Here is a 54040-nt window from a genome sequence, read left to right on the forward strand (position 1 = left end):
AAGCAGCCTGTGGAGTGATGGGTAGTTCTGGAGAGCAAGGTGTGTCTGAGGGGACAGGTGTGTGGTGGCAGGACACAGGCTGCCTGGCTGCAGGTGGGAGGGAGTCCCCCTCAGAGAGAGGCCAGGTGCGCCAGCAGGGAGGCAGGGGCATCGGAGGGCAGGAGTGGGGGGCTGGCAGGAGGCTGGGGTGCAGGAGAGCTGGCAGGCGATGCTCGAACGACAAGGTGGGCAGATGTGTCCATGGAGGAAGGAGGTCACTTAACAGGCAGGTGTGGGAGCTAGGGACACCTGGGTGACGGAAGTCAGATGGCCTCCAAGATCGACCAGCTCCTGAGACCTCCAAGAAATGACTGCATTTCCCTGGGCTCAGTTTCCTTCTCTGTACAGTGGGGAGAAGAGTAAGGACGTGCCTCATATGGGCCTGGAGAGGATGAAAGGAGACCGTGGTTAGGAAGAACCGAGAACACTGCCTGTCACAGAGACCGGTGGGGGCGGGGGTGGAATAAGCGGCCACTGGAGGAGGAGCCTGGCAGGCTCCAACAGGAGAGTGCTCGACTCTTGATAGCATTGTGAGTTCGAGCCCCCTGGGTGTAGAGGTGACTTAAAAATAAAATCTGGGGTGGGGGGGAAGCAGGAGTTGGGAACTTGGGAGGAGCAGGCACGTGCTACTCCAGGGGTGGTTGGTGGACCAGCTTGTGAGGAAGGCAGAGTCTCAGGCTCCATCCCAGCCCCGCTGCACCAGAATCTCTGGCGTGAGGCCCTGAGCTCTGGGTACCGGCAGGCCCTGAAGGGGTTTCCAGTTCCCGCCAAAGTCTGAAAACCTCTGGCATAAGGGAGTGTGTATGATGTAGCAGGCCGGTGCAGAACAGCTGGGGGCAGGTGTTCCAGGTGTTTAACAAACAGCACAGGTGATGCCCTTCCATTAAGGTGTTCCCTGAGCAGGCAGAGGGCTGGTGACGCCTTCCGTGAAAAGGGACAGGCATCTCCGGAGAGGAGCAGGGCGGGAGACAGGAGAGGGATCTCAGGGTGGGCTCCAAAGGTGTGGGGGTGACAGCTTGCATGAGCCACTGGTGCGGACAAGCACAGCTGGGACAGGTGGCTGTGAGCTGTGGGGTAGGTACACGACGTCTGAAAAAGCCACAAAGGCAGGCACCTGGCTGGCTCAATCAGTAAAGCCTGTGACTCTTGACCTCAGGGTCCTGAGTTCAAGCCTCACATTGGGCAGGGAGCTTACATTTAAAAAACTTTTATTTTTTAAAGAAAAAGCTATGAAAGGACAAGAGTTACATCGCATGGGGAGACGTGAGGGAGACTCCATGTTGGGTCTGGATGTTATGTCGGGGGCAGGAGCAGGTGTTCCCTTGGGGACAGTCTGGGGACGGATGCCAGGGGTAGGGCAGAGGCCCACTGGAAAAGGTGGATTAAGGAGGGGGTGCAGATGGGGAAGTCTCAGCATCTGTGAGGGGAGGGGTGGAACCCAAGCGGGTGATGCCTGTGGGCAGACAGGTGAGGGAGGTGCAGACATACTGGTGTGAGCTTGGACAGCAAGGAAGGAGGAAGTGAGAAAATGGGGAACTTGTGTGGGTAAAGAAGAGAAGCAGACGATGCCGGAGGGACAGGTGTGGGGAAACAGGTATACAAGTCAGACAGGACCCCGTGGCCAAAGACAGATTCCCTGCCCCAACCTGTGCCTGTGAGAAGGGGCAGTGTGTGTGAGATGGTGAGATGAAGGAGAAGCAGAGACAGAGAGACACCGAGAAGAAGGTGAGCAGCAAGTATGGAGGCAAGACAGGTGACTTTCAGAGGATGAAAGCTTGTAGGAGAGGGACAGGAGGAAGGAGGAAACACCAGATACCCAGGGACCACTGTACGTGTGAGGGGTCAAGATGTGCTGAGGTCAGGAGACCCAGGGGGTAGGTGCACATGTTGTCTGGGATGAGTTACCCGGAGGATAGGTGTGGGCAGGGCAGGCGGAAGTAGGTATCTCTGTGGGAGACGGGAGGGTGGGGGAGTTAGGGGTGGGGGAGTTAGGGACCTGCAGAGAGCACTGGGGTGAGGCAGATGTGTTTGGAAGCCCCTGTGGAAGGACCAGGATGGGGTGGCCCAGGTGAGCACCGTGAAGGAGAAGAATGTGACCAGAGAGGTGGGAGGGGGCAGGTGTGACCTGAGGGCAGATTAAGAGAAGGCTCGGGTCCATGCTGCTGAGCTAAGGAAGGTGTGTTAGTGTGTGTGGGCGCGCGCGCAAGCGCGCATGAAAATATGGTAACAGGTACTGCTTGAGGGGAGGCAGAAGCAAAGAAATATGAAAGTGTGAGAACTAAGTGTGTTTGAAGCTTTAGGGGACATGTGGGGTGATACAGGGGCAGGTAGGAAAGGGACAGAACAGCACGAAATGAGACTGATGCAGGGATTCAAGCGGGAAGGGCAGATTCTGGAGAACAGGTGTTACCTGGAGGGGCAGGTAAGAAGGGCCGTGTGTTACCTAAGAGACTATAGGCATCTCTGGGGCACGTTTCAAGGGACAAGTGTTAACCTGGAAAAACTAGTGAGAGGAAACAGGTGGTACCTACAGGGACAGATGAAGAGGACAGGTCACCTGCAGGGGACAGGTACAAGGAGTCTGATGTTACCTGGCCATCCAGATGTGGGGAACTGAAGAGAAAACGTTAAGGTGACAGGTGTGCAGAGGGGCAGGTATGAGCAAAAGGTGTTACCTGAGGCCACAGGTATGTGCAGTGTGGCTCTTCAGGGCCATCTGAGGCCTTGGTTTCACTCACTTCCCTCCCCTCCCCTCCCCAGGGGCCCGTTCTAGCCCTGGGATCTCTTCCCCGGGCTTTGGAGCCAGGCAGGGGCAGGGCACATGGTTAGCTCCCCACTCATGAGCTCTGGGCTCAGCGAGGCCGGCAGGGCCTGCCCGGCAGCCGGGCTCCTGAGGCTGCTTGGCAATGCGAAGCGCGTCTGGGCCTCGGCGGGCCGGCCGGGCAGGGGGAGCGGGCGGGGGGGCCGTTTAGCCGTGATAGATCCGCGCGCCGCTTGTCTCTTAATCTCCGGAGCGACCGATCGATTCGCTATTTCCCTTTGTTGCCAGAAAATTCGATCCTGGGCCTGGAATTAGGTCCCCGGCTTAATCTGAGCGGAAACCAGCGAGGGGGAGACAGAGACAGAGATGCTGGGAGAGACAGAGACAAAGAGATAGTAAGAGACAGAGAAAGGCAGAGACAGAGACAGAAAGAGATGCTGAGAAAGACGCGAAGAGAGAGACGCACAGAGATTCTGAGACAGTCCAAGAGTTGGACCAAGAGGAAGAGAGAGATGCTGCTGCCAGAGACACAGATAAAGAGCCCAAAAGAGACAGAGAGAGATCCTGGGAGTTAGAGGTGGACACGGAGGTGCCCAAAGAGAGAGAGACACGGTAAGGAGAGACCCAGCCAGAGAAGACACAGCAGAGGTGGCCCTGCACGGTCCTGGGACAGTGCTGGAATGACAGAGAGGGGACACAGCATACTCAGCCGCCAGTCCCCAGAAGGACTCAGCCCCCCGCAAACCCCGAAGGTCAGGGCTAGACCTGCACTCCCAGCCCCAAAGTGTGCAGACCCATTTATTGGCCCAATGTCCTTCCCACAGGCCATGCTGAACCCCCTACACCGGATATCCACGCCCCAAATATCTAGAGCCAACTGTGCATACCCTCAGCCTTGAGCTCCAGCTCCAAACCCAGACCTCCCAGCTCACCCCCATCCAAACCTACATACTACCACACAGCCCCGAATGTCCACTCCCCTTGGCTGACCCACAACCCCAGTCAACTCTCAACCCCAAATATGCAGTCTCTTGGCTCTGAACACCCAGGTCCCAAACTCCAAGTCCTCAGTCCTGGCCCCTAGCCCCCCATCTCACCGCCCCAGGATTCTAGCCCCAAAGGTCCAGGCCCACCCTCAGGTGTGCCCGCCAGCCCCGGTTCCCAAACCGACCCCGGCTCTCCCGGCCCCCACCCCTCACACTCTCGCACGCGCTCCCCCCGCGTCCCGGGCCCCAGCTCCGAGCGCGCACCTCCAGCCCTCTCCCCCTCCCACCTCCCCAGAGCCGAGCGCTGCCCCACCCGCCGCCTCCGCGGGGGCAGACGACCCCGCCCGCCTTCCCCGCCCCGGGCTCAGCGGTCAGGCTCCGAAGGTCCCCCGGGAACACCTCCCGCGCCCCGCCCCCTCCCCGCCCCTGCGCCGGCCCGCGGCGCTCACTCACTTTCCGGGGTTTGCGCCTCCGCTCCGGTCCGGCGACAAGTGTTTAAAGTTGGGATCCCGCGGCCATGGTCCCCGCGGCGTCCTGGGGAGCGGGCCCCTGGGTGGGGGGCGAGGCCGGGCGGGGGTGGGGGGGCGACGCCCGGGGTCCCGGGGGGACGGAACGGAAGCGAGAGTAGAGGAGAGACCCGGACCCAGAGGGACGGCCGGGGACCCGGAGAGGGGGGCCGCGCGGGGACCGGGAGGCGCGGAGAGGGGCCCGCGAGAGAGAGGCGCGGGGAGAAACGCGGGCCGCCGGGCGCGGGGCGGGGGCGCGGGGCGTGGGGGTCGCGGGCGGCCGGCCTGCCGAGCCTCCTGCGCTTCCTCCTCCTCCTCCTCCTCCCTCTGCTCCTCCGCGGCGCGCGGCGCGCCTCCGCCCTTGCGGCCGCCGGGCCGGCTCGGCGCGCAGATATATGGAGGCGGCGGCGGCGGCGGCGGGCGCTGCGGGGGAGGGGGCGGGAGCGCGATCGATGGAATATAATTTTCCTCAAACTCGGAAAATAAAGTTCAGAGCTGATCAAATTTGAAAACAGATGTCGAATCGCGACTCTAAATAAGGTTCGATCCCGGGACTGAGGGAGTGGGAGTGGGGGCGGGGTGGGTGGAGAGGTGGAGAGACACCCCACCCGCCCCGCCCCTCCCCTCCCGAGGAGGGCACGCGGACAAACCCACCCGCGGGCGGGAGGTGGAGGTAGCAATTACGCGTCTGGGACCTCCTCCTGGACACGCGAAACCGAACCCGGACACACAGGCCCAGGACGTCGGGACGCACGGATACACTGGCACTGACAGTGCCAACACACACGCAGGACGCAGGGCTCCACAGCCTAGCGGGCACTGGGACACACAAACCTGACACACAGATGTGCCCTGACCCACACACTCACAACCACAGTGACATGCAGCTACACTCCACCTCCTAACACACAAGCCCGGGCCCTATGGACAGACACAGCCACATTCCCCTGCAGGGGCCTATGGGTCGCAGGAACTCACCACACCCGCAGCCACCGGGAAGGGCCGGGATCTGCTCCCACTGAAATAACCAGAGAACAACCCCTGGCCTGAGGGCCCTGAGACCCCAGCACCCTCCCCCCACCCCAGGTTCAGCGCCCCCCCCCCCAGCCTGACGCTGGCCTTCACTCTTCCTTCCCTTGTGCCTTCCCCTCACCTCCTCCCTCTCTCCCCCTGTGCACTTCTGTCCCCCCCTTTTTTCTCCCATTCTCGGGTCAGGTTCTGCTGCCCCCCCAAACACCAGTGCCACCTTCTCAGGGAAACAGCAGCCCTTGGAGTCACCCGCCTCTAGAGGGAATGTGCCTGGGGCAAAACGACTGTCCCCAAATGAATATGCTGGGTGGAGGGCAGCTCAGCAAGATTGCACCAACCCCCACTGACCTCAGGGGACGGCGGGGTGGGGGGCAGGGGAGTGATACCGAAGGCGGTAGAGAACCCCAGAGAACTTCAGACAGGCTCCAGATCCTTCAGCCCCTGCTCGGCATGCCGTTGGGCTAGCTCCTCCGCACCCACGTGGAGTATCGAAGCACAAGCCTCAGTTTGCTCAGCTGCAAAATGGGTCAATAATGACCACTCCCTCCTGGGGAGGGACACACAGCAGGCGGGGGGGGGGGGCTCTACATTGGGTCAAGCGCTGAACAAAGCACTCGCCGTGAGCACCAGTACTTCAAAATAACCTCGTTAAAATGTACTAAATTCTGCTGGAAAACAAGGATCCCCTCACTTGTTTCAACGTGGAACATCATCCTTCCAGACAGCCTGCGGAAAGCCCCTGCCCTGGGGGTCTCTACCCCTTCATCAGGCCATACTTGAGACCCCCTCAGGAGAGCCACCCTCTTCTGGAGGTCTAGAACCATCACCACCCCCCCGACCCTATACAGCATCGTTGAGGATGGCTCACCAAGCAGACTTGTACCTGTCACCCGACAGGACTCCTCATCAGCACGTGATGCCCGTTCAGGAGGAAGACAACAGCTTCCAGGTGTTCCAAGAAAGCTAGAACACTGGCAGGCCATCAGGAACACCATCTGGGATGTATTTAATGGCCATTCAATGCATGACAGAACACCTGGGAGAGAAGCACACCTGAGCCGAAAGGACCCAGTGGACTGTGTGCTACGCTGTCCAGTAAGAGCCTGCCCTCTGGGAAGGCATCATTTATCACGCTGCACACAACACCCTCCTGGAAAACAGGACATCCTTGGGACGTCAGCAAAGAGCACCAGCCCTGAGGGCTTTCACACTCCTTATCTCTCAGCCCCGCCTCTGGGAGAGTAGGGCGTCCCTGGGAGAGGAGGGGGTCAGACTTTAGGCAACACGTGTGAGGGGCTTCCATCGCCCCATGAGAGGTAGTGGAGGACCCCCAGGGGGACTCTGATGCCCTCGGTGGCCAGGGTTGGATCCTCTGCACAACCACGCCCATAGGCACGTGAACACAGCCCCGTCTGACTGCTCAGACACCCCCCCCCCCGGCCAACACCCTGCACCCCTCCTCCAGGAGACACCTTCCTGATTTCTGTAAGACCTCTGGGGCTGTGCATCTTTGGACAATCGTGCACCCTCTCTGAGCCCCAGGCGGCTGGGAGGATTCGTGAGGAGGATGTCAGAGCATGGCACGTCCTGTAAGCACGCAGGAACTCGACAGAAGTGAGGGTTCTTACAGTCGAGCATTCTCCGGGAGCGGGGTGGTCACCCAGGCGGCAGCTTCCCTCGTTAGCAGTATTGCTGACACCTACCTGACTGCAGGAAGGGTCTCACAGGAGGGGGGCCATTAAGCTGTACTTAACATCCCCAGGGAGGCTGCACCAGCAGACGGCTGTAGTTAACACCCTACTGAGACAGAACACCCTCAGGGTGTTTAATGCCCCCTGGAAAAGAGAGAGAGAGAGGGCACCCTCAACCAGCCTGTAACACCCAATGGACTGAAGCAGAGAACACTTCTGGGGTCCATAACAGCCATTAGACTCTCTTTACCACCCCCCCCAGGGAGGGAAGGGACCCCTCTGTTGGGGCACAAGCCTCCCTTTCCATTGCTTATAACACCCTTGCAGGGGGTGTCTGGGGGCAGCGAATACCACTAAGGTTGACAGAGGGTGAAGCCAGGATGGGCATAAGCAGGCCTCCCCGCTAACCCTCACCCTGCCCGGCTCTCCCGCAGCCGTAGGAGCTCAGCCGTGGGGTGGACTGAACATTGTCTTGGCGCAGTTCTAACAGCCATGACGATGAACCCTTTACTGGTATTTGCTTGGGGCCGGGCATTGGCCAAAGCCTACACGGAGATGAACTTCTCTAATCCTGTCTGCGACAACACCACGAGGCAGGGGCCGTTTTGGATTGTCTCCATTTTACTGATGAGGAAACCGAGGCACAGAAGCCCCTTGCCGGCTGTCACACAGCTAGTTAGTGGAAGTGGGCCCCAGCCTCCACAGCCTGGCTGGAGGGGGTGGGATCTGGTTTTCGAACCCCCCCAGGCTGGCTAGACCCCCTGCTGCCTCCACCCCCACCCCCGCGGATTAGACTCAGGTCTTGGGCTGGGACCAACACCACCCTACCCCTGCTCTCTGCATTTCCTCTACACAGTCTGACGTCCCCTCAGCAGCCCCGGGTTGGAGGCTCCCTGAGGGCAGGGACTGTGGGCGATTCTGCTGTGGTTCCCCAGTGAGGGCAGAGCCTTTCGCTTAGGGCCTGGGGAGACCCAGTGAGGGGAGGAGGGGAAAGGCAGTAGAGAGGAGTGTGGGGAGGAGGGCTGGGGAGGAGGCTGAAACTGGACCAGGACTCACTGCAGGTGCTGGGGAGTGGGAGGGAATCCAGAGGCTAGGGGAGGCAAACGTGTGGGCAGGAAGGGAGCAGACAGCCTCCTCGCCCCTCCCCCACCCCCTGGAAGGTGGCAGAGGGCGGCTGGCAGGGGATGGGGCAGGCTAGACAGACCACCACACAGGCGGACAGGAGAGCAGAACGAGGCAGGCAGCCAGGGCATGGGCCTGGGGGTATGGGGGTGGGGGTCAGACAGATGGACAAGAGTGGGGTGTTGAGAAGACTGACGGACAGATGGGGGAGGGGTCCCAGGGGAAGGACCGGCGGACCTGTCACTTGGGGTTGGGCAGAGGACAGACGGACAGCAGAAGAGAGTGGCCATGGTGTGGGGGAGGGGCGGGGGGACGGACAGACGGAGGACGGCAGGGGACAGGTGGGCCGGGTGTGCGGGGCCGGCAGGCGCGGCCCGCGAGGCCAGGGCCAGGCCGAGGGCGCGCGCGGTGGCGGCCAGCGCGGGGAGGCGGAGGCCGGGCGAGCGGCGGTGTTTGTGGAGCTGTCGGCTGCGGTGGAATTATGAAAAATAGCAGGCATCGGAGCCGGCCTTCAGCTTCGATTAGGGGAGATGGGACATGACAGGTGCGATCAATACGCAGCCGTTCTATAAAGTGTCAAGTAATGAATCAATTTCGACTAAATTTTCCATTTTTCAGAGGCCGTTCTCCGAGAGAAGAATATCCTCTTTTGTAAAGATATTATTATCGATTTCGGCGGCAATTTGACATCAGGGGTAGTTAATTCCACTCAGAATAAAATTGAAAACACTTGAGAGAGAAAAGAGAGAGGCGAAGAGTGAGACAGAGGGAGAGGGGGGGGCGGGAGGGGCCGGGAAGAGAGAGACGGATGGACAGAGAGACAGAGACAGAGACCTAGGGAGAGGACAGACAGCGCGGCCCAGGGAGCTGGGGCGGAGACCATGCAGAGACACAGAGACAAATTGAGAGGCTGTAAAGCCCAGAGTTAGTGGGGGCGACAGAGACTGACAGAGACGTTCAAAGATACTGGGGGGCGGGCAGAACAGCATGGCAGAGAGACAGAGTGTCTCCCAGATGAGCCTAGATGCTAGAGACTTGTCACACAGGCAAAGACGTGGACAAAGACAAATTCTGGGCTAGGGAGAGATGGCAAAAGAGGCCGGGAAAACAGAGAGGGGAGAGACACAGAAAGTGAGAGACGGAGAAGGGGAAGTTAGGAAGCTGTGGGGAGCGCAACTGAGTGAGTGGGGGGGGGGGCAGCGACTGGGGACTGGGAGTATAGGGGACCGGAGGAGCGGGGGTGGGGCAGAGGCAAGAGAGGTCCCAGGGCTGAGGGCACATCCCGAGATGGGGTCTGTCCTGCCCGTGCTGTCCCCCAAAGTCACTCTGAATGCGGAAGGGGTGTGTGTGTGTGTGTGTGTGTCACAGTCCGGAACCCAAACCGCAGGGGCTGCTTGAGGCAGAGCGTGAGTGTGCCTTGTGTGTCCATGAACTTCCCTAGCGGCGACCGCTCTGATCCAGGCTCCCGGAGTCCGACTGGGGTTGCGGGCAGGGGAGTGCGTGTGTTTGCTGCCCTCAGGGTGTGTATGCCCTTGCAGGTTATGACTTAATCTGATTACTTGTGTGTTTCCTGGAATCCTGTGTGTGTCCCTGTCCCTGTGCCTACATGCGCTGTGAGTCCCAGGCCTCGCAGCCCCATGGGTCTCAGCAGCAGGCAGGGGTGAGCCTGCCGGTCCCCCAGCTGAAATCCCAACCCCCCAACCCTAGCCCTCTCCCCCCCCCCCCGCTGCAGCTCACAGGCTGCCTGAAGAGAGGAAAGTGGGGGCTAGAGCATAGAACCCCTGGATTCTGAGAGAGAAGATGGCTGCGGACCCCGACTTCTGAGTCTGAGGGAGCCAGGGCTGGTTGGCTTGCACCCTCCTAAATGGGATGGTCTGGCCAGAGGCAAGGGGGCTGGCTGGAAAGCTCCTCAGCCATCCAGTCAGCCTCCCCACCGGAAAAGCCTGTACCTGCTGCCCCCTAGTGGACGTGGAAATTGAGCGGGCCGCGGACAGGGAGCTGACAAGGTCAAGGAAGACAGAGGGACAGATGCACAGTGGAGCAGAGACAGAGAGATATGGACAGAGAGAGATGAACACAGACAGGGACAGAGACAAACAGGGGACAGAGAAGTAGGCACGTAGAGAGGTAAGGGTCAGGCAGGCAGAGGATTGAGATGCTGGTTGAGAGAGGAGACTGGGCAGGAAGACCAGCAGAATCTGGGGAGGAGACAGAGTGGGGACAGACGGGTGCTGGGCTGGTGTGAAGACTCACGTACAGCTAGTATGAGAGACAGACAGAAGGACGGTGTGACGGGGGATGGCAGACAGATCTAAGGAAGGGAGATATAAGGAAGAGGAAACCCGGGAGCAGGCAGAGAAGACAGGTGGAGAGATAAGGAGATACAGGCACAGAGTGAAGGGCAGAGATAGAGACGGGCAGACACTCATGGAGAGACAGAGGGACACACAGAAACAGGCTGACGCACCTAGACAGACAGGCAGACACATACCAGAGAAATAGTCAGAGCAAGGCAGGTGGACAGAGGAGTACAGAGAAGCCAGGGCCCCCAAAGCCAAGTGGACACCCCGAGATGGAGCAGAAAGCGGTAGGTGGGGGTGGGGGTGGGGCTGAACTCAGGACTGGGGAGACCGTGGCGTGGTAGGGGTTCCAGGCTGAGGGGGCTCTCAAGGCACAGCTTAGGAGTGAAGCTGGGGACTGGGCTGCCCTGGCCAGGGTCTTTGCTCGCCACCCCCCCTCCTAATCCCCCCCAACCGGCGGGCTGCCCGGCGGAGGCGACAGATTGAGCGATGAGACGCATTACGCACTTAATCCGCCTGATTGAATGTTTTGCTTTCGCCCAAATTGAAACATTAAACAACACGGGACGAGAAGAGGCGGCCGCAAATCACTCATGAAAGATTCATCTTCTCCCCGGCAGCCACAACCGCCCGCCTCCACTGCCGCTGCCGCTGCCCACCCCAGCCAGGAAGCCTTGGGGTGCGGGTGGGGGCTGGGGCAGTGCCCCTGCCCTCCGTGTGGGACTGGAGCCCTCATGGCCCAGCGAAGTTCTTGCCCTTGTCCAGCCTCCATCCCACAGGTGGTCTGAGACTGGGACCTCAGATCCCGGGACAAGACTGAGTAGCATGACCTGTCCCTGTCCCTCTATCGTGGGGAGCCCTTTCTGTCCCTCTGGGGTCTACTTCTCTAGCTCCCTTCCTGGACCAGCCCAGGACCCTGGGGTGGAGAGGAGGTTACTCAGTGTGATTTGGGGCAGGGGGAATGAGGTCTGAGAGCCTTGTCTCTGTGCACATTCTAGATCCAGGAATGGGGTGGCATCTGGGGTAGGAGAGTCAGAGGGAGATGGCTCTTGTGTCAGGAAGAATGGAAACAGGAGGACAGGGAGCTTGTGTGTGTGTGTGTGTTTTCTCTGCCACTTGGAGCCGTGTGTCTCTCCGCTTCTGTGGATGTCTGTACTTTGTCTCTCTGTTCTGCTCTGTTGCTCTAACTTGCCTGTTTCTCCATCTGTGTGTCACACGCCTGTGCCAGTGGCTGTAACTCCAGAGGCCTATGGGCATCGGTCTGCCTGTCTGTGTCTGAGTGTGACTTTCTCTGTGTGCACCATGTGTGTGGTATTGGGTGTGTTTGTATGACTTTAAGGGTGTGACTGTGTGCGACTTCCTGTGCTTGTTTGTGGGTGCCTGTGTGCTAGTGTCTGTCTGTCTGTCTGCTTGGATTTGTGTCTACATGCTGCTTGCTCTGGGTCTGACTTGGGATCTGCATTTAACTATTTCACAGCTGGGTCTCTTATGCACCTACGTGTCTCTGCAAACATGTCTCTCTCTCTCTTGCTCTCTGTCTCTGGTTATTTCTTTCTCTGTCTGTGGTCAAGAGGGCACCTGCTGGGGACAGAGACAAGTCACCAGAAGAAGTAGGGCTGGGGTGAGGAGAAGCAGGGGAGGGAGGAGGCAAAAAAAGACAGAGAAAGACAGGACAGTGGTGCCGCTTGAGAGCAGGGGAGCAGGGAGCAAGCGCGGGGGAACTGGGGGGGCCGTAGTGGGCGCCACGGCCGGAGCGGGTGATCAATATTCGATTTAGGTTTTAATTCCGGGGCTTTCGGAGCCTGTCAGCCCTGATGTATGAGCTCACACCGGGGCCGCCCAGCCAGCCACCCTACGGATGCCCATGGCCTGGTGGCCTGTCCTGGCCCCAGCTCTCTTGCCCTGCTGGCTGCTGGCTATGGAAGAGCCAGAATGGGGGATGGGCCTGTCCAGAGACAGAGGGAGGGGCTGCACTTGCACTTGGGCATGAGTTCACAGTCAAGTTCACACCTGGTCCCTCAGGTAACTACTGATCTGCTCCTTCCTACCCCGGGCCCTGTCCCCAGGGATCTACAGAGGTCCTCACTGTCTTGGGGACTCCCTGCTAGAGTCCCACAGCCTGTCTGTGGGCACTAGTCACACACACCCTGGTGCACACCCAGCCCTGGGTTCGCGCATACCTGTACCCGCAGGAATCTGACCATTCACGTGTCCGCACACATGCCTCTGGGCTCAAACACACACGCACAAACTCTGACACACACATCCACATGTGTCTGCTCTGACCCATATGCCTGTCCACATGCAAATTCTGATCGACACGTGTCTGCACACATGACCCCCAGGCCACACAGACATAAAGGTTACACATGGATGGGAAGTAGGATCAACGTGGGGGTCAGTGTTCCAGCTAGAGACAGGGACAGAAAAACACAAAAACTCAGAGACAGAGGCAGAGATGGACAGAGGGAAGCCAGGGGAGGCTGCCAGGACAGGTGGGGACAGGCAGTGGACAGCAGTCAAGATGGGAGGGGGATGGGGAGCTCTCCCTTCTCCAGATGCCCCCCCAAACCCTGTCTCTCTCTCAGGAAGATGGATCCACCGCCCTCCCTGATGACAATGCTGTCTGCGCAAACTTTAATTAACACTTTGAGTTAATTAGTTCGAGATCATTTAGGAGTAAAATGTTTTTATTAGGGAGGCTGCGAGCCTGTTGATGGATGGGGCGCGATTCGCTCTTCCGCCCGCGGGGACAGCCGGTAAACAGAAATCAATCAGGGGCCTCCCAACCCAGCCCCCCCAATGCCAAGCTCCCAGCCTGCCCACCCCCAAGAGTCCGGGCTCCCAACCCCCTCTGCCTCCCAGCCCGCTCTGCCTCCTGGGGCGCAAGAGTCCTGGTCCCCAACCTTCCCCTCTCTCAGGATCCAGAAGTTCATGTCTGCAGCCCACTTGTCTCTCGGACCCAGGCTGCCGGCCTCCCAGCTCCATCCTCCCCTCAGACCCACCAAGGCCTTGACCCCTTTGGCTCGGGCTGGAGCCCCCCTCCCTCCCGGGCTCCCCCTCAGAGAGCTGGGGGCTGATTCACTACTGCGGGTGGTGATGGGACCCTTCCCCTTGGCTCGCTCTCCGGGTCTCTGACTCGATGTCTCCAGCCGTCTGGCTCCCACTGCGGTCCGGCCGGCCCCGGCCCGCGGTCCGGCCCCGGCCCGCCATACCGGGTCGGGCTCCCGCAGCCCCTCCCACCCCGCTGACGGCTTCATCAGGTGTCTGGGCGGCGGGGCGGGGAGGCCAGGCCGGGCGAGGGGATGCCGGGGGGCGGGGGGAGGGGGCGGGGGCTCCGGGGCCGATAAATCTTCATCAGGCGGCGGCGGGGGGGCCATTAGGCGCTAATGGGAAGATGGAGGGGCCTGTCGGCCGCGCGGGCCGGGCCTCATTTGTCCTGCTTCCCGCTCCATTGGCCGCCGCCCCCGCCCCGCCCCTCCCCCCGCGGCTGCCGCGCTTGCCCCATTTCCGCCTCAAACCTTTAGAAGGGATTGGGGGGATTAGGGGAGCCCGAAGAAAAAGGGATTGGAGTGTAGGGACTGATTTGGGAATGGGGTGGGGGCCAGGACGCGGAGGGGAAGGGGGTTAGGTCGCAGAGGCAGTTTTGAATGCAGGCGACTCAGCTAGAAAGCAGGCGGAGGGGGGGGGGGCAGACGTCGTGGCGGGGGTGGTGAGAAGGGGGAGAAAGTAAATAGAACTCCCCAGAGGAGGGCAGAACTCAGGGCAGGGGCGCACAGGACCGCGGGAGGGGACCTGGACCGCGGGAAGGGTGGGGACTGCAGCAAGGGAGGGAGGACTGGAATTAGGGGAGAGGGTCTGATCACCCGGCCCGGCCTCCGGGGTGGGGAGCGCAGGAAGGCGAGCGGGGGGCGTCCCTGGAGGCAGAGGCACGCCCCCGCCCGCCGCTGCCACCCCTCCCCGCTCCCGGACTTGCACCCCCCGCGCGTCCACTCTGATTTCTCGGCCCATTTTTCTTCCTCTCCTGTCACTCCGGTGCTCGCCCTCCCGCCGCCGGCTGCCCCGCTGCGCTCTGCTTCCCGCGGGAACCCCCGCCGCATCCAGCCCCGGGGGCCGCAGCCAGGCTCTGCACCGCAGTGCCCCCCACTCCCACCATGCCCGTGCCCCCTTAACCCCCATCGGAACCACGTATTCCGGGCATGTCACCCCCAAATTGGTGACCCCCGAAAATGGACTGTCTCCTTGAACACCCACAGGAGGGGCCAGCCTTGGGGGCAGCACTGGAGTGGGGACCCCAGAGCCAGTGATCAAGACTTTAGCACTTCTGGGCCCATCTCAGACTCCCCAAAAGGTGGCATCTAGATACCCACAAGCCTATGTGAACCTCTACCCTCCTTCAGAAATGCCCATGAAGACTGAAGAGCCCAAAGATCAGACTTCTGCCTTGAGACGGGTCACACTAGGCCTCATGAATCAGAAACACCAAGAGCTGTCTCCCCAACCCAGCCCCAAACACCCCAAAATAAGGACTCTGGGCCCTAACTCCATTCACCCCAAACTTCCAGCCCAAGAAAATGATAGGATAAAGAAAATGGGCCTTAGCTTAGTCACCCCAAAATAAGCATCAGTAACTCCACAAGCCACCCATTAAATATGGATTCATTCTTCCAGACTCAGTACCCCAAATTAGACATCAGGAGGCCCCAAAGTTGGCACACTTAAACTAGCCCTTCCTCATTGAACCCTAAGCAAAATCAGGACCCCAAGAAAACTAGCCCTTCCTCATTGAACCCTAAGCAAAATTAGGACCCCAAGAAAAATCAGGATCTAGACAAATGGGTCTTCAGCTGCAGCCACCCCCACTCAGCATGTGACCCCCCCATTCACTATGCAAACTAGGAAATGGAGCTGAAACTCAGTCACCCCAACTTGATCTGCCCCAATCTTGATCCCCAGATTCAATCTGTCCCAACTTGGGATCTGGGCTGCCAGCTTGACTCCCACACTAGACTTCTGGCTCCCGAGACTCATTTCTACTACACCAGGATGAGGACCACCCACTCTCCTCAGCAAATCAGTCTGACATTAGTCATCTGGGTCCCTGCAATTACCCCAAATGCACTGCACCCATTCATTGGTGACCTTGACCTAGGCATTTGAACAACCAGCCATTCAAACAACTACGTGGAATACCAGATGGTTCCCAACTTGGCATCTAGAACCCCAGATCAGCTGTCCTTAAAATATACACCTGAGCTCTCCCGCTCAGAACTCACCCCCAGTCATAAGGGTTACAAACTTTTCAGGAGTATCTAGGCAGCTAGCCTCCCAACCTCTGACACTCCAATAATAGGACTCTGACACTGAGGTTGTGATCCCCAAACTACAGCTTTGGTCCCCAAACTTCAATTACCCCTAGACTAACCATCTGAATCTCACTCATAGGCTCTTACCCTTCCAAAGTAGGCAAATCAAGTAAAAAATCCCCAAACTGGTCATCCGGAGCTGACCCTCAAGTTGATCTTCCATCCTAAACCGAACTCTGGGAGCCCAAACTCTGCGAGCCGCATCCTCAGTGTGACTCACACTCAGAATTTGGGTTGCCTCTCTCAAATACCCCTGTAGGGCATTGATGGTAGTCCCCCCAAAAAGATACAGCCATGTTCTAACCCCAGAACTTGCTCATGGACCTTATTGAGAAAAGAGGCTTTCAGTTGTGATTAAATGAAGGATCTGGAGATGAGATCATTCTGGATTACCTGGGAGGGTCCTAAATCCAAAGATGAATGGCCTTTTGTTTTTTGTTTAAAGATTTTTTAAAAAGATTTTATTTGAGAGTGAGACAGAGAGAGCATGAATGGGGAGTGGGATGCAGAGGGAGAGGGACAAGAAGACTCCCTGCTGAGGTTCCAACCCAGGACCCCAAGATCATGACCCACGCCGAAGTTAGAAGCTTAACCCACTGAGCTACCCAGACGCCCCTAAGATTTTTTTTCTTTTTTAAATTTTTAACCAGTCTCCACACCCAACGTGGAGTACAAACTTACAACCCCAAGATCAAGAGCCGCATGCTCCACTGACAGCCAGCTAGGCAGGCCTGAATGTCCTTGTTAAGAGACTGAGGAGAATGCGTGCGGAGACAGAGGCAGGAGGCCAGCAGCCACCAGAAGCTGGATGAGGCAAGGAGGGACCCTCTCCTGGAGCCCTCAGAGGGCGTGTGGCCCTGTGACACCTTGATTTTGGCCTTCTGGCCTCCAGAATTCTGAGAGAATCCACTTCTGCTGTTTTAAGCCACAGGATACTAATACACCCCGCACTCTCCTCCCAAACCACGCCTCTGTATCTCTAGACTCAGTGGACCCCCAAACTAGGCTACGGATCCCCACAGTCAAGTGCCCCAAACTAGCCTCTATTCCCCAGGCCAGGCTTCTGGATCTCAGACCAACTGCCCACCATTGTGACCTCAGAGGCCCACAGTTACCCCCAAATTTGTTAAGTAGATCCCAAGGCTCATTCAGCCATCATCACAGCTAATAGCCCTCGGGATCGCCCACAGACAGTAATCTCGAATCTCTTCACCGCCACAGCCTCAACAGACACCTAACATTGAGCTCCCCCTGAAGAGGCAGCTGGGCCCGCAGTGTCAGCACCTCCAAAATGGAATAAGCATTAGGACCCCTTTAGTTGGTTAACCTTAAACTCAGCATCTGGGCCCCAAGGTAGTTCCCCCCGACCGAGGTATCAAGACCCCCACTTCAAGCCACTTCTAATCCAGGCATCTAGGCTCCGCAAGGTCTGAGGCTCCATGTCCATCACCCCTAACTAGGTACCTGGGTTGATCAGCCTCAGATACCCCCGTATTAGACAACACCTCAAACTCCATCACTCCTAAACCAGGTACAAGGAACCCCCATGACAGTTACCTCAAACTTTGGCAACTAGACCTTGAGGATCAGTAGCCCCAAATTATATAGAAATATTAGGACTCTTCATTAGTAATCTCCAAACTAGGCAGCTAGGACCCCCTCTCAAATGCCCTTCTAAAACTAGGCTTCTGATATCTCTGATATCAGAGATATCTTCTGATACACCCAAATGACAGTCCCCCCCAGGTTGGCATCAGGTGACACAGTCAACCACAGGGGAACCTAGGGAGTCGCCACTCAACTTGGCACCTGGGTCCCAGCTCTCACGTACAACTTGGACTCCCAACTGGTCATTCCAATCTCAACATCTGTATAGCCTATAGTGGGGACCCCTGAACTCGATACTCGAATGGCTTGTCTTAGTCACCCCCAAACCTGTCACTCTTTTTTTTTTTTTAAGATTTTATTTATTTATTTGACAGAGAGAAATCACAAGCAGATGGAGAGGCAGGCAGAGAGAGAGGGAAGCAAGCTCTCCGCTGAGCAGAGAGCCCGATGCGGGACTCGACCCCAGGACTCTGAGACCATGACCTGAGCCGAAGGCAGCGGCTCAACCCACTGAGCCACCCAGGCGCCCCAAACCTGTCACTCTTAATTGGGCCACTGACTCTCCAGACTCACTCACTCCAATCTCGACAGGCAAAGCTCCACAGGTGGGCAGACCCTTCTGGTCTAGGCAGCTAGACCCCATGGTCATTGCCGAGGCAAGCCTCGGGAACCCCCTGAAGTCCCCATGCAAGCCCACCCTATTACAGATTCAGAACCTGGCTTTAGGCACCCCAAATCAGGAAGGGGCTCACAGACACTCAGAACTTGGCAGGAGGGACTCTGCCCAAATTCAGTATCTGAAACCCAGTGTCCCATCTTCCCCAGAGAGGGGTATGTATCCCCATTTTCTTTACCTGCAACAATGAATCTCAGCCGCCATGACTGTTTGCCCCCGAAACTGAATTTTGACCCTGGGACCCCTGTTGTGTCCAATGAAGACAGCCAAACCCCTCCCATCCCCCCAGTCAGAAAGCCCCACAGCGCACGGTGCCCCCACCTCAGAGACCCCTCAGCTTGGCATCCAGGCCCCGTCCTCAACTGTCCCCACTTTGGCTATCTCTACCCCAGGGCCTGTCACTTTCACACTCATGTGTGGAGATGCCCCAGCCTTGAGGGCCAGTGACTCTTTGTACCCAAACCTGGTCAGGGGTCCCTCCCGTGGATCCTGGGTCCGGAGGTCCTGACCTCTGGACTCCCAAGTTCCAAACGCCCAGACGCCCAGTTCCAGTAACCCCCAATCGGGACTCCACACCCATGGCCACACCCACTCTGAAGTCCACATGTGTCCAGGGACCCCCACGTCTGGGTGCAGGAAACCCTTGCCTCAGCCACCACAGGAAAATCAGGCATCGAGCATTCTCAGACTCAGCTAGACATGGAAGGTTCCAGGGCGCTGGGCTCTGCACCCCAAGTTGGAGACCAGAATGACAGCTCCTGCCACCACCAACCTGGATGGGCACCCTGAGTCTGCACACCCCCAGCCACACTCCACACTCTGCCCCAAGCCAGTCAGCAGCCTCTCGTGCAGCCACATCCCACAGAGCTGGACTCCCGGCCTAGTGCCCCACACACGGCCCTAGACCCTAATCTTGGCCATATGCAGTGGGGCTCCCACACCCATCATACAGCCCCAAACAGCGCCAGACCCTTGTAAAGAAAACAGTGTCTGCGACACCAAGCATCAGCTCAAATCAGGCCATCAGATCCCCACTCTGCTTCTCCAGGATACACAGCCGAGCTCTTAGTCTGTCACCCCAAAGTAGATACCAGTCTCTGACCTCAACAAGGCCCCCTACTCTCTGTCGTCCGTAGGACACAAGCTGACCCCCATCTCTTCTCTGTCAAACTACCCAGTCTCCACTACCTCGTCCCATCATCCCCAGAGAGATCATGGGAGCTCCAGCTTTTCAACCCAAGCTGGAGGCCTGGCTCACAGTCTCCGAGCCTCAACTGAACTGTTGTTCACACAAATTGGCCCCAGATTCAGGGACCAGCAGTCTCTGTCGCCAGGAACTGAGAAACTGAATCCCCCATAGTTGTCACCCCAAAGTAGGACCCTCTCACCTGGTTTCATTGCCCCCACCTAGATGACTGTCCCGTCACCATCTTCCCCAGCCGGACAACAGAACCCCCATCACTGTCAATCCAATCTGAACAATAGGGCCTCAGTCACTATCACCCTAAACTAGAAAACAAGACCAGCAGTTTGTCACCCTATCCAGACAACTAGACCTACAGTCTCTGTCACCCCAAATGGGACATCTGGTGAATAAATTCTGTCACTCCAACTGTCTTCACAAGTTAACAAGCTGAGCACCCGTCCTCCTGCGACCCCAGACTCTACAACCAAACCTCTAGTCTTAGCTGGTTTGTCATCCAAAACATCCTGGAGACATCACCTTCAGTTCCATAAAACTGGACAATCAGACCTCGGTCTCTACCACCCCAAATATACTCTGAAATCTCAGTCACAGTACTAGCAAACTTGACAACCAGACCCCATTCTCTGTCACCCCCAAAACACCCTTGGCCCCCAGTCTCTGTCCTATAAGACCAGACACCCAAACCTCCAGTCTCTTTGCCCCAAATGCTCCTCAGAATCTCCACTTTGTCACTCAACACTAGACAACCAGCCCCCAGTGTCATCCCAAATTTCCTCAGGGACACTAATCTCTGTCCCGCCAAACTAGGCCGGAGTTCCAGACTCTGTCACCCCAAATGTGGACCCCCCCAGTTTCTCCCCCATAACGACCAAGCCTTCAGTCTCCATCCAATATTCCCAGAGCCTATTCTCTGTCCCACAGTTCCAGACACCTGACCCCCAGACTCTGCCCCTCAAACAAGGCAACAGCAGCACAAGACTCTGTCCTTCCACACTGAGTAGCTCCGTGCACGAAATACCTCCTCAGACTAATGACAGGGACCCACAGCCCCTCCAGCCTCCCTCTTGTCCATCATACTCCTCCGTTGCCCGAAACTGGACAAAGAGAACTTCATCCCACTCGTGCCAAACTAGACGCCCAAACCCCCCTTCTGCATCACCCCACACTAGACCCTGGAATCCTTGTCGTCCAGTCCCAAAGTGCCCAGCTGATCCCTATTTCTGTCATCTCAAACTAGACAACTGAGTTCCCAGTCTCTGTCCCTCCAAGCCAGGTCCTGAATCCCAGAATCCTAGTCTCTGCCGCCCCAATCTAGACAAATGAACCCCTACTTCTTTTTCTAAAGACTTTATCTATTTAGGGCACCTGGGTGGCTCAGTTGGTTAAGCGGCTGCCTTTGGCTCAGGTCATGGTCTCTGGAATCCTGGGATCAGTTCCGCATCAGGCTCTCTGCTCAGCGGGGAGTCTGCTTCTTCCTCTGTCCCTCTCCCTCTCTCACTCTCGCTCTCAAATAAATCAAATCTTAAAATACATATTTTATCTGTTTAGAAAGAGAGAGCATGTGCACAAGGGGTGGGGCAGAGAAGAGGGAGAGAGAGAAGCTCAAGCAGACTCCTCGCTGAGCAGAGAGCCCAATGAGGGGCTCAATCTCATGACCTTGAGATCATGACCTGAGCTGAAATCAAGAGTCAGACACTCAGCAAACTGAGCCACCCTGGTGCCCCTGAACCCCCACTTCTTATGTCCAAAACCAGACATTTGGGTCTCCAGTATCTGGCCTATTAGACAAAGGAACCCCACAGTCCTCTGACATCCCAATCATGACAACCACATCCATCATCTCTGCCTTCCAAGCCAAACAACAGACCCTAGTCAGTCTGACACCCCAACAAGGCCACCAGATCTATAGTGTCTGCTGCCTCAAACTAGTCAAAGGGCCCCCCATTGTCTCTTACCCCAGACCGAAGCCCCAGACCCATCATCACCCCAAAACAGATAACCAGCACTTTGGTTTCTCTAACCCCAAACTGGACAATTGGTCTGTGCCCCTGACACCCCAAATGAGATCACCACGAGTCTCAGACATCCCAATGGAATCCACCAGACCCCCAATTTCTGTTGCTCCAAACTAGTCACTGAACGTTCACCCTTTATCCCCAAACCTTAAAATGCTGGAGTCCTAGCAACTAGATACCATCTGTTTCCCCAAACTAGACCTTAAAATCCCAGGCCCCAACACCCCAACCTTGACAAGGACCCCCATCTCTAACAGCAAGAACAACCCCAGTCCTGGTCTCTCCCAACCAGACAAAAGAGTCCCTAATTTGTCATTTACCATTTGGAACTAGACCCATTGTCAACACAATGGGGTTCCTAACCCCAAACTACATAAGCAGACAGTCCCCAAACTTTAAAAATATAACTCCCCGGTCGGGGTCACCTCACACTAGCCAGTAAGACTCTCCATCGGTGTTGTCCCAAGTTACACAGCAGGACCCCCAGGCTCCGGGTCTCTAGACTAAACCACATGGCCTCTCTCTGTGGCTGTAAAGGAGACGAGAGACCCCCAGCATGTCACCTCCAGCCAAGGGGACACCTACCTTGTCCTCCCAAACCAGGGTCCTAGACTCCCAAAGTCATGCCCCCAAACTTGCCACCTAGATACCCACACCCTTTTTCTATCGCCTGAAGCTGGGTAAATGACCACTCGTCTCTGTCACCTCGAAGCTGATAATAGATCCTCTGTTTTTCTGTTACCCTAAACTGGAAACTGTTACCCCAAAATAAGACAACTAGAGGCCCCACCTGACATGTAAAATGAGGTGTAGGCACCCCCTGGCTCTGTCACTCTGTACTAGACAATAACTTCTTTTAAAAAAAAGATTTAGGGACGCCTGGGTGGCTCAGTTGGTTAAGCAGCTGCCTTCGGCTCAGGTCATGATCCCAGCGTCCTGGGATCGAGTCCCACATCAGGCTCCTTGCTCAGCAGGGAGCCTGCTTCTCCCTCTGCCTCTGCCTGCCATTCTGTCTGCCTGTGCTCCCTCTCTCCCCCTCTCTCTCTCTGATAAATAAATAAAATCTTTTAAAAAAAAAAAGATTTATTTATTTAAGAGAGAGAGAGACATGGTTGAGGGAGCCTAAGTTGGGTGAGGGGCAGAGGGAGAGAGAAAATCTCAAGCAGATTCCCCACTGAGCTGAGCGTGGAGCTGGACAAGGGCCAATCTCATGACTGTGAGATCATGACCTGAGCCAAAATCAAGAGTTGGATACTTAACCGACTGATCCCCTCAGGTGCCCCTGTACTAGACAATTAGATCCCTGTTCCTGTCACACTAAACCTGGACCCACAGGCTCTTTAGTAATGAAGACTCCAAAACAGACGACCAGACTTTTGTCCCCTTGATGAGATACCAAGCCCTTGTTTTCCTTGCCCCAATCCAAACCTCACAACCCAAGGTCATTCAGGAGGGAGGCACAGGGAATGGGCCTCCAGTCTTGACCACCCTCACAGAAACTTCTGATTTGAGGCATCTCAATAACCCGGCATCAGAATTAGGGACCCCCAGATTAGGCCTCTGGGATGAGTCTCTCAACCTCCCACCATTCCCCCACAACCGCAGGCTGCTGACCACTTGCCTCATGGCCTCAGTCCTGGTCCTTGGGCCCCTGGCCTTGTCATCTCCAAACAAGGCAGCCTGACCACATTCCCCAGGTTCAGCAGTGTAAATGGGACGTAGTGACTGCCCACCTTGTGGGCATGAAGACCGTCTCCCTGGGGAGCACCGGCATCTCCATCAGTAGATGAAATACCCTCTACAACCCCAGAAGTGGGATTGGGAGCAGGCCTTGTTGTAGACCCAGGGGCGTGTCTGGGCCTGGGGCTCCCAGGTTTTATCTCCCAGAAGTCAGGCTGCAGACGCTCCCTCCCTGGAGAAGATCCGCAGGAAGCACTTTTCTGCCCTCTGGTGGCAGCCACTGGAAGCACACCCCTGGTGACCCGCAGGATTGTGGGTCCCAGTGCCCAGGTACCTGGGGCTCCTCCTTGCCTGCTCCCTCCCACTCAGTTCCCAAGCACATCAGTCCTTAAGCTCCTTGTTCTGAATTTGTCTTCCCTGTCCCTACTCTCCACTCCATGTCCCTGCCTCATCCTCCCTGGCCCCATTCCCTTTAGCCCATCCCCATACAGAATCCCAAAGGGAGATTTCTGAAATTCACACCTGGCCCTGTCCCCCCACTGCTCAACACCCTTCCATAATCCACGTTACCTTAAGCTAAAATCCAAAGACTTTCTCAATGGCTTGCAGGTCCTGTGTGATCTGGTTCCAACATCCTCCCGACCACCATCTCCTACAGCTGTTCCCTTCACTCCCTTCACCCAACCTCAAGCACAGCCTTGTCACTGAGTAGGTCCCACCCCAGGGCCTTTGCACTTGCTGTTCTCTCTGGCTGGAATACTCTTCCCCTGGCCTTCCAAGGAGCAGGGTCTCATCTGTTTGTGGGACTCTTTGTCCCAGTGTGCCAGCCGGCGTGTCCTGGAGACTCAGGATACAACCCACAGATGTCACTCTATATTTTCTACCCAATCACATTTTCAAAAGTGAAGAAAAAAGTGGAAATAATAAATTTACCTGGAGGTCGCCTGGATGGCTCAGTCCACAAAGCATCCAACTCTTGATTTCGGCTCAGGTCATGATCTCAGGGTCCTGGGATCCAGTCCCGCGTCGGGCTCCCTGCTCCATGGGGAGCCTGCTTCTCCCTCTATGCTCTAATATATACATCCTTTAAAAATTGAATCTTTTAAGAATAATAATAACAGGGCACCTGGGTGGCTCAGTGGGTTAAGCCACTGCCTTCGGCTCAGGTCATGATCTCGGGGTCCCGGGATCGAGTCCCGCATCGGGCTCTCTGCTCAGCGGGGAGCCTGCTTCCTCCTCTCTCTCTGCTTCTCTGCCTACTTGTGATCTCTGTCTGTCAAATAAATAAATAAAACCTTTAAAAAAAAAGAATAATAATAACATTACTTAGTACCTATTCAATGTACTACCCTTCCAACATATAACTAGTACAGAAAATTATTAGTGAGACCGTTACTACCACTGTTTCCTTTAAGTGTTTGGAATTTGGTGTGGATTTAACCCTCGAGGCACATCTCAGTAGGGGCCAACGCGTTTCAAGGGCTCCGTTGCCACAGGAGGCAGAAGGATTTCGGAGCAACACCGAGGACTCTGTGGGTGTTCCATAAAGCGCCTGCTCCATGATCAGTGAGTAGATGAGTTTTGGGGATGATCTGCAAGGCCAAAGAGGCGAAGGAACCGCGTTGCAAGGTGTTGGCGCTGTGGCCCGGCTGAGGCCGCCTGCCCACCGCTCTCTCTGTGGCCTGCCTCCTTGTCCCTCCGGGTTCCCTGAAATGTCATCTCCTCAGAGAGCCTGCCACCCTGCTTTGTTGTCCTATCTGTCCAGTGTTCTCCCGGTCAGGTGCGGTCCCACATGGCAGACTCTGGTCATTACGGTAGAAGGCAGGTCTCATCCCTTCCATCTCACTCAGGGGAGAACCAAAGCCCTCACCGAAGCCTGTCCCGTCCTCCACACTCCGCCGTGAGTCCTCCACAGCCGCCTGGGCCTCCTTGCAGCGCCCTCTGCCCAGAATGTTTCCCTCCTGAGGATCTGCAGCTAGCTGCTCCTTCCCTCAGCTGCAGGGCCTCGGGGAGGCCTTCCTTCACCTGCACCTCAGCTCCAGAACTTTCTTTGTGCAGGACAGTTAACGCAGGAGGCCGTACTAGAGAAGGGGGCTGGCGTGGTTGAATCCTGGCTGGTGTCTGGGAACATGGATTCCAGGAGGCGGCTCCCTGGTGTCCTCGATACAAATGACTCAGTGTCTTCACTTGTTAACGCAGATACTGTTTAGGCTGAACACCTGCCTTCCTTTCTGGGAGTGTGAGATTTCCCTAAGCCAGAGGGTGCTTATGGGGTCACTTTCCCGCAGAGGCCAGGCATCGAGTCTCTCCTGAGCCTCCCTGGCAGCCCCCCTCACTGCCGCTGCAGGAACAGAGCACAGGGTGTGGGAGGCCCCCAGGGGGACACTGGGAAGCTTGCGCCTGGCTTTCTCTTGACTGCCCCACGGGCCTTTCCCCTTCCCTGGTTTTGCTTTGTAGCCTTTCATGATCATGAATTACAGCTGTAGGTCCAACTGTCTATCTAGTCCTTCTAGCAATTCACTGAACATGGGGGGGCAGTCTGGGGCACCCCTGGCTCACTCCCCCCCCCCCAGCACTTACCACCATTTGCCATCCAATCTTGTATTTTAAAAAGTGTTTATTTGTTTATTTCAAGTAGGCTCCATGGCCAGTGTGGAGCCCAATTGGGGGCTTGAACTCACAATGATGAGATCAAGACCAGAGCTGAAATCAAGAGTTGGGCCCTTAACCCATGAAGCCATGCAGAAGCCCCATCCTCTCCTTTTTAGTCATTCATCTTGCTTATCAAACCCCCCCATCCAGAGGACCCCTCCATCTGGGTCTCTGCAGTCCCCCACACCCCTGCACAGGCCGACAGAAGACCCTGGGAGAGTATCTGCTGAATGACAGCTCTAACGGTTTTATTTCCACAACTGGAATCCCCCACCCCACCCCCACCCCGGGGCTTGGGATAGCAGGGAGGCCTTTGACCAGGAGCACGGGGCAGTGCGGGGCAGGGGCAAGTGGGGCCAAGGCAGCGGGCTCAGGAGGCTGGAGGGTCCCCCTCACACAGGCTCCATCTGCAGCTCTTCCCCATCCACAGCCTCAGTCTGGTGGAAGGCGGCGTGGGAGCCAATCACCACGAGGGTGGCTCCTGCAGGGAAACAGGCAGTTCAGGGCGTCACTCCCTCACCTGCTCCCCACTGCCCGCCCGCCCACCTGGGCGTCCCAGAGTCTGTACTCACTCACCCAGGACCCAGAAGACGGCAGAACCTGCGCCGGCCAGCCAGAAGAAGGGGAAGGAGACACCCCCAGCCAGAGCGTACTGATGGGCTGGGGTCACCTCTCGGCCTGGGGGTGCAGATGGCATTGGGGCTGCTGTTCCAACACTCATGTCTTCTCCCCGAGGAACCCCCGACAGCCCACCAACAGTCTAGTATAACAAGCTCCAGGAGACTCAGGATCGTCCGAGCTCCTCATGCCAAGGCCCCCCAGCCTGGGTCTCACCCATTTCTCTGATGGTCCCACTGCCCACCCAAACAGAGCACCTTCCTTACCACAACCGCCCACCCCAACCATGCTCACTGCCCTTCAGCCCCACCTCTGCTAGGAAGCTCCCCACCTCCCACTCCTCCAGACTACGGCTCTCCTGCTCCCATCCCAACTCACATACACCAGGAGTCTCAAACGTGTCACCCAAAGACCAAGTCTGATCTGTGGATGTGTTTTCTGAGTCTGCACACTGTTCCCCAAGTTGGGGCTGCTGGACTGAGCGATTCACATAAGAATATAGAGTTCTGGCTTCTTGGGGCAGGCTGGAGGACCTCCATGCGCCCCCTCCATGCCCTGTGCCTGCATGACATGCCCTCAGGTGCCAGCCCACCCGTGTCACGGACAGAACACACAATCCTCTGAAGGACCCTGACTTGGGTCTTCCTGTTTGACCCCAGCTCTTCCATATCACCACTCTGAACCTTGAGCTTCCCGTGGGTGGAGACACAGGCCCCTCTTTCTTCCCAGTGGTACAAAGGGACAGTCTGGGACCACAGGAGCCACAGACTTCAGCTTCCCTCTTCGAACAGTCCCAAGATCTTTCTGGCCCCGCCCCAGGCAGCTGTAAAGGACTGGGGCCCAGATCTAGGCCAGCGTAAGGTCGCCACCTGGTGTCCAATGTGGGTACCTGCAACTGATGCTTTCCGCAGAGAGGCGAGGGAGGATGGATGGATGGATGCGAGGGAAAGGAGGTTTAAAGGACAGGAGCCAGCTGAAGAGTTGGTTCTGGGGTATCTCTAGCTTTGAGAATACCAACCGGGGGGGGGGGGGGCTCTGAGGCTGAGTGTGAGCACCTGGTGTGTCTGAGATTTTAAAGGATGGAAATAGAGGGAACCAGTGTAATCTATGCTTGGACAGACTGGGGTCTGGGGTCTAAGGCTTGTGTTCCAAGACCAGGATTTGAAGGATCAGGGAACTGTCTGGACAGGGGCTTTCTCACCAAAAAGCACAAACTTGGACTGCAACGTGCGCAGATAGAGGATGTAGCAGGCGCCAAAGAAAACTGCCAGAGCCACCAGCAGCATGGGGGACGTCACCCTGGAGAAGGGTAGGGAGGCATTGGTCAGGCGGCTGACCACCTACACCGGAGGCCAGCAGGCTAAGTCTTTGAGGCCAGGCAAGACCAGGTCACATCCGGTCCCACGGTGTCCCGGCCAGGCTGATGGGGCAGTACGAGCCGGACCCTTAGGTGAAAAGGTCTGGCCGAGCGGTGCCATGGGGGCGGGGCCGACCCGCGCGGGCTGGGCTCTCCGGTGGGGGCGCGGCCCAGCCCTGGCCAAGGGGTTCAGTGCCGAGTGGGCGAGGCACTCACACACAGTAGAGGATGAGGCCCAAGAACACGAACACGTAGTTGCTCTGGTAGTACTCCACGTTGCGAACCAGGCGCTGGCACAGCTCGCCCAGGTTGCGGGGCCGCGAGAAGCGCCGCTGGTCCACGAAGGAGCCCCAGGGCCGGATGGTCGCGCGGCGCCGCTCCAGCCACTCACGGCCGGCGCCGGACGGGATCAGTTTCGGCAGCAGGGTCCTGGTGGGCAGCCCCGGGTCAGCCGTAGACCGGGGTTGAGCCTGCATCCCCCAACTCCCCACCCCCCGAGCAAGAAGGGGGCCGTGAGGGCTGGACTCTGGGGCCCTGAGGGGGACGGGTCCGAGCCTCCTGAATGCCGGAGGAGTAGGGGGCGGCCCAGACTCCAGTGTCCTCGAATTGGAGACCAGGAGCCCAGACTCTGGTGTCTGAGGCCCGGACTCCCGGGACTCGAAGGAGGAGGGGGCGGAGGGCCAGGGCTCCCGGGTTTCGGTCGGGGCGGGGGGCTAGAGCCGGCTTGCTCACGTGGCGCTCAGCCCTTCCGGCTCGGAATCCTTCTGCGGGTCCTTCTCGGTCGCCATGTCTGCGTCCTCAGGGGTAAAACTGCTACAACGAGCCCGGCGCCCGGCTGACCACGGCAGCCCCGCCCGAGCCCGGCCCCACCGAGCGGAGCCGACGTGGCGACGCCGTTCCGGAGCCGCCGGGGGCGGTGGATCTGCCGCGGAGCATTGCGGGAGTTGTAGTCCTCGTAGTGTTATGGAGGGTCTGGCTCGCGAAGCACCTTGGGAGACGCAGTCGCGTAAAGTAACGCTAAACTCCTCTGGGTATTGTGGGAATTGTAGTTCCAGAAGCGGGGCAGGTGGTGGTTGGGAGTCGGGGTGTCCTGGGAGATCTAAAGGCAGAAGTAGTCGTCCTGTACTCCCTCCCTTGCGGAGTGGGGCTCGTGAGGAACTGTCGTCCTGACTCGGGTGCATAAAAAACACCGGGGTGGGGCCCATCAATCTGCATTCCTAACAAGTTCCTAGGTAATGCTGATGCTACTGGTCCACGGACCGCGTTTGAATGGCGAGACTGTGGATAATTTGTGGAAATCTATTCCTTTCTGGAGGCGGAAGCTAATGACAGGGCCATGGTTGCTGGAGGGGTATCTGAGGTGGAGAGCAAAGCTCCCCCCCCCATGCCCTTGAGCTCCCAGGGATGGAGGGGTTAGGACTAGGGACCTCGGGATACCCCCCACCCCTCAGATAGGAAGAGGGGAGTTGGGAAACGGCTGAGAATTTATTTATTTATTAGCTGGGGTGGGTGGGGGTGGGTAGCAGGGCAGAGGGGGAGGGAGAGAATTTCTAGCAAGCTCCACGCCCTATACGGAGCCCAGTGTGGGGCTCCATCTTGGAACCTCAGGATCCTGACCTAAGCCAAAATCAAGAGTCAGGTGCTAAACTGACTGGGCCACTCAGGTGCCCCCAGGTTTGAGAATTTTTGAAAGAGGGACTTGTTGTAACTGAAAGAACTGGGATTCTGGAGTCAGAGATGAAAACCTAGGCTGTGATGATCTCCCGGAACCTCAGTGTCATCATCAGGACCGTGGAAACCCTGATAGTACCCCACTCATGGGTTATGATGATTCGGTTAAATGGTCCATGTATAGTGCTTAGAGGGGTCTTGATACCTGATATTCTTCAATAAATGGTAGTTGATGTTATTGCCATTACATCACGAATGTTTTGATTATATCTAGAGTTACACCTTCTTAAAAAAATTATTTTAAGTAATCTGCATACCCAATGTGGGGCTCAGACTCACAACCCCAAGATCTAGAGTCCCAAGTTCCGCCAGCTGAGCCAACCAGGTGCTCCTCACCTTCCTAAATTTAACAGTAATGTTAGGAACTGCTGGTCCCTTGGATGTCCCAAGGCGTGGCTGGTGTCTGAGCCATGGGCCTTTCTTTTCCCTGGTTCCCACAACCATGGCTCCCTCTCAGTTCTTGCCCCTGCCCCTGAGTGAGTAATGGGTAAATGGCCAGAATTCTAACAGGGTGCACCAGAAGAGCCTCAAGAAAGGGGTGTATGGAAGTATCAGGAAGCCTGGGCTCCCTTACCTGGACTGAAGTTTCAGGGCTGGGTGGGACAGTTGAATACTGCTGTGGAATATCCAGGGGACTCTTAACCCCAGCTGTCTTCTGAGACCCATCTCCCTTCTGGTTTGGGCTATGAGGCCTGCTGGTGGGCATTCCCATGAGGCGGGGGAGGCAGCCTCTGCCATGGGGGCTGGTACAGCAGTAAGCAGGGAGGCCCCCTGTGTGGGAAGGTCACAAGCCAAAGCTGAATGAGCCAGAGTTTGAAGATCAGATTGACTCGATCCTGTTTATTTCCCCTTTGTCACCCCCAGGCCTTTAGTGGAATCTTGTTCAGGATTCCCACTTGGGTCTAGCTAGTTTCTGGAAATCAAAGGAGGACTGTGAGTGCACAATTAGCCCAGAGCATTAATGGGGGAGCAGCACCCGAGTTCAAAGTGATGGAGGCAGCAGAGGTGAGAAGAGCCCCCAAGAGGGAGATGAATCTTGGGGAACAGAGAGTGGGAGGCCTCCTCCTACAGCCAACCTTGGGGAGTCTGGGTTTGCTTTTGTTAGGAGAGCCGGTTGGGTTTCTTTATAGGAGGTGCTGAGCAGTATGGGCTTTGGACAGTGGTGTCCAGAGCAAGGATATTGTGGGGAGCAGCCCTCTGAGTGGGGTGTGGGGAGTTCTGAATCAGGGGATCTCAGGAGATGGGGTCTCAGCACAGGGACAATGTGGGGGAGGAGCCCCTTGAAACTGGGATTGGGGGAGATGGGAGGGTCCTTGAGGCAGGGGGATGGTGGGAGATGGCAGGTGGGCCCTGAATTAGGGGGATGGTGGGAAATAAGGGGGCCCCTGAAAAGTCTGTGGGAGACAGGCTCTGGCCCTGTGCTCCCTCCAGTCTGAGGCCTCCTTCCTGCCTCTTGGATCCCTGGAAGAAGTGGAGCTGGGAACGTAGGAGGACCTCAGCACAGACAATCAGAAACCTGGCTTGTGTCCCTGCTGTGTGACTTCAGGGAAGTCCCTGCCCTCTCTGGACCTCGGCTGTCTATGAGAGTACAGGTTGCCCCCAGTATCCCAAATGGAGTGTTCCTAGGAAAACTGCTATAAGCCAAAATGGGGTAAAGCAAAGAGTAGCCCCACTTTCCAGAAGTTCATGTCACTTCGCTTTGATAAAAGACCTACATTAGCACCCGTTTTCGCTAAATGAAAGAAATCCCAAGAGGACTTTCACTTTTCTGAAAAAGGCCATAAGGCCATTGGGCACTAATGTAGGTCAATGTAATTGTAGGGTACGGTGGGCATGTGCACACTCACACTCAACGTCTTGGGGTTGGTCAGAGAGTCGACCTGGAGCCAAGGGCCGCTGCAGCCCAGCCAGGAGGGCTGGAAGTCAAGGGACAGGCAACAGCCTGTGGGAATGCGGGATGACATGTGAGCTCTGGGAAGGGTATGGCCGGCTTAAAGCGAAAACACAGCCTGTGCCACCCGCAGCTATCCCTCTCCTAAGCATAAGCCCAACAGAGACGCATACGCAAGTCGTCGGAGGACACTGTTAGAAAGGTCCTAAAGCAACCAATACGTGGGACAGTGTGAGTGACTCTCACAGGGGTGCCGAGGACAAGAAGCCGGACACACACGACCACGTGCTTGTAGGATTTCATTTACACGAAGTCCCAGAACAGGTGCAACTAAAGGATGATGACAGAAATCAGAGCAGCCTCTGGTGGGGGAGGGGCGCTGGCGAGAAAGGGGCACGAAGGAACTTTCTGGGTGGGTAGAAATGTTCGGTACTTTGATCTGGGTGGTGGTTATGCACTGTAGGTTTGTTTTTAAAGATTTTATTTATTTATTTGACAGAGAGAGATCACAAGTAGGCAGAGAAGCAGGCAGAGAGAGAGCGGGAAGCAGGCTCCCTGCTGAGCAGAGAGCCCGATGCGGAGCTCGATCCCAGGACCCTGGGATCGGGACCTGAGCCGAAGGCAGAGGCTTTAACCCACTGAGCCACCCAGGCGCCCCCCCCCCTTTTTTTTAAAGTAGGCTAGAGCTCGAACTCATGACCCCAAGATCAAGACCTGAGCTGAGCTCAAAAGTCTGATGCTTGACCGACTGTGCCACCCAGGGGCCCCACAATGTCATCTTAAAAATCATTGAGCTGTGCCTTGTGCCTTTAAGATTTTGCACTTAAAGTTTATCTCAAAAAAAAAAAAAAAAAAAAGAGTGACAGAAGAACACAGCACTTAAAGGTTGAACAACTCAGGGCACTCAGTGAAATCACCATCATCACCACTGTCATCTTTGTCACCAGCATTGTCACCCTCCCTTCCCCTTTGAGTTTGCCTCTCTTCCTTTGCCCTGATCCCATAATCCCACTGCCCAGTGATTTGAAGCTGCTCTCACTGTAACCTCGGTTGGGTCTAAAACCCGATGACTTGGTGACTCCATGATTCTGTGGCTCCTGGGGTTGTGTGGGTCACCGGCCATGGATGCCAGCACCGGGGAAGCCACCCGCTCCCCACCCTCAGGGTCAGAAACCAAGCACAACGCACACACGCTTCTCTCTCCCCACTGATATATTTGATAATTGTCCAGAACCAGAGATGGCGTCAGCTGGGGGTTAGGGGGAGTAAAAAAGAGCCCAGGGAGGGGGTGCAGAGGGGACGGGGAGGAAGAGGAGAGGGAGAGGAACAGTGACACAGAAAAGAGAGGGGGGAGAAGGGGGCCGGGAGGGGTTGGAGAGAGAAGCCAGCCAGAGGGGGGTCGGTGGGGAGGCAGGAGATAAATTGAGGGGGTAGGGGCCAAGGTGGGGCCATGGGGAGAGAGGGCCCCTCCCCCAGAATACAAAATGGGGGGACTGGTGGGGGCTGTCCTGGGCTTGGGGGGCAGGGAAGAGATGGGCGATGTGGGGGGGCGGTGAGGTCAGTAGTAGGTTTCCTTCTCCACCCAACCTGGAGACAAAGAGAGAGAAAGAGAAAGAGACATGGAGAAGGGTGCAGGACAGAGACCGAGAAGAGGGGGACCGTAGAGCCAGGAAGAGAGGAGGAGGGACATGGGGGAGACAGAGAGGTTGGCACAGCGCCCTGCCCCCCGCCCCCCAACTGCACCCCTGCCCCCCCAGCCTTGCCCCACACCCGGGGAGCCCCCTCACCCCCGGGGTTCCTGCGCAGGATAAGTTTGCGGATCTCGTCATAGACGAAGATGAGGAAACTGTAGGGGAAGGCACAGAACCACCAGCTGGGCCTGCAGAGACAGGAGAGCAGCGGGTTGTGGGTGAGCGGCCATCCTGGGGGCACAGAGGCCAAGTCTGGAGAACAGGAAGGCTGCCCTGGGGGGTGGGAATTCTCCCTTGCCCTCTGGTTGAGGCTGCTGACTGGGGCCTGGAGGGGCCCCCCTGCGAGAATGTCCATAGGGGAGGGCTCCGGGGCATCAGAACAAAGACTCGGAGGCACCAGGCCAGCTCAATCGGTGGGGCGGGCAGCTCTCCAACTCGGGGTTGTGAGTTTGAGCCCCACGTTGGGTGCAGAGATGACTTAAAGATAATAAAATCTTAGAGAAAAAAGAACAGGGACTGTGATGGTGGATGGTTCAAGGAGACAGTAGGAGAGGTGAGGCTTGAGATCCGCGTGGGGCCAAGGAGGATGTCCCATGGGGAAGGCTCCTTGGACGCTCCCGGAGTGGGAGGCAGGAAGCAGGAGGCAGGAGGGTGAGGGGCACTTACTTGAGCGGGTACATGCGGAGGGCCACGTCCATGCCAGGGCAGTAGGACAAGAAGGCAGCAAGTGCCGTTTCCTCGAACAGCCCAAAGATCAAGATCTTGTTCCTGGAGGCACAGGCGGGGCTGGTTCAGAGGACCTGAGCCAGCCCCCAGTCCCCCAGAGCCAGGCACAGCCTGAGGTGGACAGAGACAGACAGCCCCGGAGTCGCACAGGAGTTGCACAGAGGGACGAACAGGAGACAGAGAGTTGGCAACAGAAGGAGAAAGGCAGACAGACAGAGACAGCAACACACAGACAGGCGTGGGAAGGGGACCCCAGCAGTGACACCCCTGCCCCCCAACACACACACACACATACACACGGAAAGACACACAGAAGGAATCCACGATAGATGGGACCACTCAGAGGAAATCACTCAGGGGCAAAGACGGACGTGTGGCACACGTGGGGAGGGACAGACAGATGCATGGATGGGACAGAACAGAGCCTCGTGCCGCCGGCCCTCACTTCATGCCCTGCTGGAAGACAGAGTTTCTTCGGGTCTTGCAGATGATCAAGTCAGCCCACTGGACGACCACGATGCTCACGAAGAAGGCAGTGTGGCATGTGAACTCCACCACCTTCCTCTGCTCGTACGTCTGCAGCAGCGATGACAAGCAGGCAGGGTGGCCGTCAGCACCGCCACAGCCAGGTCCCAACCAGGGATCCACGTGCCCCGTGTCTGCACCCCCTGTACCAGCCCTGGGGTGGGGGGCAGGGGCTCTGTCCCGATGGGGCCTCCCCTCTGTGGCAGGTGGGGGAGAGCGAGACCAGAGGTGGCGGGCACCTTGGTAGGCTGGGCTGAGAGTGCCAGGAGGCCTGAGCCCCGGGCAGAAGGACCATCCTAGGAGGCAGTCCCATCCCGTGGCTGGGACAGCGGATAGGGGCTCCTGCCTGCTGCAGGCAGGGGCGCTGACGGGAGCCCCCTCACCAGTGCCGTAGGGCCGCTCGCTCACCCACTGCTGTCCGTAACTGTCCTCCAGGTCGTTGACGGTGCGGTCGTCCCAGTTCAGCCGAATGCCCACCAGGTTGCTGGGCAAGAAGCCATTTTCTGCCAGGATCACAAAGTAGGAAAAGAAGCCACCAAGAGCCTGAATCATTCCTGGAGGTGGGGAGGAGATGAGGAGAGGTTCGGGTCGGGGCCAGCCCAGGGAACCTCCGAAGGAGACTCCACAGTGGGGAGGGGGGGCAGCTACCCCAGAACGCATGCCCAGCTCCCAGCGGGCACCCCGGCAGCGCCACCTGGTGGCGGGACTCACCGGGAGGCTCTCTCCCACCAGAGCCAGGCCCCCTAATAAGCATCAGGGAGTCCCTGAGAACCCCCGGGGATTTCAGTCTGACAGGCTCCCCAATGCCGGAATGATCTCCCCGGGCCTCTGACCACCACTATGAAGCCTCTGCCTTCTGGCATACTCCCAGCAACGGGGAGCTCAGCATCTCCAAGGCTCTACACATGTACCTCCAGCAGCAGTGAGGAGGGAAGGGATGGGGCTCACTCCTGCCCTCAGACCACTCATGGTCAGATCTTGTCTTCCCCACCACGGAGGAGGGTGGAGCAGTGGGTTCTGAGGTGGCCAACCTGGGGCCAATCCTTGGTGTCCCATTTGCCCCCCGGATGCACCCCCCAGGCCTGTCCTCTGCCTGCATCTGCCAGTCATTCCCAAACCTCCAACAGCAAATCCTGCTTTCACCCCACTCATCCAACAGAAGATTCCAGAGTGCCCACTGTGGGCCAGGCACTGGGCATCCAGCCATGAACCAGGTGGGGTCGCCAAGTCCTCACCAATCTGCCCATAGGCCATACTGATGAGCCTTTCATTGACCAGTTTGTCCGTGCGAGGGTTCCTGGGCTGTCTCTTCATGATGTCACTCTCTGCAGCTTCATATGCCAATGAGATGGCAGGGACCTGGGCAGGAGAGGCTGCGTAAGTTGGGAGTGGGGGACCCTCCCCTCATGGGGCCCAGAGGGTGGCTGGGACTCACCATGTCAGTGCCCAGGTCGATGCAGAGGATGGTGATGGTGCCCAGAGGCAGGGGGATGTTGGCCATGATGAACAGCAAGAAGGGCGTGATCTCAGGGATGTTGCTGGTCAGCGTGTAGGCGATGGACTTCTTCAGGTTGTCAAAGATCAGGCGGCCTGTGGCAGGGGCAGGCTCAGATCCCGGGCACCCTGGACCCCCTTCCTTCCAATCCACCCTCCCACCTGCCCACCTTCCTGCACAAACACCCACTGCGATGCCTTGAGAAATAGCCACTTGGGAAGGCTGTTGGGCGGCTTGTATTAAAATTAACACCCCCTCCCCCACTCTACTGACCTGGAAATCCTACTCCCAGGTTTATTTTTTTTTTTATTTTTTATTTTTTTAAAGATTTTATTTATTTATTTGACAGAGAGAAATCACAAGTAGATGGAGAGGCAGGCTGAGAGAGAGAGAGGGAAGCAGGCTCTCCGCTGAGCAGAGAGCCCGATGCGGGACTCGATCCCAGGACTCTGAGATCATGACCCGAGCCGAAGGCAGTGGCTTAACCCACTGAGCCACCCAGGCGCCCCCTACTCCCAGGTTTAAAGGAGTGTTTATGCCCACCAAAAAACAAGTATGAGAAGGTTCACCATAGCGTTAGTCCCCATCACCAAAACCCAGAACCGACCCCAATGGCCACCAGCATGGGAGTGGATGAATGAACGGCCTACTGTCCCTCCCTACAACAGAATACTGCCCAGCAAGGAAAAGGAACAAGTTACTGACACACGAGGTTCAAGACTATTGCATGGGGCTCAAAGTCAAGGTACAGCCTATTTCTGGGCAGGGAGCTATGGGCCGGAGGGAACCTGATGGAGCTGGAAATGTTCCTTATCTTGGTCGGGGTCTGGTGGTTGCCTGGGTGTGTACATGTGTAAAAATTCAGCAAACTGCCCAGCTTACTGGACGTATGTCCTCTCTCGATACAAACACAATCAGTCCAGTGTGTATAAAGTAAAAAGAAGCTGGGGCGGCTGGGTGGCTCAGCAGGTTAAGCATCTGCCTTCAGCTCAGGTCACGATCCCGAAGTCAAGGGATCGAGTCCCGTCTTGGGAATCCCTGCTCAGTGGGGAGCCTGCTTCTCCCTCTGCCCCTCCCCCCCAATAAATAAAAAAATATTTAAAATTTAAAAAGTAAATAAAAGGTAAAGACTAACGCAGCCAGCACCTCCTCGTATCCTCCAGGGTGCCCTGAGAGGCATGAGTAACAAGGTATGTCATTCACATGGAAAAAGAAAGGCAGGCTGCCTAGTGGTACGAATGGTCGGATCACCTTTGTGTAAAAGTAAGACCCGCTCTTTCCTGTTCCTGCTGTGCTCGGCCTTCCACAAACGGCTGGTATTGATGGAGGCAATGAGGACTGAAGTGTGCTTCAACGTAATCCAGTGTGTGTGTTGAGACAAGAGGGGTCGTGAGTGGTGAGGGAGCTGGGGGATGGGAACATGGGGGTTCCCTATGCTCTTTGCTCTGCGGTATACCTGAATTTCCCCTACTGGAATTTAAACTTTGTGGGTTTCTTTGTGTTTCCCACCTCTGAGAGGCCTGCCTTGCCTGCCCGATGTGGATAGGGCCACGGCTGTTACCTGCCATGGCGTCCCACTTGTGAGTTTCTCGGCACTTGCTGCAATTTACATCTATGTGTGTTATGTCACGATCCGTGTGTTAATTTGTCTAAAGCTGCCCCTCCTGGCTCCTGCAGGGGAGGGACTGTGTCTGCTCTGCTCACAGCTGTCTGTCCCACACCAGGCAGGAGGCACAAGGTGGGAGCCCAGTATAAGTGTGGAAGGTGTGACCGGTGATCCCACAAGGTCATGCCTTTCATACACACAGACATCTTGGGGAGGAAGAAAGGTTTACCCACGGTGTCTTCCAGGACCAGGAGGCAAGGGATAAGGTCATCTCATTTGTCACTTTAGGCTCAGCTTTACTGCTGGCATTCTCTTTTATCATGCATTCTTTTTTTACCCTGGGGACACTGCCAAAGGGAGAGAGGAGCGGGAGGAGAATGTACAGAGCAGGAGTAGTGATTATTTCTGGATGGTGAGGTTAGGGGTAATTCCAATTTTCTTCCTAATGCTTGTCTACATTTCCTATAATTATCAGGAATTGCTTTGATGATCAGAATAAAATTAAATGTGAACCAGCTCCATCTGGGGCCTCATTAAAGCCTGTCAGGAGGCGGTGGTGGCCATGGGCTCTGCAGCGTGGGCTCGGTGTCCCAAGCCCCAGACGCCAGGTCCCGCCCAGCACACGGGCAACCTCCCAGCGCCTCGCCTGTGTGCGCTCTGTCCCTCAGCCAACAGCTCCCTCCCCCTGCACTACTCTTCTTGAATGTTCCAGCTTGGCTCCTGGGACTCCGTATGCTGATTCCTGTCTACTCTAGAAGCTTCCTCACCCCGACCCCAGGCTTGGCGAGGGACCTCCATGAGGCTCCCAAAGGACCCTGGTCTTCCCCATGGTTGCACTTACAGGTTTTAAAAATGCTTCTGTGTCTGCCTTGCTCACCAGACTGGGCCCCAGAAATGCGTCAGCTCAGCCCTGTCCCCAGGGAGCCCCCAGCCCCACTTCGGGGATGAAGGACGGAAAGGACTAGTTTCAGGCTCCATAGGCGGCTCGGAAGGGTTCTGGTGTCCCCCTACTACGCATTCCGCCACAGCCCTGGCCGGTTCCTCTTGCCCCTCTAGGGGCCTCCTGCAGGAACCCCAGTCTCCAGGACCTCCCCGGCCAACTCACCCTCTTCCACGCCCGTGACGATGGAGGCAAAATTGTCATCCAGCAGAATCATGTCCGCTGCCTGCTTAGACACATCCGAGCCGGCGATACCCATGGCCACGCCAATGTCGGCCTTCTTCAGGGCGGGGGAGTCATTCACACCATCCCCAGTCACAGCCACGATGGCTCCCTGGAGGGAGAGTGGGTGAGGGTGACACCCAGAGGCCTGGCTCCAGCCCCTCATCCGGGTCACAGCCCCCTCCTCCGAGGAGGCCTCAGGCCAAGCCCACCTGTCTCTGACAGCCTTCCACGATGATGAGCTTCTGCTGGGGGGACGTGCGGGCGAAGACGATCTCGGTGTGGTTCTGCAGGATCTCATCGATCTGCTCTGAGGTAAAGTCCTTGAGGTCGGTGCCATGGATCACACAGGCCTTGGCATCCCTGGGAAGAGCAGAGGGCCGGTCAGGACACGTGGGGAAGCATGGACAGACAGCCAGGCTGGCTGAGCCCACAGACAGGAGAGGTGGGAGGACTGGGCTCTGAAACCAAGGCTCGGGAAGTGTAAGTGACTTGCTCAGGGTCACAGGGCTGTGAACAGCCAAGCTCAGAGGCAGCCCTGCCCCACCCGGCCCATCCTCGAATGTGGAGGGGGCGTGGGACCAAATGCTAAGAGCCAGAAGCGGGGGGGTGGGCCTCACCGGGGGTTGACCTGGCTGACTGGAATGTTGAGCCGGGCAGCGATGTCCTCCACTGTCTCATTGCCCTCGGAGATGATGCCCACGCCCTTGGCGATGGCCTTGGCCGTGATGGGGTGATCACCCGTAACCATGATGACCTGTGGGCATTGGGCAGGGATGGTCCAGTCTTACTGCTGGCGACCCCTGGAGTGGCCCGCCCCCACCCCCCCCGACCCCCTGCTGCCCCAGGCCACACCTTGATGCCAGCGCTTCGACACTTGCCCACCGCGTCGGGGACGGCTGCTCGGGGTGGGTCGATCATGGACATGAGGCCGACAAAGCAGAGGTTGTCGGTGGTAAAGTTCACGTCGTCGCAGTCAAAGGCGAAGCCCTTGGGGAACTGCTCCTCAGGCAAGTAGTAATGGCAGAAACCTGACGGCAGGATGGGGTGAGGGCATGAGGGCTCCCGCCCCAGACAGCTGCCCTCCCGGTCCATGGCTCTGCACTGCTAGGATCCCTGCAGTCAGGAGAGCCCCGGCCGGTGGGGCTGTCAACATTCACCCTCTAAAGAAGCCTTGTCTCATTCATACACTCACTCCCTCTTCATCCATTCATTCATTCACAGCGCATTCTGGGAGGCCCTATTCTGAGCCAGATTCTGGGCAGCCTCACACCCCTCCCCATGCCCTCAAGGACCGCACCCCCGACTCTGCAAGCTGGCTGAGCCTATGCCCCAGGTCAGCGCCTCCCGAGGTGCGTACCCAGCACACGCTCGCCCAGGCCGCCGAGCTCGAGGTAGGCGTTCTGGAAGGCCTCCTTCATCTCCTCATCCAGTGGCTGCTCCTTGCCCTGCAGCAGGATGGTGGAACACCGGTCCAGGATCCGCTCGGGAGCTCCCTTCATCACCAGCAGGTAGCGGTTGTCGTTGGGGTCCTCAGTCTCATGGATGGAGAGCTGTGGAGAGGCCGAGGGCCGGCTTGCCTGAGCCTTGGCGGGACCCAGCACGGGGAGAGGACGGTCCCCACCCTCCCAGAGCATGGGGGCCGGGACAGACCACAGCGGGGGCTCCCCCAGAATGCAAAACTCTCTGCCCCAAACTCTCTACCCAAGAGATCTCCATCTGGTTCTTGGAGTTTCTCCCAGAGATCGCAGCTCCCCGCTGCCCATTTCTGTCTGTCTCACAGATGTTTCAGCCCGTGGGGCTCGCTCGCAGAAATCTCGGCCATCCTTAGGATACATCTCTCTCTCCCTGTCTTGCCCAGTGTCCTCTTGTCCCACATCTGACCCACCACCAAATCTGCCCAGCTCCCCTCTCCAATACACTCAGCTTCTGACCTCCCCTCACCTCCCCCCCACCTCCCTGGCCAGCCACCCGCTACCATGCCGAGGCTCCCTGTTGCCCTCCGCAGCCCATAGTACTTCCTCCCCACAGCAGCCAAGAGGAGCCTTTAAAAAGGTGAGTCAGTGGGACACGGGGCAGCCACTTTGACAAACAGTGTGGCAGCCCCCAAAAGGTAGAGTTACTCTGTGAGCCAAGCACACACCCGTTCCCAAGCACACACCCGAGAGACAGCCAAAGTTTGGCCACAAGGAAACGTGTGTGGGAAGTTTCCAGTGGCATCACACATGGTAGTGCATAGGGGCGAAGGACTCAAGCATCCATCGGCAGATAAAGGGACCAACGAATGGGCCTGTGTGGGCTACGCCACACTGCCCAGCCACGGAGAGGTCTGGGGGACCGACACACACCATAGCGGAAGTGACCCTTGAGAACATCACACGAAATGGAAGACGCCAGCTACAAAACCCCACGTGTCTCAGGGTTCCATTTATACAAAATGTCCAGAATAGATCAATGCAGAGAGACAGAAAGTAGACGAGTGGTTGCTGGGGGATCAGAGAGATGGAGAAGGAGGGGAACAAGCGCTAAGGAGCGCGAGGCTTCTTTTTGATGTGATGGAAAGTTCCATAATTGTGGAGCTGACTGCACGTATCTGTGAACAACCCAAAACGCTGAGTTATGTACTTCATGTGGGCGATCTAGGATAGATGAATGATATCTCAGTGAAACTCTTTTTAAAAACATGAGTCAAGGGGTGCCTAGGTGGTTCAGTAGGTTAAGCCTCTGCCTTTGACTCAGGTTATGGTCTCAGGGTCCTGGGATGGAACCCCGCATTGGGCTCTCTGCTCAGTGGGGAGCCTGCTCCCCCCCCCCACCTCTGCCTGCCTCTTGCCCTACTTGTTATCTCTGTCAAATAAATAAACAAAATCTTAAAAAATAATAAAAAATAAAAATGTGAGTCAGGCCCCACTGTTCCTCTGCACAGAGCCCTCCCGTGGCTTACGTCCTTCTTAAGAGTCACACCTGAGGGGCACCTGGGTGGCTCAGTGGGTTAAAGCCTCTGCCTTCGGCTCAGGTCATGATCCCAGGGTCCTGGGATCGAGCCCCACATCAGGGCCTCTGCTCACCAGGGAGCCTGCTTCCCCCTCTCTCTCTGTCTGCCTCTCTGCCTGCTTGTGATCTCTGTCAAATAAATTAATAAAAATATTTTTTAAAACAAAATAAAATCATAAAAAAGAAAAGTCATACCTGAGTCCTCTCCCTGGCCCACAAACCCGATGGGTCCTGCCCAGGTACCTAGTGCCCTTGCCTCTAGCACATTCCCTGGCTTCCTGCTCCACCATCCTAGCTGTCTGGCTAGCGTTCAGACATCAGAATACTCCTGTCTCAGGACCTTTGCACAGGCTGTGCCCCCTGTCTAGAACACTCTTGCCCCAGACACCCACAGCCAGCATATTCTGATATTCTATATTTCCTCATGCTTTCATCATTGTCTGTCTTCTAGCACTAGAGGGATGGACTCCACTGTATCACTCACTGCCACAGGTGTCACAGGTGTCCCAGCACGTGTTCCTGACATGAGCTGATGGCTCAACCAAAGATTGCAGAATGAATGAGAGCTCTCTGGTGGGCCCCTCTTCACTATAGAAAGATCTCCATTCCTCAGCTTCCCACTCTGACAGAGACCTTGCTCTCACTCCTGGGTCACCCTGTTCCTCACCTAACCAGGTGGATGCTGCCATTCCCATTTCACAGATGGTAAAACCAAGGCTCTGGAAGGTTAGTAACTTGTCCAAAGCAAGGGGGCAGTGGGGCAGAGGTGACCGCGTACAGGCACGATCGAGACCTGGAAGTCCAGGCTGGCTCTCAGGCCAGACAGCCCAGAGTACCTGGTATTTGTTGGTGGAATTGAAGGGAATCTCTGCCACTTTCTTGTTACGTTCACGCATCAGCTTCACAGAGCCAGAGGACAGCTCGATGCACTTGAGCAGGGCAGACTCAGAAGCATCGCCAGCCACATCCCTCTGTGGGGACAGAGGGCCATCAGAGCAGAGCAGCGGCAGCGGCCACGGCCACAGGCAGGACCGAGTCAAGGGGGCAGCTGGACCCACCTTGAGCACAGGGATGTTGTCCTGACCTCCCTTGAAGACGGCTCGATTGCAGAGTCCAGCAATGTGGGACAGGGCCACCCAGGTGTGCGAGCTCTTGTCGAACGAGGTGCCTGAAGGAGGCATGTGTCCCCTGTCACAGGGCCTTGGGGCCAGACCCCCGTGGTCCCTGCCATGGCCCTAGCCTCACCTGACTGGTCCTCTGTGGTGTCAGCCTCATGGATCTGGTTGTCAAACCACATGTGGGCGACCGTCATGCGGTTCTGGGTGAGGGTCCCTGTCTTGTCCGAGCAGATGGTGGAGGTGGAGCCCAGGGTCTCCACAGCCTCCAGGTTTTTCACCAGGCAGTTCTTCCGGGCCATGCGTTTGGCTGTCAGCGTCAGACACACCTAGAGGGCGGGAGGTCACAATCACAGTCATGGGGGAAGCCAGGCAGCAGGCTCGCGCCAGCACCGCAAGCACCCACAACATGCCCTAACATCAAACAGCAACAGGACAGACAGACGTTCGGAAGCCTGGTGCTGTCCGGCAGTTCCACCCTGAGGCAGAGACCAACACTCATAGGCTTGGACATGCACCCCCAAAGCCAGCCACTGCTCTGTGCACAGCGGCAGCCTTGAGAACCATCCCGAACGAGAGAAAACCCAAACATCTGGGAATGACAGCAAGGGTGAATAAGCCACGGGACAAAAAGTACAGAATAATACAGAGAAAGAAAGAAATAATACACGAGAAAGCAAGTCCCCACCGCCTGTAGCTGTGAGGATGAGGTTCAATACCATCGCGCCTGGCACAAAACTGAGCCCAAAACGGGGGTCTGGATTCAATTATTCTATTGCCGTCAGTACAGTGATGCTGCTGGAAGCCTGGGTAGGGGGGCTACCTGTGGGGTGGGGGGAAGAAGCTGGACAAGGCCTCAAGGGGGCTCTTGGGGAGCTCAGTCTGCGTGCCGCCCACCTGCCTGTGCCCAGAATCACAGCGGGGCGTCTGTATGTGTGACCCCACGTTGGTAAAGAGCCCCTGACCTACCCTGGCTTTGAACATGCTAATGGGGAAAATGCTGCAGGATATATTCAGTGAAAAAAAATCAAGCAGGTGGGACGCCTACGTGGCTCGGTCATTAAGCGTCGGCCTTCAGCTCAAGTCATGATCTCAGGGTCCTGGGAGCAAGTCCCACATTGGGCTCCCTGCCCAGTAGGGAGCCTGCCTCTCCCTCTGTCCTCCCCCTGCTTGTGTGCATTCTCTCTCCTGTCTCTCTCAAATAAATAAAATCTTAAAAAAAAAAAAAAAAAAAAAAAGCACCAAGCAGACAAAGAGAATTCCTGGGATGGTCGGGTCTATGTGCCGTCAGCACTGCCCCACTGGCTAGAATACGCCTATACTGGCCAGGGAGCTGTGTAGACAATGCACTTCTATGGTGGGGCTGACCACTGGGGACAGGGCCGGTGGGGGCATTATTTTATTTTTTTTAAACTATTTTAATGTATTCTTTGGACCTTTTATCATGAGGGTGGACTTCCTTTTTTTTTTTTTAAGATTTTATTTTTAAGTAATCTCTGCACCCAACGTGGGGCTCGAACTCCCAAGCCCGAGACTGAGAGTCATATGTCTCCTAACTGAGATAGCAGAGAGCCCCACGGGGGTGGGCTTCTTAATCATGTAACTTAACTTAGAAAGTGATAGGACTGAGGGGGTGCCCGGGGTGCTCAGTCGGTTGAGCATCTGACTCTTGGTTTCGGCTCAGGTCACCATCTCAGGGTCATGGGATCAAGCCCCGTGTCGGGCTCTGCGCTGAGCCTGGAGTCTACTTGGGATCTCCCCCGTCCCCCTCTTGCTTCCTCCCTCCCTCTTTCTCAAAAAAAAAAAAAGAAAAAGAAAAAAGAATGTGGCAGGCTGTTGGCCCTTTGTGCCTTGCAGTGTGCCCCGAGATTTCCATCTGCTTCATTCAAGACCTCGGAGGCTCAGCCCTCGGGGCACAAGCCATCCTGCTCAGGAACGTGGCTTTCAGGCCCCCCTGCCCCCTCCTCCCTCAAACGTGGGGGTCCGAGCCTTACAGTGACGGTGGCCAGCAGGCCCTCGGGGACATTGGCCACGATGATGCCGATGAGGAAGATGACAGCCTCCAGCCAGGTGTACCCGAGAATGAGGGACAGGATGAAGAAGGACACGCCCAGGAAGACAGCCACACCGGTGATCAGCTGGATGAAATGCTCGATCTCAATGGCGATGGGCGTCTTGCCCACCTCCAGGCCTGAAGCCAGTGTAGCAATGCGGCCCATGACAGTGCGGTCTCCTGTGGCCACCACCACGCCACGAGCCGTGCCTGTGGGTCCAGAGGGGAGCAGGCTGAGCTGGGGGTGGGGTCAGGGCGAGGTTCAGAGGGACCCCGAGTCCCAGACACACAGCTCTCTGTCTGGATCAGCCCCGCCCCAACCTGGGGACCCCCTGCCGCACCTTCCACGCAGTTGGTAGAGAAGAAGGTAATGTTCCGGGTCTCCAAGGGGTTGTCGTGGGTGCAGTCAGGAGAGCGGGTCTGCGGTTCTGATTCGCCGGTCAGGGAGGAGTTGTCCACCTGAGGGTGGGTGAAAGGAGGAAGGGCTCAGCCCTGGGGCCAGGGGGCACTTGTCCAGAGGACACCGGGGCCAAGGCTGTACCTGTGGAGGTCGTAACTAGAAGCCTAGACGCCTGGGTGAGTGAGTGGTGTCTGGGGACTAGAGGCTCCTAAAGCTGGGAAGCAGAGACTGCTCGCCAAGCTCTAAGGTTTGATGGGTCCGGGCGTAGGGACAAGGGGCCTGGACTCCTGGGTCCTGGGGGAGGAAGGGTGGGGACCAGGCCCATGGGTTTAAGGAAGGAGGGGGTTGGGGGCCTGGACTCTCGGGTCTGAAGGAGGAGAAAGCTGAGGGCGGGACTCTTAGCTTTGAGGGTGGGAAGGCTAAGGGTCTAGACTCCTGAACCTGACAGAGGAGGGTCTGGGGGCCTGGACTCAGGTCTGAGGGAGGAGGGGCTGGGGGCTTGGACTCCTGGGTCTGAGGGAATATTGACTGGGGGCCTGGAACCCTGGGTTTGAGGGAGGAGGGCCTGGGGTCCTGGATGCCAGGGTCTGAGGTAGGAGGGGCTGGGGGCCTGGACTCCTGGGTCTGAAGGAGGAGGGGCTGGGGGCATGGACCCCTAGGTCTGAGGCAGGAGGGGCTGGGGGCCTGGAGCTCTGGGTCTGAGGGAGGAAGGGCTGGGGCCTAGAACCCTGGGTCTGAGGGAGGAGGAGCTGGGGGCCTGGACCCCAGAGCCACTTCAGGAAGGACAGAGTTGGGTCCCAGGTCCTGGTCCCACCTTGCAACCATGGGCTGAGATGATCCGTAGGTCGGCTGGGACTCGGTCTCCACCCTTGATCTCCACCAGGTCCCCCACCACCACCTCCTCAGCGTTCACCTGCATCTTCTCACCCTCACGGATCACCAGGGCTTGCTGGGGGCCCAACAGAGAAGAGTCAGTGCCCCGCTCTCCACCCGGGTTTGGATGGCACACCTCACCACCACCTTCCTACCTCTTGCTCCCACGCGCCCCCTTCCAAGCTCCCCTCACCTGGGGCACCATGTTCTTGAAGGACTCCATGATCTTAGAGCTCTTGGCCTCCTGGTAGTAGGAGAAGCAGCCTGTGATGATGACCACAGCAGCCAGCACAATACCCAGGTACAGCTGTGGGGCAAACAGGGCCATACCTCAGAGCTGCTCCCTCCCAGGCTCAGCCCGAGAGGTGTGGGATCCAGGAAGGGGGCCCCGAGTCAACAGGGGGCAGGGGGCTCCATATTTGTGTACCTGACCCCAGGTTGTGTCTACTCGAGGGTCCGTGTGTCCATCTGCCTGTTAGGGCCCCTCTTTCTGCACGTGGGTGCGTGTGTCTCTAGGTCAGTCAGTCTCTCGATTTTGTGTGTCGCTCCATCTTACTGCCTGTGTTTGAGAAGCTGAGCATACATTATCCATGTACATGTCTGTCCTGCGCTCAGGTCAATGTGTCTGTCTCTCTGCTGGGCTGCGTGCCTGGCTTTAAACTGATGGGACTGTTTGTGTGTAGGTCTCTGTGTGTGGATCTCTGTCTCTCTGTCTCTCTCTGCCTGGGTCTGAGACCCCGTGTCTGTCTTTCTGCCTGTGTGCATTTTAAATTTCCTTTTAAGTTTTGTTTATTTTCTTATTTATTTGGGGGGTAATCTCTACACCCAATGTGGGGCTCGAACTCAGGACTCCGAGGTCAAGTGTCGCACACACCTCCAAATGGGCCAGGCAGGCACCCTGGGTTCCAAAGTCTAGGAATACGATTGGTCTCTGCCTGAGTCACAGGTCAGTCTATCTGTCCCCAGGCTGGGCCTGCAGCTCTGTGTATGTCTGATTTCCTGTGTCTGTCCATCTGCGTCAGTGTCCCTGCCTGTGTGTCTGAACTAGGCAGCTGTGTCTGAGTCCGTGTCTAGGCATGACGGTGTTGACTCCGCACATTTGTGCATATGCGTGTACAAAGATCTCCACGGGGTCAGCATGCAGGTCTGTGTTCCCAGGCACGGGGTCTGCTGCAACAGCATCCCCTGTGCATCCCCTGCGTTGGAGGGTGTGCCTGGCTCTCTACACGAGGGCACTCAGTTTTTTGGCGGGGGGAGTCTTTCAGGCGACGACTGTCCCCAAGGCCACCCCTATATGGCAGAGAAGTTCCCTGGCTTTACTGAGCTTCAGTCTCCTAAGACCACTTCCGGCTCTCTCGCTGAGGGATCACCCAGGGATCACCACACAGCCATGAGTGGACTTTGAGAAGCCAGAAGGGGCCAGAAGCAGGGCAGGGTGGGCACCCCTAAATATCGAGGCCCTGGCACAAGGCAGGGTGGTGGGCACTCACGTTGTCGCCCGATGGGTCGTCCTCTGTGCCCGCCTGGATGCCGTAGGCCAGGAAGCAGAGGATGGCTCCAATCCACAGCAGGATTGAGAAACCCCCGAAGAGCTGGCGGCAGAACTTGACCCACTCGGGGGTGGTAGGCGGTGGTGTGAGTGCGTTGGGGCCATCCCGGGCCAGGATCTCCTGGGCTTTGCTGTGGGTCAGACCCTGGGGGACACAGGACTCACACAGGACCCTCCTTGAGCCACCCTGGCTCCCCAACACTTCACAAGCACTGCAGGCCCCCAGGACTCAGGCCCCCAGCCTCTCCTCCTTCAGACCAGAGGTCCAGACCCCCAGTTCCTCCTTCCTCAGACCCAGGGATCCAGACCCCCCAGTCCCTCATTCCTCAAACTCAGGGGTCCAGCCCCCAGCCCCTCCTCCCTTAGACCCAGACCCAGGCCCTCAGCCCCTTCCTCCCTCAGACCCAGTGGTCCAGTCCCCCAGCCCCTCCTCTCTCAGACCCAGGGGTCCAGGCTTCCAGCCCCTCCTCTCTCAGACCCAAGGGTCCAGACCCCCCAACCCCTCTTCTCTAGACCCAGGGGTCCAGACCCCCAGCCCCTCTTCTCTAGACCCAGGGGTCCAGGCTTCCAGCCCCTCCTCCCTCAGACCCAGGATTCCAGGCCCCCAGCACCCCCTCTCTCAGACTCAGGGGTCCAGCCCCCAGCCCCCCCTCCCTCAGACCCAGGATTCCAGGCCCCCAGCCCCCCCTCCCTCAGACCCAGGATTCCAGGCCCCCAGCCCCCCCTCCCTCAAACTCAGGGGTCCAGGCCCCCAGCCCCCCCTCCCTCAGACTCAGGGGTCCAGGCCCCCAGCCCCCCCTCTCTCAGACTCAGGGGTCCAGCCCCCAGCCCCCCTCCCAGATGTCCTCCTCCTTCAGGCCCAGCCGCACCTGCACACAGTCTGTGTTGTATTTCCGGCAGACCTCTTCCACTGACATCTTGTGCTCTGTCTGAGGAACAAGAGTTTGTGGGGAGGCAGTGAGAGCCAAGGCCTTTGGGGGCCTGGGGCAGGACCTGAGAGCATGAGGCCCATCCCCAGCCATATCTTGGCTCTGGGAGGCTATGCGGGTACAAAGCGTGGGGCTTACCATAGCCACCTCCTTCTTGAGGTCATCCAGGTCCCTGCGCTCTTTGGTGCCCTTGCTCTTCTTGGGCGAGACCTTGTCATCTTTCTTGTCCTGCGAGGTGGCGACACGATAGCTGTCAGAGCCACCAGACTGCGGGCGAGAAGGGGTTACAAGGGGGACACCTGCCCTCCCTGCGGGCCCACCTTCACCCTGGCCTGCTTCTGTGTGCCTTGGGCAGGGCTGGCTCTGGGGGTCACAGTCTGTCAGGCTCGTCTGCACCCCCCGTCTCTACCCCGTGTCTCTGGGTGGTTGTCTCTCAGAATGTGTGGGTCTCGCCTCTGGTGCCATGTTATCTCTGGGTCTCTGTTGGGTCTGTCTGTGCTTCTGTCTCTCTGTTTCTGTGCCGATCTCTGTGGCTCTCTCTCCTTCAGTCACTTGGTGTCTCTTTATCTCTGTGTCTCGTTCTTCCCCTCCCTGGGCCTGTCCCAGATCCTAGAGGGTCCTCCCCTTGCTATGTCTGTCTTTCTCTGTCTCTGGATCTGTCTCTCCAGGTCTCTGTTCCCTTCTCTTACTGTTCTATTTTGTCTCTCTGTCTCCTACCTTTGTATCTTTCCATCTCTGTCTCTCTGTGGCTATTTCTCTCCCTGCTCTGTCTCCATCTCTTTATGTCATCTGTCTGTCTATCTGAGCCTCTCAGCATGGGTCTCTGTATAATTCTGTCCGTCTGTCTGATCTCCAGCTGTGTATGTCTCTCTGTCTCATACAATGTCTGTCTGCATCTCCCAAACGATCTCTCCCCATGACTGGCTGAGTCTCTCTCTGGATTCTCTCTGGGTTCCTGTCTCTCTCCAAGTTGCCATGTTGTGGGATCTCAGATCCTGAGGATCCCCTCGGTGTCTTTCCCTGTCCTTCTCTCCGCCTCTCTCTGCCACGAGTCTCTGTCTTTAACTTTCGAGCTATGTCTTCCCTGGAATGCTTGGTGTGTCTGTCCCTCTCCACCTCTCTGTTTCAATCACCTTGTCTATCTCTGGCTGTCTCACTCTGCGACCTTCCTGTCCATCCGTCTGTCTGTCTCTCTCGGGTCTATCTCGGCATCTCTGTCCTTCTAGCTCCAGGTCTCCCTGCCTCTGTCACTCTCCCTGTCTTCCAGTCTTCTCTACCCAACACTTTTCCTGGGCCCCGTCCTCAACCCCATGGGTGTCTCAGTCTCTGTCTCTCGGAGGACCCAGCTAATCCTGGGAGGCCCCACAGGCCCGGTGGGGATGGAGGAGAGGGTACCGCAGCAGTTGGTCACAGCTGGGACAAGAGCCTGGGAGCCAGCCTCCTATGTGCATGGTGACACAGCCAGACCTGGGGGCCCTGACTGACGAGCTGTGGGCCCTGGCCTCTGTCTTGGGGGTTGGCGGCAGCCATGGACAGCTTTGAACAAGGGATGGGCAAGGTCAGGTCTCTGGAGGACAGACTAGGAGCTGGCTGGGATTTGGGGTACAGAAGCCCCAGGCCTGGCTTGCCCTGGATGCAGTATGAGGGGTGGGAGGGAGGTGCCAGTCTGGGGGGCTTGGGCAGCTGGGGAAGACAGTGTCCCTGGAGGCTGGCAGGAGGGGTGGGGTGAGGCCAGGTGCTGGGAGAGGGCTGCTGACAGATCCTGTGGGCCCAGAGCCAAGCTGGGATCCCGGGCTCAGGCAGCTCAGGGCTAATCCCCTCATGACCTTGTAGAGGCCTGAGCTGCCTGCGGTCTGCCCCCAGACCCCGAGGCTGAGCCTGGGGGTTACCACAGCCTGGAGGCCCAGCAGTCTCTATGAAGGTGTCAGAGGGTGGGGGGTTGGCTTGGCCCCGGACCAGCCCTGCGGCAGCACTGCGTCTGACTCCAAAGCACGGAGGCCTGGGGGACAGGCACGACACGTCTCCACTGCCTGGGCCAGGAGGGCCCTTACCTCCCCACAGGGGTGGCCCCCCGGATGGAGAGATGTGGAGATAGAAGGTCATGGGGTCAAGGTAGAGAAATGAGGGACAAAGCAGGAGAGGAGAGAGATGGGGGCCTGGCAGGAGTTGGGAAGGAAACCAGCAGCCCCCGCCCCCCAGGAACCTTAGGGAAGGTTGGGAGCTGATGCTTGGAGGGAGAAGGAGCTGGGATCCTTGGACTCCTGGTCTGAAAAAGGAGGGGGCTAGGGGCCTGGACTCGTGGGTCTGAGGGAGGAGGGACTGGGGGCCTGACTCTTGGGTATGAGGGAGGAGGGGGTTGGGGGTCTGGACTCCTAGGTCTGAGGGAGGAGGGGCTGGTGGCCTGGATTTCTGAGTCTGAGGGAGGAGGGGCTGGGGGCCTGGACCCCTGGGTCTGAGGGAGGAGGGGACCGGGACACCCCAGTCCCTGGCAGGCAAGCCTTGGCTCCTGCTTGCCCTTGCTATGACCAGACTCCCTTGGGGGCGGGCTTCCATCTGTTGGAGGGGGAGCCGAGGCTTTCCCAGTCAAGGCGGGAGGCCCAGATGGACGCACTGTGGGGCGGGAGCACCTCTGAGGGTGGGGGACACGCCTGTCTCGCTGCAGCCAGTCTCTGCGTCTCCTCACCATTTTCGACTATCCGCCTCCCCCTGACATCCGCCAGCTCGCGCAGCTTCTGCACCTTGGCCAGCCTCTCCCTCCCCCTCTGAGAGTGTCTGGGGCCTTCTCTGAGCATCTCTCTCTCTCCACCTCCCCTTTTGCTCTCTGCCTCCTCCTCCCACCCTTCAGGCTGACTTTGGTGGTTTCTGGATAGGAAATGTCTGTCCTTGGGTCTCCTAATCTCAGACTCCGCTTCTCTCTTTGTTTCTGTATGTCTCTCCATGTCTTTGTCTCACCCACGTCTCTGCATATCTCTCTGACCGTGTGTCTTTGTCTCTGCATCAATGTCCCTTTCTCTCTTTCTCTTTCAGAACATCTCTGTCTGGCCCTGCCGATTTCCTTCGCTCTTTCCATAGGGTTCTGTCTCTCTGTCTGCCACCCATGTCTAAAAGGCCTCTCTTCTCCTGTCCCCTCTTCTTTTCCTTATGCTCCCCTTCCTTTCCTGCAGGGTACGGTCTCAGTCTCCTCCAATGTGCCCACACCTCCCTCCATTCCACTTACCTGGAAGCCATCACTAACTTTCATCTCCCCCCACTTCTCTCTCCGGGTCCTCTCCCACCCATTTCTTCTCCCCATCCCCCCTCACCCACCCCAAGCCAAAGATCTGCAGCCCCACCCCCCATCTCCATCCCTGGGCCTATCAGTGTTCATCCGCCATCTTTCTCCCCATCCCTCATATTCCCTCTCCATTAGCCTTTCCCATCCGGACTCTGTCTTCCTCCTGCCCAGCCCCCCACCTCCTTCTCCCACTCTCCCCCTATGGCCCCGCCCCAGACACGCAGGGAGGAATCCAGAGCTGCAGAGGGGATCAGGTGGTCAGCCAGGGAAGGAGGCGGCATCTGCTGGAGAGACTCACAGACAGACAAGGACACACGGACACAGAGGCAAGGGCATAGCCAGACATGCATGATACACTCCCTCCACCCCCTACCCCCCACATGTGCACACATGCGCCCTCAGCCAGGCACGAAATCTCCCTGCCACTGCTCTCCTACTTCTCCCAGCGCCCCCCCCCCCCATCAGCTTCCTCAGATTAGGGGCTGGACACACACACATCCCCAGGCCACCTGCCGCACTGCGGAGCCCCCCCCCCCCCCATCCAGGCCTGGAAGGAGAAAGAGAGGTCATTTGGTGTTCACTCCATAGCCCAGACCTGTCCCCACCCGGCCGGGGAAGCAGAGGGGTTTCAACACCCCCAGACACAAACACCAGCTCTCAGACACACCCAGACACAACCTGGGCCACACGATCGCTGGCAGACGGTGCTGGCAGGACCAGAGCCAGGAGCTCACGCGCGCACACATGCACACGCACACATACGGTGGAGCGTGCAACCGCACCAGGTCAGGCAGGGCTGGTCGGTGCCCCACGAACCCCGCACACAAAGACACGCCAACATACGCCACAGACCCCGCGGCCCCAGGCGGCCCCGCGCACACGCTCAACCAGCGGCACAACCAAACCGACCGGCCGGGACCCGCGGACCTGTCCCCGGAGCGCAGGGGTTCCGGAGCCCCCGCCCCCCGCAGATACCCAATGTCACTGGACCCACATGTCGCACACACGCACGGCCCGGCCGGCCCCAGCACCTACCCCCATCTTGGCGGCTCCGGGGGAGAGGGGTGGGCGGGCGGGACGGGAGCCGGGGCAGAGGCCTCAGGGCGGACTCAGGCGCGGGCTCGGGCTGGGGGGGGGGGGGCTCTGCAGCGCCCGCGCCTCGGTCGGCGGGTCCGTCCAGCCGGCAGCCCTCCCGCACAGAGTCTGCGGCTGCTGCCGCCTCCTCCTCCTCATATGCCCGCGCCCGCGGGGGGGCCGGCGCCGGCCAATCAGGGGCGCCGCCGCCCTGACGGATGGTCCGCGGCCCCGCCCCCGGTACTGCAGCTGTCCTCCCCGCCCCCCAGCCTCCGCAAAGTGTTGGCACCTCCCAGAAGGGGGAGCGCCGCAGAAAGGGGGATCCCGGAGACCCCGCAATGAAGAACGTGGAGACCCCCGCAATGGGGCGCTGAGGAAGATAGGGCCCCGAAAATTCCCTCACTGTGGGGGTGTTGCCACAGCGAGAGAAGGGTGCGCTGGGGGAGGTGGACACCGGTTTGGGGGGAACTCCTTTAAACCACCACAGTAAGGCCAGGGACACAGTGGACTGGAAGTGGGGCTGGAGACCTTGTGGAGGTGTTGTTCAGGAGGGGGAGCTGCAGGGCGCCTACGAGGCAAGGAAGACCCTACAGTGAGGAGGGTTGCTCCAGAAGGGAAATGAGCCTTGAGGCCCTCTCAGTAGTGTGCCCCCCCACACACACAATGGCAGAATTCTGCAGGGAGAACCATCGCAGCCAGAAGACCCCATCAAGCCTCACACTCACGCCCAAGCATCACCCAGATAGCCCAGATGGGGAGGACACACACATTCAGCACCAACACCGGCACAGTTTCACCATCACATTCCAAAACACACCAGCGCAGATGCTCACACACATACCACAACACCCCATCACACAACCCCAGAGATTCACCAACATGTGGAAATAAAATGCACCCCCCTCACATCACAGTGGAATTACAACCATGGTCATAAATGGCCGTGTAGACTGACTCACACCCTGCGAACACTACTTCACAGACGTGCACATCACACACTCCACCACCGCACCTGGCCTCGAATCATTTCACACAGAGACCCACAACCATGCAGCCCATCAACCACAGACCCACACGTACCCACACTTGGTACCATCACCCGCTTATAGGCCTCGCACCCCCCCATGCACCCCAGGAGCCTTTGTGGTCCCTGCTGCAGTCACACAACAGCACACACATAACCACCCACACTCCTCTCCAGGGGGCAGAAGTCCACAGGGCACAATTGCCAAAGTGTCGCTGATTGTGAATGACAGACGAAAAGGTGCACACAGACTCACACACAGGACAATAATTCCCAGAGACAGATCTCATGACACCGTCCCCACTTCCCACACTG

General features: G+C 57.6%; 2 protein-coding genes across 2 annotated transcripts; both read right to left on the reverse strand.

Annotated features, from left to right (window-relative positions):
- Window positions 1–25865: 25865 nt before the first annotated feature.
- Window positions 25866–28504, reverse strand: RABAC1 (Rab acceptor 1). Its single transcript, XM_059150602.1, has 5 exons — window positions 28346–28504; window positions 27830–28042; window positions 27458–27555; window positions 26215–26316; window positions 25866–26119 (listed from the first exon to the last, which is right to left on the reverse strand). Exons 1-5 carry the CDS (start codon window positions 28399–28401, stop codon window positions 26031–26033), a joined length of 558 nt encoding a protein of 185 aa, XP_059006585.1. The 5' UTR covers window positions 28402–28504; the 3' UTR covers window positions 25866–26030.
- Window positions 28505–32429: 3925 nt separating this feature from the next.
- On the reverse strand, window positions 32430–52835 carry ATP1A3 (ATPase Na+/K+ transporting subunit alpha 3). The gene is made up of 23 exons (XM_059150592.1): window positions 52663–52835; window positions 48492–48581; window positions 48294–48353; window positions 47366–47569; window positions 46069–46182; window positions 45817–45951; window positions 44944–45061; window positions 44544–44812; window positions 42680–42878; window positions 42493–42602; window positions 42271–42405; window positions 39801–39993; window positions 39296–39471; window positions 39061–39197; window positions 38653–38803; window positions 38384–38552; window positions 35613–35767; window positions 35413–35536; window positions 34586–34731; window positions 34098–34228; window positions 33593–33694; window positions 33023–33114; window positions 32430–32822 (listed from the first exon to the last, which is right to left on the reverse strand). Exons 1-23 carry the CDS (start codon window positions 52666–52668, stop codon window positions 32794–32796), a joined length of 3045 nt encoding a protein of 1014 aa, XP_059006575.1. The 5' UTR covers window positions 52669–52835; the 3' UTR covers window positions 32430–32793.
- Between the last annotated feature and the right edge of the window lie 1205 nt (window positions 52836–54040).

The sequence above is a fragment of the Mustela lutreola genome, chromosome 16 (genome assembly GCF_030435805.1).
Source record: "Mustela lutreola isolate mMusLut2 chromosome 16, mMusLut2.pri, whole genome shotgun sequence".
NCBI classification, from domain to species: Eukaryota; Metazoa; Chordata; class Mammalia; order Carnivora; family Mustelidae; genus Mustela; species Mustela lutreola.

Excerpts from the sequence above, each read along its gene's own strand:
- RABAC1 (XM_059150602.1), bottom strand. The coding sequence starts at position 28,401 with ATGGCGACCGAGAAGGACCCGCAGAAGGATTCCGAGCCGGAAGGGCTG. Across the intron at positions 28,043-28,345 it reads CCGGAAGGGCTGAGCGCCAC|GACCCTGCTGCCGAAACTGA; the intron begins GTGAGCAAGCCG and ends GCTGCCCACCAG. Across the intron at positions 26,317-27,457 it reads GTCCAAGTTTGTGCTTTTTG|GCCGAGAGGTGACCCCAGCC; the intron begins GTGAGAAAGCCC and ends CTGCACCCCCAG.
- ATP1A3 (XM_059150592.1), bottom strand. Across the intron at positions 48,354-48,491 it reads TCAAGAAGGAGGTGGCTATG|ACAGAGCACAAGATGTCAGT; the intron begins GTAAGCCCCACG and ends CTTGTTCCTCAG. Across the intron at positions 42,406-42,492 it reads ACAACATCCCTGTGCTCAAG|AGGGATGTGGCTGGCGATGC; the intron begins GTGGGTCCAGCT and ends CTGTCCCCACAG.